This window comes from Rissa tridactyla, chromosome 2 (assembly GCF_028500815.1).
Source record: "Rissa tridactyla isolate bRisTri1 chromosome 2, bRisTri1.patW.cur.20221130, whole genome shotgun sequence".
Taxonomy (NCBI): Eukaryota; Metazoa; Chordata; class Aves; order Charadriiformes; family Laridae; genus Rissa; species Rissa tridactyla.
Genome location: NC_071467.1, coordinates 133,967,722 through 134,039,810, shown reverse-complemented (window position 1 = coordinate 134,039,810; position 72,089 = coordinate 133,967,722). Strand labels below are relative to the sequence as shown.

The following is a 72,089-nucleotide window of genomic DNA, read 5'->3' as shown; positions in this document are numbered from 1 at the left end:
GGCGTTCTCCCAGTCATGCTCAAGGTTATTCATTACATGATCATTACTGCCCACCTTCAACTCACTTTTTGGGAATTTCCATTCTCAGACAGTTACAGTGTTTGGAGAGCCCTTCAACAATTTTAAAGTTTTGCCAAACAACATTATTTCTTCAGTGCTATCTAAAACTACTGGATAATAGCGAGACACCTTGTACCTCCCACCATCACCCCACGTGAGGAGCTGCAGTGATAACCTCCGACTGCACAGCTGGGGCTTTTTTCCATGCTGCTACCCAAGACTGATGGCGAGTGAAGTTTCTAAGTTTACCATGGGCCTTTAAGGGTTCCTCTACACCCCTCTTGTCCTTTTGATGTGTGGCTTTTATTCCAATACACTTAAAGCTATTTCTTGAAATGGATTTGTGCTAAAAATAAGGACTATTGAACCCAAATGTGCCTGAACTCTATAGGTTTGATTTGCGGGGAACATGCTTTTCTGCACTGCAAACTTTGTGACTTTAAGCTGAAGTCTCCTGACATTTGCTGTTTAAGTTAATGACCTGTCTCTTGAAGACTGGTGATTGTAAGACTGTCTGCTTTCATTTCGATGAAATCTCTAGGCCTGTAACTGCATGGGAAAGCTTGAAAACTTACTCTGAGCTCACTTTACTTTTTCAGAAACAAAGACAGAAGCCTTCCAATTAAAAAAGAATTTAGCCCTCTCCCCTCTCCCCTTTCCCCTTTTCTTATTATCATTTTGGATTGTGGCATCTTTTCTAAAATCAAATCTTTTGCACTTGGCAAAACAGCACATTGCCTGTATTGTCATTTTTGTCACTGTTGAGAAGTTTTTAACTCTCAAAAATCTCTCTGAAGACCTTTCAGATTACTACTTCTTATTAAGTCAGGCTGTAAATGATCAGTTAGCATAACATACTGATTAGCCAGCTGACCCAGGGATCCCTATGTGAAAATTAATGACGTTGGATTTTTCGAAAATGGAGTGAAATGAAAATGCATTGGGTTTGTTAGATGAACTGTTTGCTCTTGACCAGACATCTATATAATGTAAGTAGTTCTAAGCATAAAGAAACTAGGGTACAGATGTCTGACAGGGAAAAACGGAGAAAGGTGTTAGAAAGAAAGGAAAACTGAGAAAATCTGAGTAGTTTTCTTCAAGCAATGTAAATTTCAGAGGGCTGATTAGCACCGAGAAGCCAGAACTCTTGGCACTGGCACCCTACCCCAGCGCAAAGAGAGGCTGCCATGTAGTAAGAAAATAATTTTCTGCTCCAAGGAAAACTTATTTTTTAGCTGGAGATGTTTTACTACTTCACAGAAATCAAGCAGCGAGATGTGCAGGATGCTGCACTGTATATACACCCTCCAGCTATACTAACTTTTGACAGATTCCCTGTAATAATTTTCTACACCTTCCCCCTTCATAATCACTAAACTTTGAACGCCAAAAGTAGCTGCCAACTGCTTCCTGGGTGAGAAAAGGGGAAGAAAGGGCCCTGGCCTGCTTTTAAGAGGTCAAAGAGGGAAGAGTCCAAGTTTGGGGGGGAACTCCTCTATCACAGTTATAAACCAGCATGAAGTTAGTTTTGAAGAATGCCCCATGTGTTTGACTGCAGCCTAATGCTTAGCGAACTTAACTGGTAGAGAAAAGACCTTGTTTAAGATGCATTCTCCATGGGGATACATGAATATATGATGCCATCATTGAATTTAAAAACCATAATAATTTATTTTTAAAAATACCAAAACAGACACAAGTAGGTTTTACCCTCTCATATGAGTTCCTTACTCCATAGGCTATAAGCCTGGGATATTTCTTTTCAGGTGTCCCTCTAGCCTTCTAACTATTGCATTTTTAGAATATAGCTCAGATTTTCTTGTGTCAGAACCTTACGTTTGAGTTGATAATATTCCTTCTGTTTAAAACTGAAGCCGAGGCTTTAGCTCCTCCACTGTCTTGTCCCAGCTCCAGTCAGCATGTCATGGCAAAGCTTACCTTGTACTGGCAATAAGTCCGCACTGCTAAAGGGTATCAAGGGGACTATTCTGTTTCAACCACTCTCATTCTAAGTTTCCCCCGAATTTCTGTGCATTCCTGCAGGCACCAGGAGCAGCAGGGTTTCTCAGCCTCACCAGTAGCTGGCTGCCGCTTCACAATACCAAGAGCGTGTTCAAACAGTATATTCAGCAAGTACAGACGGCGTCATTTGAGTATTCAATTACTGCTAGCCGGTAGCTGAACATTAGCCAAGCCATGGCAATGCAGAAAAGACAATGAGACTTAATGCTTCATGGCTTGCTATTTCTTCTTGCCAGACTAGGTTTTTCTTTTAACAATCATTAAGGAAGTATATGATGCAATACAATGTAATCTAAATATTTCTTCCTCATAAAGTTCCAGTCTTCACTGACTGCCTGTTCACTACTCCTTTGAACTTTGTAGCCTGTTTGCCAAAGCAGCAGAAGTACATGCAAAGTGATTTTGTAGCATAACGGCAACAGCATTTGCCATGTACTAGCAAATCGCTTAAAAAGGGTTTTCCACACGCCTCCCGTCTTGGCATGCAAAGGGCCTTGCATTTGAATAGGATGAGTCAGTAGGCTTTGTAGGTCAGACCTACGTTCTTACTCTGTTAATAATCAAAACATATGGGAGGTTTTTCACCTTTCCATTTCATACTTATTCACGTGTTTTTATTTTGTAACTTTTTTTCCTGCGTGATTTCCCCCTTCTCCTATTCACCTTCCTCTTTTTCCACCTCCTTTTCCTGTGCAGTTCAAGCTTTGAAGATCTGATTAGACTTGTCCTCAAAGTGGAGTTAAGATGGGATTGAAGAAAAATGTTTGCTCACTGCTCAGAAACAGAAACTGGCTAGAAAACATGCACACCACCACCTGTGACCAGAAAATAATTAAAATGGTAACAGATGTAACTCTGGAGACAGGAAACTCCAGAGTGTCCTTGCAGGGGTGCGAAAATACTGTGTCTAAGGAAATCTCTCACTACACAGCTAAGAAGAAGATATCGAAACATTAACTTTCAAGAAGCGTTGACAATAGGAAAGGAAATATTTGGTGAATGAAAAAGTAAATGGCAAGATTGTATTGGTGGAAATGTAAGGAGGGGGAGAAGACGGAGGATGACGTCATGCTTCATGAAAAAACCACAGGTGTCCTTCAGGAGAGAAAGTCACATCTGTCACTCTTCCACCAGGTCAGTCAGTGCTCACAGACAGGGCTGGTGGCTGCACTTGGGGCATCTCACCATCACCCCACTTTCACCCTCTTTCCCCTGGTCACCTTTTTCTTGATCAGTCTGGATGACAGACAGTGAAGTGTTATGAGGGAGAAAAAGAAAGAAGGAGCTGGTGACACAAAAGGAACTGAGATGCAAATAAGGAATATCAGCATTCCTTATTGTTAATGAACGGTGAGCAACAGGCTGATTTAAGACAATGATTTTTCTCTTTCAGGTCCCTAAAAGTCACTTCTATGTCTAGAAATTGACTGATATGTATGAATCTACATCTAGCTTTAAAACATGCTGCTAATCCTGCAGCACATATAAAATGAAGTCTTGTTTCACCATTTGAATAAAAAAGAGGGTAGCTTTGGTAAATGGAAAAAGTGTCCCAATTTCTGTGTCTCAACTGATCCTTGTGCTCAACTTTGTCTCAACTGATTCCTGTGCTATAACCAGAAAGGAATATTTTCAGTGTATTATAAATATGTATGGCTTATTTACTCCTGTATTTTCAAAAGAGGTCTTAGTGGGCTCTGTTATGAATGGATGTGAGGGCTATAGGAAAATGAAATGGTTTTCCAAGAGAAATCATAAATACTACATTCTACAGCAAGCAGCCACTAGTCCTAATATTCACAAAAAAACCCCAAAAACATTGGTACCAAAAAGTGCTATTTTCTTTCACAAAGGTAGATGCTTGGTATTTAAATATCTGATGCTGAATCTGTGTAAAACTTCATTGTGAGATAATTTCTAATACTCCTGGAGGAACAGAGGAGCAAAGGTGACTAAAATACAAAGTGTTCACAAGGACTGGAAAAGAGAACAGCCCACAGAAGACCCTGCAGCAATGCCAACGTTGCCTTTGTAACCCAGGAAAGACGTTGCCACCAGGGAGTTCATTATGCAGGGGCTGGTATCCAAAAGCTTTGCATCACCTTATAAAAAGGCAGCAAACAAAGCTATTGCATGGACAAATCTCTAGGACCTCAGCGACACCTGTATCGTTTCAGAAATAAGTAATCCCTTCTTTCCCAACCCCCTAAGAGATCAATTATGAAATTCTTTTGAATAATAAAACATAAGTGAAATTTCAGTCTCAGCTGCTACCTTATCTTGCATTTAAATTGAGTCCTCAGAAAGGCAGAGGCAGTGGCACAGGAAGGATAGGGGAAGTTTATAGCCTATAGTTTATAGTACCCTATCCTGGCATGAATAAAGTACCTATCTTGCACAGAAATGCTTCAAAAGTCTTCTGGTTACAGTGAGTGTGGTATTACTGGTTTGGAGCACGTAATTTCAATCCCTTCGTTTTTAGGTAATCTAACTATGCTGCTGCAGAAACAATAACTCTGGAGGATGGTTTGGCATAGGGGGTCCCAGGCCGGACCACCCCGGGATGGGCTACACCAGCACCACATCTCCCAGCCCAGAGTTCCCCTCAGAAAGGAACATATCCACATGAATTAGCCCTCTAGGACAGGTTTTTAATTAGTGGCATTTCTTTGTAACTGATGCTGTCTGACGCTCTGAATGGTCTGTAAAAGCTCTCCTTAGGGCAGAGGCCATCGTGCAGGAATGAGGGGCCAGTGCCAAGTCCTGTGGTATTTATACAGGAACCCTGTCATGGATTTCTGCTAGCCCAGGATATCATCAAGTGACACATATGCTTAGTTTTTACCTGTCACAAACAATACAAGAAGTCCTTTTTCTGCAGGACTTCCAGGTTCCTTCTTGTACCTCCAGCCTTTTTTTCTCCATGGGTTAGTGCTGGAGCACGCTGGTTGTTCATTTAACAGTGAGACAGTGCCTGACAAATGGGGCAGAAGCTTCTGCATCATGACCTATGGAGCTTTTCCCCATGCTAAGATATTAACATAGCATGCAGTCTATCAGACTATCTTTGAACTAATGTTTGCAGGCAATGTGTGTAGGAGCAGCTCTTGTGCAACGAAGCAGGTTTGGAGCAGGCAAGTTGTGATATGAATCCATGGTCTGTTTTCCAGATATTACCTCCTGTAAGTGAAATCCCTTTGCAGAATGGCCAGGCTTGCACTTAACTGCTAGAAGAAAAATGCATACCATTGCATGCTTGTGTTTTCTTTTTTTTTTTTTTCAAAAAAGGGGTTATGTTTACCTTGACAGAAGAGGGCTAACGGTGTGGGTCATGAGCCCTGTGGCCCCACAGCAGCTGGGCTGGGAGGCTGGTGTGACGGCAAAGCAAAAGCTCCCTGCCCCAGCTCCATGGGTCCCAGCTCATCCCCAGGCACCTGGGAGTCTCACAGTAATCCTTCAGAGCCCGGGCGTGGGATTAAATTTATTTCTGTAACTCTGAAATTCAAAACTGCAGCCACTGAAGTTAATCACCATAAATTTCATAAAGGTTCACAGACATTTTCTAGGTCAAATATTGATGTTTGTGGAGGTGTTGCATTAAAAAGCAAAGAATAGACTACTTAGACCTCCTTGATTGGTAATGCTTAACGAAAACACTGTTTGGAGACTGAGATAATTAAAGCAAGTCAGATCATACAGAACACAGTGTCAGTATGTGAAAGGTTAACTTCAGGTAGTGAGACTGTTTCAGAAACATCTCAGCCAGAGCTGACAGTTTTATAGCCTCCTAGGAAATATACCTTTAGTTTGCTCAGCAGCACTTCAGAGCCTTCATATATCAATTGGCCCAGAAGGAAAATGTGAAGATTATTGTTTTGTCTAAACAAAAATAGTCTGTTCCAACAGATTTTGTGACCAAAATTAATGGGACCAAAATAATATGTCAAAATCATTGTGTGCTTAATATCAGTGTCATGTTCACTTGTTTTCCTTTGAGTCTACATGCTGGAAAATATTTACAGGATGTGAGAGTCCTCGTGAATTTCCATGGGTTTGGAGCCCATACATACTACTCGGTAATATAAAAATACATGTGATTAATGACCAGTACTTGAAATAATACTTCAGAGGTATTGGTAAAGGTCAAGTTCTTATATGTCTCTGTTCCGTCTTGTTTTCTGTTGGAAATGTTGGATATGTTGCTGAAGTCCCAGTGCGGTATATTTGGGGTCCACTTATGTCATTGCACATATCTTTCAAACTTTCACTGACCAAATAATTTTTCTGGAGGTGACTGTGGTTTATGAGGAAGCTATGCCGATTCCAACCAACAGATATTAAGTTCAACAGAGTGCAAGGCGCTTTCTTTTGCATTACAGCTAAAATCTCATAACCACCTCTATCCAAAAGAAATACGAGCTTTTAACAGCTTTGAGGCAAAACTCATAATAATAACTTTTTTTTTTTATGTAGCATTTTTTCATTTTGGGATTGCAGAAAGCCCTTTGATTGATGGAATTGTTTTTAAGCCAAGAGAAGTCATTATGATTTTGGTCTCCTGCAAAGCACAGGCCGGTGGTTCTTCTACAGTGCCTTGTAACTTGTGGCCACTGTAGTAACTTCGGGAGACCCCCATCAGGCAAGTTATTTCAGGTTTATTTTGCAAACAGGGAAATTGTGATATTTAGTTAACTGGCTGACTCTCGGAACACACAGCAAGAAATACAATGCTCGAAATAAATTGAGATTAATCTAGGAATTAATTGTTTTGCCACCTGCAAAATGCCTAGCTGTTTTCAGACATGGGTTTGATGGGGGGGAAAACAAGCTTGTGAGCACAGTCCCTTCTTTAAGTCTCAAGGACTTGTACAAACAGAATTAATTGTCTTTAATTGAAACTTTAGGAGCAGTGATTGATAGACACTTGCTGTTAATCATTTGGGGGTTTCATTATAGTATTTGGAGTCACTATGTAGCATCTAGGAGGAGAAAGTTTACTTTCTCTTCCTCACATACCATAAACAAGCTCCTGGTGATGAAAACAAGTCATAAGGACTGCACTGGGGAGTGTTTACCACATTTCATTGCCAAGATGAAGTAATGAAATAGTAATAAATGAAAGGCAAATCAAAGAACAGCAAAAGAAAATGGAGGTTCAAAGTTCCTTAAGTTCCATGATAATAAAGGGCAACTTGCTTTTGTGTTCATGATGCACTGATTGTGCAGAGTTGTGTCAATAATTATGGAGTAATTCAGACAATGGCAGGTACAAAGGAGTTGTCACTTTAAAACAATTTCTAATGCAAATTATAAGGTATATTTTCATCTACAGTGGTGACTATTTGAGATGCAGTGCAACATATGCTGTTCAGCATAAGGATTAATGAAACACATTTAACAGACCCAGTTTATGGCTAAACTAAATACAGTTACTGTATTGTTCACAAGCTATAGGAAAAGTGATATTAACATCAACTCAAGTTGCATTTAAGCTTTTAGACTTGGTTTTAGAGGCTATCACTAACAGTTGTATAAAATATGGACAATAATCCCAACTCTGCAAATTCTTCTTGTAAGGCTTCATTTACAAGGTTCCCAACAGTATTTCTAAAAGGGTTGCATGGGTAGTTTCTTGGTGAGATTTTTTCGTCTACCTTCCTTTGCTAAAGTTTATTTTTGCTGTTGCCACTTTATCAAATCAGGGAATTCAAAATACCTGAACCTAGAGAAAAGTTTAAGGTTTCTAGGGAACGTCATTCCCTACAGAAAAGTTTCCACTGTTTTGGGAAACTGTTGTTTTGTTACTTTGAGTTGTTTTTTTTTTTTCTTTAAATTGGTACTAAAGTGATCCAGTTAATTATGCAAGATAATAATTTCTCACTGCAGGAGTGCAATGTAGCCTTATATCAATTTAGATTTCTAAGAAGGCTTTTACTGTGTTAGTTATGCTTTGAGTCATGTCCTGGGTATTGACAGAAAGACTCCACCCTGTTAAAGAATGTCTTTCATTGTAGCACTAAGTAGGTGAAATGAGTGTTAATACAGGGTCACCGTGTTGTTTATCTGGTTTCTCATTTAGAAATCATTCTGATTTCTAAAAAAGACAGACTTTTCCAGATTTGCTGGAAAAAAAAACCAAACCAAACAAGAAGTAAAATGAGGAAATAAAATTACCTGTTTTTTCATCTTGCACACTTAAAGCCATTTGAGATCAGTCTGATGTCTTTTCTTGTGGCAATATATATTGCTGCATACTCCACCACAGATATTTGTTAGGATTTTTATCACCTGAGTAGTTGAAATAATTAATAACCGTTTTTTCATTTTACTGACATTTGTTTCAAGCTGATTCTATGCTACTGTTCAAGCTAAAGTACCACATCATTGATTTTTAAGCACAAAGAGGTTCCTGATTTCCCATGGATTCAATGATGTTAGGATGCCTGGGAAAATTGTCTTTTATTCTGATTCGTTTTTCAGCATTTAGGTGTTCAAATTTTGCTTAGTTAGCACTGTATTGATTTTAGCTGCTAAGTGACCTATGATTATGGGCTTATGTTCTAACATTTGAATGTAGATGGAAAGGGGGGGATGACTTTGTATCAATTTTCTTTTCTCCTCTAATGGCTAGGAAGCCATGAAAATTTGAGATAAGCTGTGTCAGTGTGATTTCAGGGGCAAAATGTTGGCTTCAAAGCATTCAGCTTATCTCTGAGCAGGAGATGCAACATAGCAACGTGACTTCAAACTCCTGAAGTCTTTCATCTAGAGTCTGCATTCATCGCAGTTACTCTCAGAAACAAAGCTACATGCTAAAAACAGTGAAGGCTTTAATTTCGGCACTGCAGAACCACCACACTGGAAGAAGTTTACTCCAGAAAACATGGTAAATTGTACATTGAGCACCTGAAAGGAAGAAAATAATTTGAAGTATGCCTTTGTGGTTATAAAATGACAAATGTAACAAAGTGGAGCATCGGCAGAGGACAACCTCTGTATGCAGTTGAAGAAGCTATCATTAATATGTGGCAGAATCCATTGAAATAATACATTGCTTTACACAGTGTCTTTGGTAATCTAAATGGAAAGAAAATCTCCCACAGACAGCAAACCTGAGAAACACAGGAGACTTTGGCATTCTGCACAAAAACGCAGGAGAATTGTTGTTGTTATGTGGTATGCCCCAGGCCACCAATCGGTCTGCAGCATACTGCAAATGCTGCAGTTAGGGTTTTCATTAAAAACTCTTGTCCAGGCTCTTCAGTATCACACAGCAGTGGGCAGGTACACCACCGAGATCTGAATCTTGCACTGCCAAGTTGATCATGTTCTCTTCCTTGCTTTTACTCCTGCTACTGGTAAAATGCTATTTCTGCCTCATAGAATTACATGACAGTTCTAAAAAAATGTACTGATCAGCAACAGGATGAAATCAAAACCTTCCTAAGGTTTTTCTCCCACTTCTGAAATACTGGATGTGAGATCTAACCCAGAGTACCAAAGACTTCAGTTGTAAGGAAACTCAGGTTACAGATGGGTCGTGAAGGCCTGGAAAAGCCAATATAACTCAGATTTCCTGGTGTGAATTATGACACCTCTGGCTTTGAAGGTTTCTTGCTTCTCGCCTGAATGTCCAGACTACAAGACAAATAGTATCTTTCTGTGATAGCTCAGTTGTTTAGGCCAAAAAAGTTTTGGGCAACTTGAGAAATCTTTCCTAAGGAAAGTTGCACTGAGATTGGCACATGAAGTCTTTAATATTAAGCAACATAATAACTGCAGCTTGTTCTTTTCTTTCATTGTCTCCGCATAGGAAAACTTGAATGCTATAGACTTGGGTTTTGACAGATTTACTTTTTTTTCTGTATTTATTTCAGGGGACTGGGGGAGTGGGGTTTTTTTATGTTCAGGTTCTATTTTATTTTATTTTATTTTAGGTCTTATTATGCATAGGCGCTCTGGAAAATGTAGAACTATCGCATAAATCTATGTCTCTTGCACGGATGAACTCTACCATTGTTGTACAGATGTCTATCATGCTGGAGAAACGAGCTGTTTACTGTGGTCCTCAGACCTTTAGCTTTGATCTGTCTTACAGAGCTCACTGGTAGTCTGTTCAGACCAGTGTGGGGTATAATGTGTCTGCAGGAACTTATATTCCTGGGGAATGCAACACAACTTTCTGTACTCTTCATGTTTATGTGCGACTGCGGAGAACTAATTTATGCATGTATAATTGAGACAAGTTCACCATCTTACAGTGACAAGAAGCCAACCAATTGATCAGAAATGGTAGGAAGCTACATATATAAGAAATCTAACATGATAGCAAAATATGCATAAAGAATGCAATAGAGCTTTTGAAGTTCTTTGTGCTGGTCTGTCCATGCCAGTTCTACCAGTTCTAGTAACAACCCACCCCATAACTGTACCATGACATGCTAGCACTGTTAAAGGAGTTTCACTGCATGAAGATTATATAACCTACAGCAGGATGAAGAAAGATGTGTAATAAAATGATCAATGATGAAGATACTAAATATGAAAATTAAGCACACATTAGGAAACTTGCTTAAAATGTGCAAACTTCACTTAATTATCAGTCGCATTACTGAGCAACTAGTCTTCTTTACATCTTATCATTGCTGTTCTTTGTGTTACTGTAGCATCTAGTTACAAATCCATCAAGGCAATCAAATACTGTACAAGATACTTCATATTTCTAGCAGAAAGGTATTCCTGGTGCAGAGGAGCTAGCAATGTAGTAGTTAGACATCTAAGAGACAGCAGATGTATAGGCATAGGGAGAGTAGCCCAAGGGAACAGTTAGATATAACCTCTTACTCTTCAAAAATACCAGCCAATGTGCCAGCAAAAAGAGCATATTAAGACACCTGATTGTTTTTTCTTAATATCTAATCTGGAAAACAAGAAGAACAAGCTGCTGTAAAGTTCTTTTGAAATGATGTTACAGAAACAATCTTTCCCCTCCCCTGTCTAAACTACTGCTTCTCTTTCAAGCTAGCTGTGAAAATGCTTTGAATTTCAACCTTTTCCAAGCCACTCTAATCGTGTGCTCATTTAATGAATACAGATGGGATAGTTTTGGAAAGCAAAAATTATTTCTTGGATTAGAGGCAAGTAGATGTTCACTCCAAGGTGTCTTTGCTCATTTTAAAGTGTAAAAGGCCAGTCAATTCATTTTACGGATTCATATGTCAAGAAATCATAGGATTATGGAAAAACAGGACTGGGAGAGATCTGAAAAGGTCATCTACCCCATTCCTCTGCTCCAGAGTGGAACAAGACAGGTTTGGGGCATTTTAAAACTGGAGATTGCACACAGCCTCCTCAGCAGTGGGCTCACGCTTAATGGTAGATTGCTCCTGATAACGAACCTGCCCATTTTCTCCTACAACTGAAGTTCACACAGGTGTTCTGACTGCTTCTGCCGTGGTAATATGTTCCAACATACTGTATTACAATAAAACTGAGCAATTATCAGGAGGAGATGTATCAACTTTTTAATTATGTTCCCTTTTAATAGAGTTGAGTGTTTTGCTGATGGGAACACTGATGGAAGTGGAAAGTGAGGAGACTGTCAGTATCCTTTAAATTAATGTATTTTTTTAATTGAGGTGCAACTGAAAAATAGATCAGGGAAAAAGAAAATGTAGTGCTTAATGGTTTCTGCTGCTACTGTGATGCTTAGGATAATTGCAGTACTTTAATTGCATTCTTTTTAAGTAACCAAGCAGAAGTAAAGTTTTCCAAAATAATTGTTATTGGCAATAGTCATATCTTCCCTAAAAACAGTAGCTTCAATATCTATTTACCGAATTAGAATAATATCAAATCAAACTAGACAGAATCTTTTTTTCATATTTTTTGACAACAGTCCACAAAATTTTGTGTAGAGTGAAGGCTGAAATGCTTAATTTCGTACCAGTTTGACAACTAGTGATTTTTATCAGGCAAAATGGCTTTTATATAATGCCCAAATATTTTATTTATGATTCCTTTTCTGAACCAAATATAAATGCATCTGCAAGAACTGAATATTTACATGTTCATTTTGGTGTTACAAATTAATTTTATATTAAATAAAATATTTAGAAGCATGAAAATTTAAGGTTGATATACAGTACTGTATAAATACTTCACCATTGTAGTGAATACTACAGATGTAATGGTAAAGAGTCAATTTAGCAAAGCGTTTTACGGATGAGCATAAAATCTTTGATTTCAGTGGAAGTTAAGCTGAATTGCACTCTGAATCTTCTTAACACACTTGTAATTTGGTTAATACCTATTTTGCAGTAAGGAACATAAAAACTGCCATTTAGCCTAACTCAGAGTTTGTCAAGAGCAAAGGTAAATAGTTTGACTCCTGCATCTTCCTACCATCACTATGCTATTTCTCTAGAATAGAAGAAAAAGCTGCCAAAGGGGAAAAAAATCCACTACATCCTAACTGTCAAGCACTAGGTATTCAGTCTGTATGTCTGGTAACTGCTGAAATAATGAAACAGACAGTGCCATTCTCTTTCCAGTACAATAAGAGTAGAATAGGGAAACGAAGGCTGTCCCAGGCTTTAGGCTGAGTCGGAAATGGGAAACACAACTTCAGTGCACTCCTCTGATCCAGGCTTCCTATTTGGACTCAGGTAAATCAGTTTTCCAGCAGTAAAATAAAATAGATAAATCTAATTCCCATTTCCTTGAAGTGTTGTGAAAAGATGTGTTATGTATCAGATGATCAGGAACAAGGACACTAGTGATCTAAAAGGTTTCAAAAAGATGATCAGTATGATGCCTTCTAGGAAGTTAATACTGGGCGATAATGTAACCTATCTGAAAACATTCTTAAAAATCTTTATTGGTTAGATGTTTAAGGGAAGGAATATGTTAAAACTTGAAAGAACAGTAGTTAGATTTTCATTGCAGCTTAAGCCACTGAAGAACAGTAAAGGACTTCATGTCACCAATATAATGCTATCAGAGTAGCCCAAACCACTGATCCTGATCAAGTTTTTTAGCAGACTAAAGATTTAAACTGCCCAATTTTAAAAGAAAATCTTCTGAAACACAATCCCTTCAATTCGTCTCAAATTGGTGATTCAAAAACAGCTAGTTCAAGTCATTAGTACATCTTGAAAATCTCTGTCTTCAGTTTAGAATGGATCACCATATTTTGATGAATCCTTTGCATTCAAAGAGCTCTTTATAAACTCTCCTTCAGAAGTGTGGGACGTGATCGTTAATGTAAGCAATTTCTACAGCATAAGTCATGGGGATAGGTTTCAGCTTAGACACAAATTCTGGTACAGTTAAAGATCGGAAAAATGAGTACAGAACAGAAGGGCTGGCTCAGTGTTAACCTTGTGCAATTAAATCAATACGGTAATACAGACCCTCGAGCTGAGACAGCATCACCCTTCCTCATCACCCCTAATTACTGCATGCTGCACTGCAATGTGTAAACGCTTCCTTTACCATTACAGGAAAGGATTTAAAAATAGAAATGAGGTGCAGTGATTAGCTTGGGGCTGGCTTTTGGAAAGGGAGGATGTTACAGATATTAGAGAAAAAACTTATCCTTTCCTTCTAAATGCATTGGGTGAGAGAGAGGTCTTGCATTAGCTACACAAACTGTATTCTGACACTGCACTGGTAAAAATCTCATTTTTGCAATCTCCTGGCAAGTTTAAAAGCCCAAAAGTAGGACCAGACCCACATACTTGATGCAGAATGCAATAGACTGCTTTCTGGCTCTGGGATCCCAGAATTTTTCCAGCGAAGTTGTACAAAACATTCTGTGGTTGGTTTATTGAGGTTTAGTGACTGATCAAACAGAATCATCAGGTAGACTCAAAATACTTTTTTTTCTAGCTAAAACTAATAACTTTAAAAAAACCCCAAACCAACCAACCAACCAAACAAACAAAAAGCCAAACAAAACCCCTGCATTTTCACTTATTTTCCACTTTTGAAAGTCATGTTTCTCTAATGAATGTCTAAATTAGCCAATTTGTTTCTGTTTAGAAAATGTCAAAAAATATTCTCATACTTCAGGAGTTTTTTTCTTATGAATAATTGGAAGAGAGGAAGACTTCTCTGTAAAAGAGTTTTTATTAAATAAATCATCCACCTTAAAGCTGTGCCTAGCTCTATTCAATTTTAAATAAATGCATGTGCGTGCTCAGTCCAGTCATTAGCATTATAATCAGCTTAACATCACTGTTCAGCAAAAAATCACTGTCAAAACTGATTCCATTATTGGTAGTCTTGCTGAGTAGCTCAAAGACTGAATGGACTGTGAAGCTAATTAGGCATCTGGAGTGGGGTCGTTTCTCACCTGTAAAGCTAGGCGCATGGGAAGGAGGCCAGGGAGTATGAAGGGTGCTAAAGAGCTTTTTCTTTTGTCACATAAGCCTACTGTGTTATTTTCCATTTCGTTTCATTGAAACATAGAACTGTATTGCACGGCAACCTGATGATTTTAATAGTTATAATGCAACTGTAACAAGATGATCATTGATTTTAATGATTTGAATCAAAACTCTGAGAACTATGGAACTCATTATACTGATTTCCAATTTGCCCATTCAGAATTATTTTTCTAAAGGTAACTAAAAGCTTAATATGAGGAAATCAAATATTTTAAAATATTATTGAGGAAATAGTATTTATTTAATGAAAAAGTACCAATAAAAATTAAGAAATCATATTTTAAATTACTTTAACCATAGAAGAAAACAAAAATAATTCATTTCAGTAGACCTTGCTTTTTTTTTTTTTTAAATTTTATTGTCACTTTTGAGAATTCCACTCATGGTCACCTTTAATATGGAATTAGGATTCTAAAATTAAGTTTCTGTTTTTGCCCAGATGTATCACTCTCTCTTCTGTCTTTAATCTTATTAAAGAAAATTTGCCTGTTATTAGAAGGATTATTAAAGTATTTATTAAAGTAATTAAAGGAAGTATTTATTAAAACTCTTCATCTCTCTGCTTACACATTCACGTCTGCTGCTTGAACTGGTACACACCAGTAATTCAATGCTGAGTTCAAGTCTGTCTTTCTAAATAGCTGCCAAAGTGGCTGGTATTGTTAGACACAAATCTCTCATTTTCAATTATATTCTGATTTATCAGACAGCATTCTTGTGTCTTACAACTTCTTTTTTTTTTTTTTTTTTATTTCTTGTTGTGATTAATAGTCTCCACATGAGAAATTATTTTCAATGGCTTCTAGGTGTGGTGGTGCAACCTGCCTCCCACCCCAGCCCCCGCTTCAGACCACTCGGTACTTAGTGCAATTTACTCACACATGCACACCTGGACCACGTAACAATACAATGGACTGGAATGTTAACTGAGACACATAATGGTCCAACATAAAAGAAAGAAAATGGTGGAGAGTAATGGACCAGAACTCTATCGCAAACCCTTAGTGTACCTGGCTCCTGTGACTCCTATCGTTTATGAATAATAACAATAATCGATCACTCCTGACAATGTATAGGTCATGATACCCGAACTTCAAGATCTAGCAAGTTCTGGACTTGCACAACTGATGGAAAGTACCAGAATATCACTTGGTCCGAGTTGGGCCTGAATGGAGAAGTACAGGATGAAAATCAGTTATCTCAGAACCTATAAGCACCAATTCTAGCAAGACCCTTTGAGCTCTCCTGGATCGCAGCGGGCTGTGACCAGCATCTCTCCTAAGCTGGGATGACGCTCAGGCAGACACCTCAAGGATTAAAGGCCAGGGTGAATCAACCCTCTCGAGTCTCAGTTATCGCCTGCTGAGGAATGCTGATGTGAGTATTTACTCCAAACTGAAGAAGAGGGAAATTTTATCTCTAGGCTATCCTCTCTTTCATCCGCCTCTCTATCCGTGTGTCTCTAATATACGCAGTAGCGCTTATGAGTGTAGGTGTTCTTATACTTTACTGTATCCAAATATTTTCTGTCCATTTGTCTGTGTGCATGTAAGCAGTTGAAAGGGGCACCCATTGGCTCACTGGAGACGCCCAATGCAAAGGGACTTTTGGTCCTAGAAAAACTCAGGTGTAGGGGTGTGTGTGTGACCCCCTTGAGCGGTATGTTTCTAAGTTTGTTCTCATATGCATATATATTGATTTGGGAAACCTACAGTAAGTTAGTGTGAATCTTGTAATTTTTGAATCTGTAATTAAGTCGCTGTTCAATTATTTTGTTAAACGATCTTGTAAATCCTTACATCAGTTAATGATTAAGTGGTGCTGCAACTCAACCTCTTGATCTGCCTCAAATCATTGATAGACTTTGAATGGCTGTTGAATCATAACTGTGTCAAGTATTTCCATCCACAATACCAGAAAAATGTCAGCCCGTGTTGCTTCACCAGTTCAAAAAATGTATCTGAAAGTTTACCAAAATAATTTAACAATTACATGGCTTCATTATTTTTTCTCAGCATGCGTCAGAAACACGAAATATCTAAGAGGATTTCAGAAGTGTCAAGTGTTGTCTATACTAACACTTCTCTATCACAAGAGTTTCATAATTGTAAGACAAATCTCAGAAAAAGATGAGATTAACTGGAAAAAACAGGTTGTAAAATACATTTTAAATGCTTTGTATTTACCCTCTATCTTCTGAGCTTTTAGAGATGCACTTCAGATATATTTTGTACCTTTTCCTTTGCAACCACTTGAATAGAAATTCCTAAAAGAGAATGTAAACTGAGATTTTCTTAATCATATACTTCTAGAAACTGGATGTTTAAAGAAGATTCAGATTGTCAGAGTTGATAACTCTGCCTTAGGATCTTCCCAGTTAGTATGGAAAGCAACTGTTACTGCCAAGATCTGACTATAACCCTTTAGACTGGAGACTGAATAGATAAGTGACTTAGCTGGTTATGATGCTTATTAATTAAGTTACACACCACCAAGAAACTACTAATTCCTTAATTATCTAAAAAATGCACCTGTATTTCTAGGACTATTAAGTCACAGTTGCACTGCTATGGAGAATCCTTGCAGGTCACAGGCAACCACTATTCTTTTCCCTTCTCCATTTAGTATTAGGGTGCAAGTTTGTTCCTGCTTACTCCGGCCTGTCATGCCAAGTTTTTTGGGCATAAACTTGATGGAGAGCCCAGTGTTGGGGAGGTTCTCCCCAGCTTCCCATGGGATTTGGGTGTGCAGGTCATCTTGACCACCACCGGAGTCACCTGCTCTCCCACTGTCAGAAGACACCACCCCTCTCTATTCTCTACTCAAGTCTGCAACTTGTTTGTTTTTATTATCTTTTTTCACCACCACCCTACCCATCCTGCTCCTAACTATGTTTTCCTCTGCTGCATGCACATCTAATTATAGTGTGTCCAACACCTTTACTTAAGCAAACAGCCCATTCTGGTACTACTGCTGCAATTACCCAGGTACAAGTGGCCTTGCATCCCAAAACTATCTCCCAATAACTCTGTTCATGCTGGTTAAACTTAATTGACCTGTTCTGCTCTCTAGGCATAATTCTACTTTAGCCTTGACTCCCATATATAACTCTAATGAAGCACATGCAGTTTCTTATTTTATGCACTTACCTTATGTCTACTGGAACTGAATAATATGGTTTTGTGCTGACACACTATCTCTGCCATGGAATAGTTTGCGTGGTCCTCCTGGTCCCCATCAGATGGCTTAGCTGATTGTGGGCAAGGATGCTCCAAAGCCATGGCTTCCTTGTTGAGGATTATTAAAAAATCTTTGGGGTTTATTAAAGAAGGAAAGAAAAGAAAAAAATCCTATGAGATTTACTCCTCACTTACTGAGAGTCAGCATAGACTCTGAAATTGGAAGGGCTGATGCATAGTTTTTGGCAGCTTTATAACTACCTTAAATTCTGACTTTTGCTAAGCACTTAGCCCACCTGTGTCTTACACACTGGGAATGTCTCTTATTTGTTTTCTTTTGTACTTCTCCATGCCTTAAGAAGCAGATTGCTCTTGCAGAAACATATAATATGTTTGTCTGATGATGGTCCCAGTGAGTCGTATCCAAACTATAAACACTTTTTCAATACCTGGTTTTGGGTTATTTATTCAGTAATATTCAACATTTGTATACACACATACAGATATATATACCCATTGAATATGATGCATTGATTAGTCCTCTAAAAATCACATTTGTCATCCAGACATCTCAATCATAACAAATGTTGCAAGTTGTATTGTAACAGATACATAGAAAGCTTTCAAAGTAGTTTCCTTTGAAGTGTCTGATTTGAAATTATAGATTTTTCACATCAAAAGCAAAAGATTCTGAAGTTAATTTAATCATGTAGAATTGTATATAAGAAATAAAATGTTGAATATATCTAATGCATTGAAGAAGCTGTATTTATTACTTTCTAATTTACTTCCTCTGAAATAAGAAGCTGATGAGGAGAGCGGCACAACGTGGACGCTGAGCAGTAGGACTTGGCTTTTTGTCTTTGGTGGTGCCAGAAGTGTCTGCTTTCATTTCAACATGGATAGATAAAAGATATTCTACACTGTCTCCTTTTTGAGGGGTCCGATAAAACATCTGTGGCTCAGGGCACTTATGAGGATACAACTGTAGTCTGAAAGTATTTTATACCACAAAAAGAAGACAAGGCTCCTTGCACCTGGGGAATCGACCACACAGTAGTAGTCTAGGCTTTGCTTTCAGATGCAGCAAAATATCATGACTATTTGTGTTTTTATTGATTGATTGATTGATTATCATGACAAATTTGTGTTATTACTTAACATACTGACTTTTCAGTTCAATGAGTCTGACAAAGTGCCATATAACTACAAATCATGTGTAGCCTGTAACCTGTACTGGTGTCTCAGCAGCCAGATAAAAGCTCCATGACACCACAATGCAAAAATCCTACAATAATAAGCAAGTTACTGAATGAACTATCATTGAAAAACACGATATTTGGGTCAGTTCTGAAATGCATTTCAGTCACCTCTATTGGTCTCGTATCACCTCTTCAGGGACTGCCAGCCTTATTTTAAAACCGTTGTATACGTATTTGGGTGCTTTTAGTCATTCTACTAAGACTAAGTTTGGTTCAATTTTTGTGATGTTTCTCAGCTCTGCTACAGCACACTTCAAATGAGAAAGTCCAAAAAGAAACTTACATTTCTATCTATGTTTAATGACTAACAGATTCAAAAGCTATCTGACTAAAATAGCAAGGATCAATGAAGGAACATTTCATCCTTTATTTTAGTTACACTGTAGCTGCAACGATTCTTAGCTAGTATTATTTTATTGACACCTTTCACATTATTTCATTTGATGTGACATGATTAATTTGCTACAGTACTGAAAAATGGCCAGCTGTATATTACTGTTGATAAGGAGTCATCTTGTAGTCATCTTGTTAAACTGGACTAACAGAGAAGGCATGACAGAAAATTTTCCATCGTAATTCCATCATCCCTTAATTACCTTGAACTTCAGTTTCTTTACTTTCTTCCCCATGAGTAATGTGTAAAAGTTGATCTTAAAGAGTATAGTGGTCAGTACTAAAACTCTCTGTATTTCTGACAAATAACGCACATTCAAGCAGTTCATCAATTTTTTTCAAATCCTGTTTTTACCAAAGTATCATTTACACTTAATCATGTAAACAAAAAGTATTTATCACCTTGGTTTGTGAATAAATGCATCGATATAAATGAAAGATAATATAATGAAAACCCTGGTTAAAATTAAGAAATATTGTAAAAGTGGTACAATGGTACAAAAATGGTAAAATAGAGTAAATGGATCTTTATGTGAAGAAATACATGGTCAAACAGTAACATGACAAGGAGATGAGTATTTTACCTGAGCAGTCTAAAATAAAAAGCTAGAGAGAGTTAACAGCAGTATTCTAAAGTTCTGTGGCTATCTTGAAGTGTTAGATAGTTTTTTACTTCCCCCCCCCAAACAAGTTCATGATAGTTTAGTCAGGATAACCTTCTTTGCATGAAAGAAAGAAATAAAAGAAAAATAAACTTGTCCATAAGAAAATGTATGGCCCCTGGTTCTTTTTGAAATAGTCAATATCATCCTGAACTGAGTAGTTGTTACTGGAATTCTGAATTGTTTTAACTGAATTCAGATTTGAATTATGTGTTTTGGAGGTGGGTGTGAAGATCTTCATACTACAGGAGAGATTTCCTGCTCTATTTTGCTCACAGGGCAAGGCAGAATTCATTTTAGAAGCAGAGGAATGATGGAGACACGTTTAACACGGCAAAGCTAAAGGGCTGAGATTGAGCTGAGCTGCTACTGAAAACTTAGCAGGAGGCAGCTGGAAGGTTTAACCATCACAGGTGAGGCAGGTGTAGTCTTAGGTGTCTTAAAACTTGTAGAGTAGTCTCTGAGCATAAAATAAAAATATTATGACTTTGTAGCATTTTATATCTATGTTGCTCAATTAACACTAGTAAATGCTGAGTCAGCATTCTAAGAGGTGGAATCTGGCTCAGTCATTTGGCTTAGGTTACTTGTGGTTTTCATTAAAAAAAGAAAAAGATACTTGCCCAAGAGAGTCAAATTCATTGCAGATAGGAACGGTGAAAACTCTCGTGAGGTCATTTGGCTTAGTTACAACACAAAATAACAGAGCCTCCAGTGCTCAGAAAATTTATGATCTGTGTCTAAACAACTTTACATCCCTATTTAGAATAAAGAATATACAAACAATATGTTCTCTCTTACTTTCCATTTTAGTTAGGCTGGAAAGTCTTACCAGGGCCATATGGTGTGTGCACTGTTAGGCATCCCTCAGGTGACTTGAGAATGAACAACAGTTAATGTTATGGTGTGTCATGGTATAAAACCAAACTATCATTCAAAGTCCATAAAGGGGTAGGTGATACCCCTTCCTAAACCAGTATGTTAAAATGATGCCAAACTGGACATCTCTGAAAGTTATTCTGTATTTCTTTGGGTTTTTTTCTTTCTGCAAAAGCCCCTCTGAAGTGAGAGAGAAGCATTCAGTCTTTTTATTCAGTGCCTGGCAAATGCTATCACAAAGAGTGAATTAAGCGTCTAAAGACGGTGAGCATCCATGCTGTAATCCAGCTGTGTGCAAAAGGCTCAGTCTGAGGCCCAGGTTTTAAGAGTGCAACAAGTGGTGCCAATATTTTCTGCTCACGCTCCACACTCGACTTTGTTTTATCCTTCATGAGAACCATACTCTGTACACTTGAGGCAGTTAAGTAAACACCAATATTTTTTTCATTGTCGTTTTAAACGTATTTTCAGCTAATTTTACAATATAAAAGTAAGAGAAGTGAAAAAGATCCCAGCACTTTATGATCAGTGAATATTTTGGAAAGAAAAGAGCTCACGGTCGAGCAAGTAGAGTGTTACTGAAAAATAATTAGTGTGCTTTGCCCTCAGGGACATTGCTTTTAAATCTTACCCAATTTACCCTGCTCTTGGCATTCTGCTGCTGACATCAAATGAACACTTTGCAGTTAGTTACCTGGGCTGTGTCATAGATGTATGTGTCCCAGAAGAAGCTAACCATATAAAAGGAGCTTAGCAAAACCAGCAAGCCGTTTATAATGCGTCTCCAAATACCTGCTGGCTTTTGCAATAAAATTCAACAGCAATTGCCACAGCTTCCAGAGTGCTGCAGAGCCTGCTTCTGGTTTGGATGGAGAAGAGAGTGGCTAGCTCTTTTTTGCCACTGATGTAAAATCGAAGCACACTCACAACAAGGCTTTCACAATTCGTTTAAAAGCAGTGGGGTTTTTATGTTTTATATTTGTATATATTTATTACCATTTTTAAAACTTCGGATCCAAGCCTTGTTTAGTGTGTGTTGAAATCACTGACGCTGGGCTGATATACACAGACGCTGGGCTGCTGTGCATCTGACCTATAGTTACTAGTCATGTGAGTTTGGCAAAGAAAACTTTTATATTTTGAAGGTAGCCTCTGCTATTGAATGAATCAGCCTCAGATTTATGGGGCTGTCCTAGGAGGGCTGTAGCGCCTTCCTTAACCTTCCCAATTCAGAGTGCTCACTTTGTGTCCTGCAGTGCTGAGATGCCCGCTGTAGCATTGCTTCTCCTGTTTTGTCTGGGCAGCTGTTGCTTCAATCCCTGCAAAGTGACAGGGTGCTCAGCTATAGGCAGCCAAGCCAAAGTTTTCCAGGTGTGTGCTTACAATTAAATGCCACAATACCTCTACTAGCATGTGTTGTGCCATCCTTAAAAAAAAAAAACAGATTGTTGATCTCCCTAGCCCCTTTTCTTTCTCTCTTTTCCCTTGTCATTTTCTCCAAGAAAATTACACCATACTTATTTTTATTCAGAATGGCCAAACATCTGGACAAGAAATGGATTCAAGGTGGGATTTCACAAGACAGCTGAGCTGTGCTCTGACACTGAAAGCAGCCAGTTCAAATCAGTGAATCAGTAGAAAACTAATTTAGGAAAACAAGGTATTGGTTTTCCTTCAGGTTAGTAAATTTCAGATATTTGTCAGAGAACGGCAAAGGAGAGAGAAGGGCCATAATGTGACCACTGACCCTTTAAGGGGCAGTGACTCATTTAGCTGGTCAGCTGGAAATGTCCTCCTTCAGTTTTTGTCATGGTTTAAACCCAACCAGCAACCAGGACCACACAGCTGCTTGCTCACTCCCCTCAATTGGGTTGGGGGAAAGAATTGGAAGAGTAAAAGCGAGAAAAAACTTGTGGGTTCTGCTAAAGACTGTTTAATAGGTAAAGCAAAATCTGCAGACACGAGCAAAGTAAAACAAGGAATTCATTCACTGCTTCCCATCGGCAGGCAGGTGTTCAGCCACCTCCAGGAGAGCAGGGCTCCATCATGCATAACAGCTACTTGGGAAGACAAACACCATAACTCCAAATGTCTCCCCCTTCTTTCTTCCTCCCCCAGCTTTTATGGCTGAACACAATGACATATGATATGGGTTAGCCCTTCGGTCAGTTGGGGTCAGCTGTCCCCGCTGTGTCCCCTCACAGCTTCTTGTGTCCCCCCAGCCTACTCGCTGGAGGGTGGGTGTGAAGAGCAGAAAAGTCCTTGACCGCTTAGCAACAACAAAAACCACCAGCGTGCTATCAACACCGCTCTCATCCCAAATCACCAGACTTTTAAAGAGTAAAGTTAAATCTGTCCAAATGCCTTGAAAGGCATTGAAGAGGAGACTGGCTATAAAAGTCAACATGCCCCACTGACAGAGGTGTGCTTTCTGATGAGATCTGTCTAATCATCAACTCTCTAACAGTAGGAAGTTGGGGCAGACATCACCTTGGTACAATATGACAGCAGACTAGTTTTGTAAGGGGTATAGAGACATTTCTGATTTATGAAGTCTGTTAAGCACACAGGGGTTCTTTTCTAATTTGCAGCTGTCTTGTAGAAATAAGTGCAACTGTGTTGCCTACTTTGGAGTTACGTGAGTGGGTGTTCATTTGAATTTTACCTTGACGTGCCTTCAATGAAGTGCAACTTCATGATAAGTAAATAGCAGGAGGCCATTCCCTGTATAACAGTGTGACAAATCTCAGCACTGGCCCACCCTGGGACCTTCCAGAGGATCTGTAAAGTGAGAGCACTATTCCAGCTGCATGGGCCAATTAAAAGATCTGGCACCACAGTTGCCTGAAAGAAGAAGTTTCTTCCAGTAGAAGGTGGTGACCACGAAAACAATTTGACTTGTAGCAAGATGGTGAGATGCATGCTTGGACTCCGGGTCTCCTCCAGAAGTAGCTCACAGCGCTTAGTGAAGCAGACAGTTCTGGAAAGAGCTTACATTTGTTATTCCTCACAATTTATACTGACATTTATGTGGGCTCTGACAAGTGAGTAATGGGAGCAGACAAACTGATAGCGCTCAAAACAAGGTAAATGGGTCAGTCTGAACCCTCAGCTTAGGAAAATATTGACGACCATGTGTTCAACATCACAGGTGGAGCCAATGTAAGAAATGGCTGGGACAATAACTGGGGCTAAAACGCATGAGTTTGTGTTCCTTATTTCATACCAATTACCTTGACTTGTCCCGTGCAGTGGATCATGAATATTCATATGTGTACAATCCTTGTTTGAGGGAGAACTAGGCCCACGGTACTCCAACTGCTGCTGCAGAATCAGATAGCTAATGGTACTAAAATTACAGTCATGATCAAAGGGACTATGGCAGTCAAAAATTAGTGGGCATCTGTGACATTTCTGAGTAGGAGAAAAGCATCTCAGTGCCCTTTACAGTTGAATTCTGTAGCTGCTTCAGGAAGATCTTGACAACTACTTTTTGCTCTGACTTTATGCAATGCCTAGCACAACAGTACAGGTGCTGCCTGTTTCTGGAACAGTTACTACAAATAGCACATAATAAATCCCTTTAAATACATTTGTCTAAATTATCTCCTGACCTTCAGCTGCGTCCTATCAGCATCAGGCTACAAATCTCCCCAGTATGGCTTTTTCACTGTTTACATCAATATCCAAGGAGTGCAAAGAGATGGAAGGAGGTGCAGGTGTAATAGAAGGGTAATGAAAGACAAAGGCAGGGTTATAGTGTTATGTGTTGCCTTTAAAGTAATCGTAATGAGTCTTGATGTTAATGTGACAGTGAAGGGGGAAATAGTCAACCAGACTTAAAAAAAAACCAACAAACAAACAAACAAAAAAACCCAAACACCTACAAAAATGGAATAGAAAAAACGAAGAGAGTTTTGAAGAGTGAGATTTTGGATGCAATCACTTTAATGTCTGTAGGTACTTTGTACCTACAGGTATTTAAAGGTACGTTAAACCTTAGACCTTTTAAACTTTCCTATGATCCTCTCCTTCATTAATTAAGCTAATTACAAATAGGAGGCACAGACAAGATTATGCAAGCTAGACTTTAATTACTGTATTGTGCTCAGAAATCATTGATTTTCTTGAGGGGAGTACTAGCCCCAGAGGAATATTTTCCAGAACTGTATATGAACCAAAGAAGGCTAGAAAAAGGAATCCGTATTTTTTTGTTATTGCATTCATGCATGGAAACTGTGAGGCATCTTCCACTAAATGAAACACAGAAAGAAGAAATAACTCCAGAATGATGAAGAGTCACTCTGGTTTTTATTAGTCTGTGACTGGAGACAATGGCTGACATTAGTGTTTATTTCCTTTTAAGTCAAGTTGTTTTGCAAAATTTTGGTGGGCCACAACTAATAACATCGCACAGGAACTCTACAGCTAACCTCAGCAATTCTTTCTCTGCCTGTTGCTCTGTACTATGCTGGCTTCCTCTTAGCATTTGTGTAAGCACTTTTGTGCTCATTATGATCTCAGTCACGTGCTGCCAGTATTTCAATAAGTACCTCCCGCAAAAATGGTACTATGTACTGTATAACAAATGCTGCATCCTTCTGGTGCACGGAAAAGGATGAGGAATGGGAGGAGAGGAAATTTGGATTTTCAAGTTCCTTTTCTTAAAAAGAGAAAAAAAAAAACGGTGAGTTGTAGTATAAGCCATTTAGTATAGGTAAGTATAGGGAAATAGTGCAGGTTTTGGGGGGGTATTAGTCAGAATTTGCAAGACTACAGTCCTAAAAGTGTAACACTTAGTAACATAAACCCAGCAGAATACAAACTAATGTGGCTATATAACTAAGATATTTTAATAGGTACAGTGAAAACTATTATTATTGCACATAATGAAGGGCCAGAGCATCCTTAGCTTATATACGTCTTTTAGTGAGTCCATTCTGCCTTAATGAGAAAAAAGAGAGAGCTGGCAGCACTATTCTAAGTTAATAGGTATCCCTAAGGAAGAAAATAATTGGACGCGAGGGAAAAAATATATGCAAAGCCAGTACCTTATTTGGAGGCTTGTAGGTGGACCCAGGTTCAAGATTTCTCATTTAGATTAACTAGCCTGGGATGCTCTTTTCCTGTACTCAGTGATATCCATTTTGAAAGAATCATGATGAGCTAGAGAGAGCTCATCTGAAGCTATACAGTTACAAGAAAGGTGTTCACTTCGGGAATGATCCAATTATATAGTGAAATATGAAATAAGATTTCAGTTAATAAGAAGTGGTCAAAATTCTTGTTGCTGCCCATTCTGGAGATGCACCTGACATTGCCTAGAAAAGGCTCTTGGATTATTTAAGTGTTGTCTTTTCTCAAGAAAAACTTGCTGATTGGGTGTTACGCAGTCTCGGGTCTTACTTGTAGTTGGGTATTACACAGAGAGACAGAAGGACTCCTCTATCAATGTCTCTGTCTGCTAAAGTTATTTCCCAGCTTTTGTTTTTATTGGCCATATGGGCATTGCCAAAGCTGAAATAAAAGAATAACAGCAGTCAGGATTTCTACAAAAACATCCTGTTTCAGAGGTCCACTGGTAAGTGAATAAAAACATCTCTTACATAGTTAATTTTATAGCTTATCAGACTTTATAGCTTATGGTTTCAATCCAGGCTAGGTCTTTTTTCCTAAAGGTCCATCCCACGTCCGCACATAGTGTGAGGGTATCACTGACCCCCCACGTGACTGCACCTCCCATCAGGCGGAGTGTACTTTCTCCATGTGCAGTGACACGCGTGGATAACACATGGCAGAGGACGCCCACAGTTTGGTCAGCTGATGGATATGTGTCTGGTTAAAGTGACAGAAAAAATGTTCACTGTATACAGCCTGCAAATGCTGCCTGTGAAGAACCTGTGAACCTTGCTGCAGTCAAAAGACCAGTATTTCTTAACATACTGCTTCATGATAAGCCACATAACTATAAAGGCAGCAATATCCAATGGATAAGGCCTGAACTAGCATTTGGAAAAATCCTGGAGTGACATCCTTTGGGTAACCTTGAAAAAAAGGTTTTGTCGCTTCACTTTTCTTCTTGTGCTTTTTCTCACTTTCCGTTATTGGAGATCACTGCGCAATAAATCTTCAGCCTCAAACAAGCCATTGATGTAGTACAAATAGATAACAATAATAATCATCCAAGTAATAATAAACTCTCTTTCCTACCCCGCCCCCTCCTTTTTTAGCTTCCCCTCCTCTCCAGACATACTTTAGAGCAGACAAAAATAAACTGTGAAGAGGGCTTGACATGTGTTGATTGGCTGTTAATATCTTGTAGTGGTTTTAATTACTGTATCATCCACGTCCTGTGTTTTGGTATATTTTCCTCTCTGGTGAAATAACGTGACACAAATTTAAGTAGGAGTGCAATCGTCCCACATAAGCTCCATCAATATTGTTCCTAGACTCTAACATGCCGTGTTTCTGTGCCAGCAGTGCTTACCTTTATGCAATCCAATCTCCAAAGTATAATCCTACTTGCAAAAAGTCTTTCAAAAGGACAAAAGCCATGTGAGGTTAAAGCGACTGTTAAGAAACAGGAGACTGGCCTCAACTTCTGTGCTGCTGTGAAATTTCTTGGCTTAATTCATTAAAAAAATGTATAAAATAGCAAGAAAGCAGGAACCTGTGAGAAGGTGTCTTTTGTCTAGGGTCAAAAAATCATCCTTTGTCTTTGTCTTCTCTCTATTAACAGACAGGGCTATCACGTTTCTGTGTTCTCTTTTGCTCTTTGTCTGCATATGTTCTTCTCTCCTGCCTTCAAAGTTATGCGTGGGCAGATTTTTTTGGCTGAAGCAGCCTGTGTCCAGGTTGTTTTCAACCTCATTAGGGGCTGGATCCTGGAATCTATTCCTGAGCAAAGAGCCAAAGGAAGGGCTGAGCTCAGCCACTGTGGCACTAACAGGAGAGCGTCGCACACGACTGTCCAGGGGACTAGCAAAGGGCATCAGCAGCATTTGTAAAAACCCCGCAAGGACCCACAGGGCTGTGAGGTGGTGGGCACAGGGTAGAGCTGGAGAGATGCGCACAGAGGTGCCCTGTAGGTGGTAGAAAGCCTGGGGAGCTGAGGCTGTTGGAGGTGGGGATCCACCTTAGGAGGAGCTTTGGGGGAAGGAGAAGGTGCAGAGGGATGGGTTCAGAGGAAGTGGGGGGGGTCTCAGGGAAAACCAGGACCCAGGGAGGTGGGTGAGTGAGGGTGGCTGAGATGTAAGGTGGGGTGGGAGTCCGCTCAATGGCTGCCAGATACGTCAAGGAAAGGACACCTCTGGGGAGAGAGGCAGGAGGTTTTTAAGGGATGAGCAAGCCTGGGAAGGCAGGCTGGCAGCATGGGTGGCAAAGGGGTCTGCGTAACCAAGGCGCCAATGTGAGCTCTTCTAACCAGCACCTGTGGCGTGAAATGCGACCAAGACAGCTTCAACACGAGCCTGGACAGGTTGTACTCATTCTCCCCATCTCAGCAGCACCACCACATCTGCTTTATGGAGCAATATACGCCTTTTATAGGCAAATAAATACTGGGAAAGGGCAAGGTCCATTTAGTTTTTCTACAGCAGTTCGCTATGTTTGATACCCTCACATGCAGTGTATATGGACAGCTGCTGACGTCATTTTGCTGGCTGGAGGTCTCCAGGTAAAGAGACTTGTTTGTAGGTATGAAAATGCGGCTTCTGACCTAAAACCTTTAACGACGCTTGCAGGCATATGGATCCAGTTCAGATTTCTGTTTCTATGAGATAATCCCCTGGCACTAATGACTAAAGGTCTGTAATTTATTCAGCAAAATGTCCCACCTCCCTCTTGCTTTGTGACTTCTTCTTCAGGCTTCAGGATTATTTTTTTATATTTTTTTTAGATTTGATAATCCTATTTAACCCTACTGCAAATGGGACCCCAGGGAGAGCTTTTCAGTTACGCACAATTAGTTTTATAAGCAGCATTATTAAACCATCCATTAGCTGTTGTTTTTTTTTTAAACTCCTTTATTAATAGCAATAGAGGCTTTTGTATGAAGAATAAAGGGTGGCATTATATGAAATGGTTTCAGACTCTAATAGTAACATTTCCTACTTGTAAGTAGAATTTAGAAATGAGCTTTCTCATGTGAGATTTCCTTTAAAATCTGCCACTCCTTTCCCCCACACAGCCTTTGTCACCTCCTTGTTTTTCCCTCTGATGTGTGAAGTACGGCTATGCTGGATCCTGAGAGAGAAGAAAGGTCACGGAGCAGGGCCAGCCCTGGGGAAGTCTGGCTGGGTTACCAGCAGTTTGGGATTGTGCTCCCGCATCAGCAACCCCATTGCCAGAGACAGCTGGCTGGAGGATCATGGCTCAATCCAACCGGCAGCTCTTGGCACTTGAGGCCATGGACCATAAGAGGGGCCACGGTTGTTGCTGAATGAATTGCAGCTGGGGGCAGAAGGGAGACGGGGTGCTAGAAAGGAGCATACCAGGCTGTGTGAGGACTGTGCCAGCCTTATATTTATAAGACCACTGGGAGAGTTGGGTGAGAGCAGGCGCCTGCCTGCTCCAGCCCCACAGTCTCCAGGGAAGAGTGTGAGAAACAGAGCAATCACGGGATAATATTTCTCCCTGCTGCATTTTCAGTATCTGACTCTGTGTTACACAAAGCTGCTGGCTGTACACAAACCACCACATCCACAAGGCACTTTTTTCCATAAATTTGACTAATTGCCTTCTGCACCCATTTACGCTTTTGTCTTCTACAATATCCCATAACAACACATTCCCCAGTTCCTCACTGAGTGAAAAGGTATTTTCGCTTATTTTTAAATCCATCGCCTGATAACTTCATTGTTATGAGACATACTGAGCAGCCATTGCTTAGTCACTTCCTCCCTGTCACTCCTGATTCCCTTTGTTCTCAGGGTATTGTATTTGACAAGGCTGTATTTAGGTCTTGTTCTGAGTTTACCACAAACATAAGGTTTAAAGCTCTGAAGTTGTGGAGTGGAACTGAATGCACTTCGTCTTTGTCTGCTCTCTTGGGACTGTTGTGCTGCCATCCCTATTCCTGGCAGGCCAGTTCATTTACATTTTAAAACCTGGGATTTAGAATGGATATGTAAATGGACCTTCTAGTCAGTATAGTAATTCCTTCTACTTAGTTTTAAATTAAAATACTGATCATAAATTTAGGATTGAAGATATAGGCTGTATTCTTAGCTAATTCGTACTGAAAAGATCTTTAAGTAAAAATTTGATTTGAGAAAATTGAAATAAATATTCAGTTAAAGCCAATCAGCAGTATTATTTCTTTCTACTGAAGGTTCAGAAGCTTGTGTCAGTTTTGACTGACCTTTTCAAACAAAGATTCGCCTTTTCAAACTTACTTTCATGATTCTGCAACAAAAAAAAAGAGAAAATTTGAGGGCATATTCTTGTGAAGAGGCCTGGCTTCCCCGGCAAGCTCCACATACAGCCCTTTTTTCAATAGCAAATTCATTCTGTTTCAGGAAAAAATCTAAACAAATTACTTTTGCTTATGAACACATGTTGTGGTTTAACCCCAGCCAGCAGCTAAGCATCACACAGCCACTCACTTATACCCCCCAAACGGTGGGATGGGGGAGAGAATCAGATGGGTAAAAGTGAGAAAACTCATGGCTTGATATCAAGACAGTTTAATAGGTAAAGCAAAAGCTGCGCACACAAGCAAAGCAAAACAAGGAATTTGTTCACCGCTTCCCATTGGCAAGCAGGGAGCCATCTCCAGGAAAGCTGGGCTACATCAAGCGGAATGGTTACTTGGGAAGAAAGACGCCATAACTCTGAACAACCTCCCTTCCTCCTTCTTCCCCCAACTTTTATGACTGAACATAGTGACAGACAGTATGGGTTATCCCTTTGGTCAGCTGGGGTCAGCTGTCCCAGCTGTGTCCCCTCCCAGTTTCTTGTGTCCCCCCAAGCTACTCGCTGGCAGGGTGGTGTGAGGAGCAGAAAAGGCCTTGACTCTGTGTAAGCCCTGCTCAGCGGTAATGAAAACATCCCTGTATTATCAACACTGTTTCCAGCAGAAATCCAAAACATAGCTCCATAGTAGCTACGATGAAGAAAATCAACTCTATCCCAGACAAAATCAGCATAACACAGTAAAAGGAGCAGACGTTAATCCTTTTAACACAGAGAATTTTTAAATGAAGAAAAATTAGGATTAACAGAACCATGCTCTTTCACCCCGTGGCCATTTTCCTCTTCTCTTCTTTGTCTTACAAAAGCAAAACCAAATCCATGCAAGATTCCAGTGGACAATATCATTTTCCTTTATTTTGTTTAAAAATATATATTGTCAGTTAAAAAAAATAGATAATATATATATACACATTGGCAACAAATATAAAATGGCACTTTCTGTTCTAAGACTAATCACAGGTTATTTGAAGAACGATGTCCCATACTGTCTGGAGACATTTATTGACAGCAGAACTCTCAAGAAAAATGGTTATCACCCACACTGGACTAACATTTTCTTTACATATCTACAATTGCTTTAGGACTTCTCCAAAGAATTTAATAGACTGGCTGATGTCTCACACTAATGTGCAGAATACCATTTGCTACATGCTTTTCCTAGGGTGGGAAAAAAAATCCAACCCCCTTACTCTCCATTGTATTGTCTTTTCATGGGTAATTTTCATAGCTACAACACAAACAGAACTAAACAGCAAAGCTTTATATTCCTATTTGGTTCAGCTGACCATAGCTGAAAAAGCTATTAGATGATAAAAAAGCTAGATCACTGGGTTTAGCTGGGAACATGGTATTACCATCTTCAGTTCTAAACAATAGCCTTTATTATTTAGTAGACCATTGTTGGCTTGATCACTTACTGAATCCAGAAGTACTTTAGGAATAAGTCTTCAGAGTCAACTCCACAAAACAAAATAGAGTTGTTTCTTTGGAGCTGCTTAGTGTTTGCTTTTCAAAGAGCTTATGTTTACGAGAAGAATTTGTGAAAATCAGTCATTTTCACAGCAACAACAACAAAAAAAAGGGACTTAAAAGAGACACTTGCCCACCTCTCCCCATTTTTCCGGCCTCAGTAGGAAGAAGGATGTCTGATGGTTCCTCCCCTTCTCTTCCCTGGACAATTCCCCAAAGAACGCCCTTCAACCTGCAGCTTGCTCTTGGTGTCTGACCTGCTGCCTGCAGACTTTCTTGGGGAGTAGCCCTTTACTTATATTTTAAAAGAAACTTCCTTTCCTTTCCCTAAACCTCTGCTTTCCAAAAAAAAGTGAGTGAAATCTAAGGAACAGAATCCTTCCCAAAACCCAACTGGACGACTGGAACTTACGTGGGGGAATAATTTACCTTTTCTCTCCTGTCTTGACTCTTCTTAATTCAGAAATATGTCACCTTACTGTGGTAGTGGACCATGGAGCTGAGATACCTCTGCACTGTAACAACAGCAGTGGCTTCCAACTTCATTGGAAAAACATCATTTCTGACAGCTAGATTTTCCTTGCCGCTGCCCACTGTGGAAGGTGTCTGCCCCATTCAGGTGCAGCCAGGCCTGAGGGAACCATTTTTCCAGCTCTCATGGGTAGGTGGAATTGTAAAGCAATCGGTGCACTCACAAGTTTTTCATTTGCTCATTTGCTTAAGAAACATACCTATTCAGAGCTTAGAAGGATGGTGAAAGGGGTGTTTTTTCTGCCTACACATACAAAGGGAAATGGAACTGGCTGACACAGCTCTTTTCCCCAGGCTACTCAAAGAAATTGGTAAACTGGAAGCAGAGGGTCATTTAAGGCAAAGACCAGGGGCTGGTATTTTTCCTTGTCTCCTCCCAAGGAGTTGTTAGTCTCATCCCACTTCGCAGAAATCCAAGAAGGTATGTGTGCAGGCTCCTGGGAAAGCTGTTCTCTCTTGACAGGGTGGGAGGAAAGGAGAAAAGGTCAAGAACAGACTGTGTTTACCAAAGCCATGTGCTCCTAGCTGTGTGCTGCCGCTGAGTGCAGCTGCTTCCACTCTCAGTTGGCATTTTGTGGTTTTGAATACTAGAGAATAAAATATGGGGTTTTAATACCTTTTTTTTTTTTTAATATATCCAGTGTGGGCTGCTAAAGTAAACAGAATATTGCACGAGTGCACATTTCATTCATATGAGCAGAAGCTTAAAGTAAAAATGGGGAGCGCAATTAGCAACCAAAGCCCACAGTCGAAGACCCTGGAGTACAGCACAACTACAGACAGATATAAATTCCCTTTTAAAGAAATATTCTTGGAGGATCAGTTGCATAATTCTGCAAGCTAAGGAGAACACTGACTCACTAAGTCAATATTTGCTAAATCTACTGGGCCAAATTCAACTCTCATTCAAGACAGAAACAACTTTCCCGTTGTTTCACAGCAATGAAAGGGCCTGGCCATGAGAAGAACCGGCAGCAGCCTCTGCTCCCCAGGCACGTCTCTTCCCAATTCTGATCACTGACCACTTTCTCAGGATGGATTGTCCTTCAGCCTTGAAGACTTTGGGCAGCTTGTCCTTCATATTTGGTAAAATCACACAACTAGGAATGGGTGCTTTTGGTAGCTTTTCCCCCTCTTTCGACTAGTAGCAATAACAGAATAATACAGGACTGAACCAAGAAATTACTTTCTTTTTCAATAGGTCGTGTAGTAAACACACATTTAGTAAAGGTAAGAAATTAAGATGTGCAAAAAAAAAGGATGGAAGCAGAGACCTGTCTTCAGAAGCAGGAGTAAGCTGAGTTGCTTAGCTGCTGCAGCCAGGTTAACAAAAGAGGGTAAAAAAGAAAAAAAGAAAAAAAAAAAGAAAAAATAAAGGTGCTTAACAGGCTTTAAGTAAGTGAGCATGGCCTGCTGGGACACGGGAAGAACAGCTGGTGAGAGAACATCGTGAATCTGAAAGAGTTGCTCTGTGATCTCCTCTGGTATTTCAGCTATTAGGGAGCAAAAAAAGTATTTCCCTGCAGTTTTAAGCAGGCAGATGGTGTGTGACCTGTTGCACCACTGCAAAATCCTGTTCAGGTTTCACAGCAGCAGTCTGAGAAACCTCCAAAAAGTTTTCCTGGGAATGTGCAGTGGTACTTTGTAAGTATTATTTTAAAGAATTTATTTTAATTTAAGGTCTATTCTGCTTTCTATTTCCTATTACTGAAGCAAGTGCTCTTTCCTCAGCCTCCTTCCTGAGCTATGCGTGCTTTGCGAAAGCGTAATGAAAGTAGAAAAGAAAGCAGGTTAGAGGAAAGGGGAGGGGAAGAAAAATATTTAAATGTACAGTTTTGTTTTAGAATCACAAAACCTCCCTTCTTAGTAGAGATCAACTAAGTGGAAGCACAGGTTATGGACTGAAATGTTACTCCTTTGCTGTACTCCTGAAAGAATTTAGCTTTGTCTTGTCAACTGCAAGTGATGGCAGAACACCAATTTTCTTTTCAACTGGTTGTCATGAGTATTTGCTGAAGTTTCTGAATGAATGTTGATCAAAGCTGCTCAAAATGGCTTTAACCTTTTACATCTACCACTTAACTAAAAATATATTTAACATCATGTTAAAAAATTAAATAACATCGGTTAGCCTGTAGCTATTATTCATCCTGTAATTTCTGTATTTATAATAAGCTACTCTGGAATCGAAATATTTTTGTTGATAGCAGCTAAGCAGGGTTCTTTTTAGAGCATATGACTAATGATAATTAATTGCTCCATAAATAAATGCATCTAAAAAGCATGCCACTGTTAACTTTTTTTGAGAAAATAATAGCCATCACCCCATATTCTTCATACAGTAAGGTGGAAGAAAATTATTAACAGAAGCAGGTGTGAGCTGTCTACAGCCCTTGTACCTACAAAGCCACTCTTCCCTATTTACCTATTTATTAACAACAGAGTAGGAATAAGCAAATGTTCAGAGGGACGGACAGTGTATGCCGAGAAGGCTTCCTGAATTTCCGCTCAGCAGAATCTAGACAAATTTGCTGGAATGTCAAAAAAACCCCAAAACAACAACAACAAAAAAAAAAAAAACACAAAAAAACCCCCACATATACAAACAGTGTTGAATTACATCAACAAACCAATCACCTTTGACCATGACATTGCTTTTTTCTCTTCCAGTCTCCAGAAAAGACAGCAGAAGTTGTTTTGGAAGGACTGAGCAGCACACATCAATTTTTCCAGGTGCAAATAACTGTTGAATTTCTGTTTTGTGAGATGAGATTAATTTCGTCTCAGTTGAGAACTGAAAAATCCTAAAGTTTTTTTCTAGGCTACCCTGCACCCATTGACTTAGAGTTGAGGGTTTTGGGCACGAATTAAAATAATGTATTAAATATTTAATTTTAATACCCTACTGCAAAAAATGTAAACCTAGGCCCCGCAGGCTGAACTCAACCATGCATAGTTCTGTTTTTAAAACTGATCTCCACCTGAAAGTCAGTTGAATCAGAAATAGCTCCTTTTTGGAACCTACAGTGCAGAATTCAAGTCATTTTTGTTGACCTCACTAGTTGAATCCCCCACTCTTTTCTTATTTATTTGGTAGTCCTTAGCAAGTTCTGACGATCTGTAGCTGAGAACCATGGGGCATTCTGTCCTGTTCTGCAAGCATCACTGAAACACAAATATCAGCAGTACAGTTTCTCAAGAGATTTCCCCAAAAACATATTTTGGTGAACTATTCCTCTTCCTCTGTTTTGGAGAAAGCACTTGCCCTTAGCACCTCCATGCAGTTCACAAGAATTAACGTTCCAGTTAACTCTCGCCACTGTTTTGTTACTGGGTTTTTCATTTTATCCAAGGCTGATTGCAGATCTTGCAGTACATCCCTGTAGCTGTCTCCATAATGGGCACCCCACGTGTAGAGAAAGTCATATGCAGGCTTCCACATCATCTGCAAATAAAGCAGAAAAAGAAAAAGAGTTTAGCTGCAGAAATTGAATTACTGAGCAAAAAATCTAAATCTTTCCAATAGTGGAATAGTCATCAAAAAGTAAATAAGTGTTTGATACCTAGCCTCACTGAAATGCTGTATGATAAAAGACATACTGATATAAAAAGTGCACTAACCTTACGTACTTCATTTCTATGAAACTCTCAAATTCTTAGAGGGGTAAATAATGGAAAGATAAATTCTTCATTTATCACCAAGTCGAAATATATCCCCGTCTGAAAATATAATTCAAAAAACAGGGGTGGAAGGAAAACACTTTCCTCTTGGTCATTTTTGCAATGCATATACCCAACAGCAGTTTCCCTATTTGGAGTTTGACTGGTTTTGATGGTAAATGCCTCCCTTTGTCTCATTAATCAACATCCCACTGTCCCCCTGCTTAGCCTGGAAATTTTAAACATGTTTCTTATCTTTACAAAAATGTCTTCTGGTAACAGCAGCAGGAAGATGATCTATCTGTAAAAACTCTGTTTAAAAAAAAAAAAAAAACGAAAAAAAAAACCCAAACACTCCAAAAGCAAGACAGTCAAAAGCTTTAATAATTAATTTTTTAAAATCAGGACATGCAATTTAAAAAGCGTCCTGCAAGAAACAGAGGAAATGAAAAGACAGGTTACCAGTGCTCCTTCTTTCAAACTACAATATGTTTATTTTATGCCAAACAAATATGGAGGAGATCCTTAGCAGGTGTGATCTGTCATTGATTTAGTGACATTAATTAAGCTATGACAGCATGATTCAGATACCAAGCTGGACACACATCTTTCGAAGTGCTGATGTCCAGAGTAAGTTTGCTCAGTTTACAAACACAAAGATTGTTTTCCCAGCTGCTGCTTTTCCAATTTTAACTTTGGTTATCCACTTTCTAGTTTCCCACTCATCATTGGCAATAAAGGTTTTGCCAACAGCAATTGGGTTAGTAATTGCAGCAATGATACACAAAGCAAGAAACCCATCGCTTTCCTAAAAGGTTCTGGCGTTTGCTGTTTTAACAGAAACACACTTATGCATAGTAATAAAAGCATACAGACTGATGTGTGCACATTTTTATATACCTACACACAGAAGTGATCAGGAAGTCCAGATTTTTTAACATCTTTTTCTCTTTTAATGGAAAAGCAGTTTTCATGGTTCTGAAGGATAATTCAGCAGGAAACTGGTTATTTCCTCAATATAATCCTATTAATTTACAAATAATACACAACATAAAGCTCCGCTTCCTTGATTTAAGCTTTATTTACTTGATCCATTGAAGAACTGAGTAGCAGGAGAATTTTTTTGCCCATAGTTCTGCGCTTTTCTCCACATTTGGACTAAGAACTCTCAACTTATCCCGAGATTGATTCTATCATAGTTTCTGTAAACATCTCCCTCAACTTCTGTTTGCTTTGTCCCCCATTCCCAAATGGAAAAATCCATCAAACTCATAACCCCAGTAGCGTGTCTTGTAGTCTGATTAGTCTGGCTTCTGCCTTCAGTTTAAGATGTAAAAAAGTGCCTATGTTTTCAGTGCAGTTTCTCATTTTAGGTGTACAGAAGGGAAGGGTACCATCATTTACCTAAAATCAATGCTGCCTACTTCTCGCTTTAAGCAAGTCTATCTTAAATCATAACCATCAGGTTACAAAAGGAGGAAAGAAAAGTAGTTTGGTGGTAGGTGGGAAGAAGGAGAATGATGACTTCTTCCCTTTTATTAGACAGACTATGTTGAAAAAGAAGGTTTTAATGTACTACTGTAAATACTATATATTACAATATACTTTAATGAACTAAAGCAGCTCACCACTGTTGTATTTATGGTGACACCAGAAAGTGTCTGTTTTTAGCTTGATAATCAAAGCAGGCAACAGGAGAAGCTGGGATTTCCTGATATTCTACTGCTGGCTATGCCTTTTCTCTGTCTTATGCTTCCTTTCCTTATACTCCTGACAGACCAGGATATTTGAAGAATTGGGGTACCACCTTCGGTCTTCACTAAAATATGAAGAGACAGTATGAAAAGATATGATGCTTTGAGTTATGCTGAAGGTCAGTCTGACACTGCAATCAGAGAATTGGCTGAAATGTGTTTAAAATACAAATCCTGCTTTCCTCTACTTTGTCACAATTGATTTTTTTTTCCCTGGGACAAAAGAAAAGAAAAAAAAAAAGGGGCGGGGAGAGGGGGCAAGGGGGGTTAAAAGTTTATAAACTGGTCATCAGTGATACATGGTTAACTCAGCAATAATCTATGCCCTCACCACAATGAACTAACACTGCAAACCAGGCTTCTAAGGCAGGTCCTTCTCCACATCCCCATACTTTAATGTAGTGGCTGAACTGAATTGCATTTGACTTTCCTGAATTATATTAAAGCAGATTTTCAGGCAAAACATTAAATCACTGCAGCATGCTGGGCCAGTCTCATCTCAGCTGCATGCATGAGTTTTCCCTCTGCTCCCAATGCCTCTGCTGAGTAGGTAATAATGATACCTACATCCTCTGTAAAGTGATTTGGAATTTACTGATGAAAAGCACTTCAAAATCTAGGCACCAATTGTATGTACCTCAAGTTACCTCTGTGATCAACTGGGAAAAGACTTCTCCTACTATAAAAATATTAAGTTTAAAAGTAGAAACATTTTTCAGCCAATCAATTCTCTTGATGGGAGAACAGTCCTTGATGGGTAATGAATTGCTTAATGTTTTCAGATAATCCTCAATAATTAGCCAAGACGTATTACTCCCTCATCTGTGTTTGGCTTCCTATTTTCACACCAACAACTACTATCAATAAGAAAGCTTTTCCATTAGAAAACTCCAGGCTAGGACAAGGTGGTTTTAATCAGGGTTCTGTTATGCTTGCTAAGTAAATGTGAGGATCAGCAATCATTCTGAAATTGGTGAGACTAATGCTAACTTTGTAACAACGCTAGGGGCATCTCCACACAGGTATGAATTTACACTGCGTTAGTTGCATAAATTTTGCATCCCTACTGAACAACATACTCAAAACTTTATAAACAGAGTATTGCTTTCTCTATGTAAAGGTTCAAATTCACCAGAACACTGAGAAGTTCAGAGGTCAGAAGAAAGCACTGAAATTCAGTAGAAAGTACTGAAACTCAAGGTTAGATTCACAGGACCATGAGGATGCTGAGTGTTCACGTGAGATACCAGGGCTAGAAACACAGTGTGCTTTGAACTCATACCTGTGTGGACAAGCACTGGTACAAAGCTCACACGAAACCAATAAATTCCTCATGGGCCCATCCTAAGTCTTGAGAAATGACATAAAAATAAAGCAAAATTCTGATCTTTGATTGCTTGTTGAATGTTCTCTTGAAAAATAGAACATACTCTATTATTGGCTTTTTTATGATGAATTTGACTGTACTATCTTCTGGCAGCAGACACTGTCACTGAAAGGCAGAGGATCTTGTAGGTGGTTTATCATAAAAATAATGTAAAAAACTTTTGAAAATCAAAGAACAGAGTGTATGAAGCAGAAGATGGGCCTTATAAAAATAGACACACATTTAAAACAAAGTAAGCATACGTATTTTTTATATATTTATATATAAAACTAAATAGTTATGGTGCTGGAAAAAGAGTTTTAAGATTGTTTTTGTTCTGCTGTCTGTTAGCAAAGGAGAAAACATTTCCAAATACCATGAAGACCAGTAGAGTCACACATTGTTCAGATCTATAATTCCTTCTGTAGAAAGCTGGGGTTTTGTCAGAGAAACACAGAAAGCTTAGTAAGTAAAACAAAAGTCTAGGAAGTCAGGCAAGGCACTGCATAAAAGTTAAAAAACAAACAAACAAACAAACAAACTGTAATGGAAATAACAAACATTCACATTCTGTTTTATTTTAGTATTTTAGAATAAGGTAGTGCAAAAACAGAGCCAATAACAGGGTGATTTTTTCAGTAAAGGAGAGTAGTAGACTAGGGATTGATAGACCTGAGAGTTTTATGAGAAAAAAATTTAATGAGAAAGGTGCATCCAGGCACAAGTAGTGTACCCAGAACAACTTAAAAAAAAATAAATACACAAAATAGCTCAAAGAGAAAAGCAAGATCAGAGGAGGCGGCAGTGTTTGCAAACAGCAATGATAGAAACAATTTTGCAGAAAAGTGCAGAACCTTGTAAGTAAATGTGTGGAATTTTGGTCAAATATTGATTAAGGAGGGAGAGTGGAGCATACAAAGGGAATAAGAGGTGGTGGTTCACGATTAGAGCAGAAATCTCTTGGTAGCTATCACCAGGCAGATAGAACTGAGATGAAAGACACTGGATTCAGACTATCGAAAGGAGGGTATGTTTAGCAGGGAATAGGAAGAATCAGCTACAGGGAAAGAAAAAGGAAGAAAAAGTTATCTCAAGTAGTTGAGAACCTGTGAATGGGAAATAGCGATTCCTTTGGTACTAAGAGGTAAGAGAGAAGGAATTCAGGCTGGATCGTGAGCATTACCTGCAATAATTAGGGGATGACGGTACAGGCAGAGGGAGCAGAGCCTGAGTGTAAGCACTCAAGGCAGAAAGGTCATCTTGAGCATCATTCAGCAATGTTTATCATAGAATCATAGAATGTGTTGGGTTGGAAGGGATCTTTAAAGATCATCTAGTCCTGCAGTAAGCAGGGACATCTTCAACTAGTTCAGATTGCTCAGAGCCTCATCCAGCCTGGCCTTGGATGTCTCCAGGGATGGGGCCTCCACCACCTCTCTGGGAAACCTGTACCAGTGTTTCACCACCCCATTGTAAAGTTCTTCCTAATGCCTAATCTAAACCTACCCTGCTCTAGTTTAAAGCCATTGCCCCTCGTCCTATCACTACATGCCACTGCAAACTGCCCCTCCCCAGCTTTCTTGTAGGCCCCATTCAGGTACTGAAAGGCCGCTATAAGGTACCCCCTCTTATTAAAGAGGATAATCATGGTAAAACCCAGTCTGGGACCTAGAAGTCATTGGCATATAACTCTGTGGTAAACAGGGGATCTACTGCATGCTTCAATGTTAAAGTGAGAGTAGAGAAATGGAGGAAGCAACTTGGCTGCGTGGGCAAAGGTGTGCCAGGAGCACGGGCTGGCTCTTGGCTCAGAGGCGCAGATGAGGGCCCACCCTAAGTCTTGTGGCATATCTGACATTGCGTAGATGCCATGGGTACCTCTGGGCACCTCAAATGGTACTAGAGATATAATTAGGCAGATAAAATTGCACTAAAATACATCTGAGAGGACAACTTGACTTTTATTTAGGACTCATACTTCTGTATAAGCAGAGTGCTTTACAAAGGAGGACAAATAGCGTGACCTACCTGACAAACTATGAAAGTAGAGCATGTATTTGCCATGTTCATATAGCAGGACAGAAGTGGAATTGGTGTCAGGGCTTCCAACCTCTTGTCATGCTACCTAAGCTAAATGACCACAAATATTACACGGGCACAGAAAAGCGTTACTGGTGGCAGTAAGCTTCCTTTCAGTGGAAAGAACAAAAGCTGTACTGAGGGTGATTTGAAGTAGCTCTTGCAAGGACTGGATGGTCTTCCTCACTGTGTCTGAAATGACAGCGGAGGAGTGAGTAAGATTGCCAAGAGGACAGGACAATAAGAAGGGACTGAAAATGGCCCTTGGGGTGGGAGTAAAGAGCTGAAGCTCAAGACAGAGATCAGGACGTCCACAGCAAATTAATTAGGCACAGTAACACCAAACAATTGGCCTCAAAGGAATATCTATATAATTGCAAACGAAAGTTGGTGACAATTCCTCGCATTGAAGGGCTTACAAATTAAATAAGGAGGCTGGACTGCAAAAGGGAAGAAGTGCACAACGCAAGGACAAAGAAAGGTCTCTGGCTGTGTTTGTGTGGAGGAGCAAGTGTGCACGCCCCATTACATGGGAGCCTTACCTCCAGAGCTACCACGCCATTTTTCCCTTGGTGGGGTACTTCATAAGCCTCGATTTGCTGCTTTGTGAGTCGGGCTAGCTTCTCCGCAAGCTCCCGCCAGTATTTGCCAAGCTTGACAGCTGAAGTCAAAATGATGGTGTCCTGGGTAAGACGTGCCACTAATCCCTGGCAATCTATTTTCAAAAGTGCCTGCAACAACCATTGTCATCAGTGTTCCTTCAACAGTAATTACAAACAGAACATTATCATTTGTTTTTATAGCACTATTCTGCATTTCTAAGCAGACAGAAAGGCTCTTTGTCTATTTTGTGTTCTTACAAATATGTAACTTTTTTTTCCCTACAAAAAGTGTTGCCAACAGTTTCACAGGAAAACTGCCGACAAGCTTCAGAAAAAATTAAGCTGGCATTGAGCTGCTTCAGCATTCCAGTGTCACATGGATCCTGCCAAGCTTACAGATCCTAAACGAAAAATATGCTTCTCCAACAAAAATATTTGCGACATCAAATTTAGCTTCTTAAAAGTATGACAGGAAACTTAATGAAGTTAGAGCATTATTATACTAAGGTGCGGTCCTTCATCTACTGCTTATCTGGAAAATCATTGATTACGTTGGCCGGCACCTTTTGATTTACTCCTCCAACAGAACTGATAATTTGATCAATATTAAGCAGAAATGCAAGCATAAAACTCTCCCCTCCCCCATACCAAATGAGCTTTTAACAACAAACAAATTAAAATGGTTCCAGGAGTGAAACCCTGAAATGCAGATATGTTGCATTCTCCTTTCTTTATTTGTTTGGATAAGAGCTAATGAGAAAAATAGGTTTGTTTTTTCTTCTCCTTAAATTAACAGCAGAGAGTTCCACTGAAAATGTTGACTTTTTCAGTGAAAGATCAAGAAAAAAATCCAGAAGTTTTCCTTGGTTTTAGATACTGATTTTTGATAAAATATCAAACATTGCTGCAGAAATCAGACATTTGTGTTATTTAATCATAAAACATTTTTCTGTAAAAAAAACTCATTGTGAACCAGAACTTTTGGTAGGCACAGTACTGAGAAGGAGACTATAGTGTACAGTACCAAATCCCCCTATACTTTGGTAAAGTGGAGACAAAGTTGTTCAGTTTGCCTTTGCTCTGGTAGTCAAGAACCCTATTAAACATAAAAATAGGAGATTTATTAAAAGAAATAACCAGTAAATTCTACCCAAAAGTGACATGGGTGGTATCCAGCTTTAAGTCTAGCTTTACAAAGACAAGAACCTGCATCGGCATTTCATAGCTCAAGATCATATGCATCTCAATAAGATTAAGATTGTTAATCTTATTAATTTAATAAGATTGTTAATAAAATTGTTAATCTTATTATGCCCCATCTTTCGCCTGTTCTGTAATGAACTCTTTTTCGCTGTATTCAATTAAAAGTTTGGATCATTTTCACCTTTAACTCACCCCTCCCCTTTTTGTGCATAGATGTGGCAGACTAAACTGTACTTCACACTTGCTCAGTTTTATTCCACACAGTTTAATGCAGTCTTAAGAGTTGTAAGTAGCCACTATTACCAAAATTTTCTGAATCCTTCTGAAATTGCTGTCAGCACTTCAAAGGGCATGTACTAGTCATGAGAAGTAAACCCTGTTAAGGTCTGCAATTCAGGATAGTCAAAAGGCTTTAGATGAAAGGCTACAACGTGAATTTTTAAACAGCCACTTTCATAATACTTCATTTTTATAGGAGAAATTTAATTCTTTTCTGTCCCTAAATAGGCTGGTAGACTTTTCAGTCAGAGCCAAGAACAGTACTGAGTAAACATTAACTCCAAATTAATTTGCACACAAATTCATAAGTAAATTAAGATGGTACACAATGAAACCTATTACCTGGAAGCATTTAGACTAAAACTACTTTTGATTCACATGTAACAGCATTGAATCATATAGAAGTTGTCCAGTGACTTACAAATGAGGTCCATGAAAATATATATTGAAATATTTGCAATAGGACTTAAGTTGCTACAACATTGACTATGAAGTTGTCATGTAGATAAAATATCTTTTCTTCAACATGTGGGTCAGGATTTCCTTGCTTTAAAAATACAAAGTGAACTTAGACATGCACCTTTATACACAAGATATATAAATAATGGAGTTTCCACACTACAAGGTTAGTAAATACTTCACAATGGGAATGTGAATTGCTCAGGGGTGCAATTTACCATGATGAATTCCATGACAAAAGACAAAACTATTTCAATCATGGCCGTTTAAAAACAAACAAACAAAAAAGTCAACTCAGTCACTCTACCAAATGAGCAAGGCTCCTGGAACGTTTACAGAACACTGTTCAGAATTAATTTATGAAAGTATTATTCTTCATTAGAATATGGATGTATTTTCCATCCACAGGTGTCTATAACTCTTAGTAAGATGTTCAGGTTTGTAAAGATTCCCACAAGGGTGCAGGAACATTTTTTGTTGTTCACACATTACTACTGAGTAGTTTCTTGGCAATGCATTCCCAATAACCAAGCTAGTTCATGCAATACTTACAACAATGAGCTCATAAAGAAATAGTCTTTTTTTTCTGTTCGCGTGGCAATCTTCCTTCATCCTCTTCACAATGTGCGCTACTCTCTCTGATTCTTTATCAGCAAGTGTCTCATTAAAGTCATCCAAAGACAAGTGTGAATATCCTAGCACCTCAGCCAAAGCTCTCCAGTCATAAACACTCTCTGATACCGTAGACAGAACTACAGAGTAGATGTAAGTCAGTTTTTTGAATGGCAATGCAATTTGTTCAACAAGATTCCTGGTTGTTAGCTCACTATCAGCAGTGTCCATAGCTTGTTCTTTGGAAATCACTTTAATGTTTTTGCAATGTACAAGACCAATCTTTTTTCTGAGAACTCCTACATACCACTCTTTTATTTTAGTTTGTCCAATGGCTTTTACTTTATCTTCACCTAGAAGTGCTATTGTGTCCCCTTTAAAATATTCTAGCAAATAGTCAATCTTATTTTGACGTAACACAGTTTTCAAAGCCACTCCATATGTATTAACACTCAAAGTTTTATCTTGAAACTTTGGATATTTAACTGTTGGTATTAAAAGCAAAGGCGCAGACTTGATTTCTTTGCGGTTGTGTAAGCGCTTTGGCTTATTGATAATTCCACTTAATTTTGGAGCTGGATCAGGAGTCGTAACATGGAACTGCATTACTTGGCTACTTTTTAAGACTTTAATCTGAACGAGGAAAACAAAGAAGTGCATCTCCCTACATCCAAGCATGGAAAACAGGAATTGTTGGCGGACCATTTCACCAGTTTTCAGCTCTTCCTCTTTAATATTTTTGCTTTGGTCTTCCAGCTTCACTTCAAAATCTGGATCACAGGATACCAAAGAAATGTTTAGATCTTGTGGCTTTTCAAGCAGAAATGTATGTTTTCCCCACAGTTGAAACACAACAGGAGGCATACTTTTCCCCCCCTTTTTTATATCATAAATTGTAAGTTTTCCTGGAATGTAGTTGTGACCAAAGACTGTAAAAACTGCTGTAAAAGATGGATGAATATATTTGGGACCATAAATTCCAACTGAGACTGTTCTATGAACATAGTCCCAGACATTAGTTGCTGGAGGCTGAATTTTGTTTGCTTGTACAGCGATCACCGCATACATCACGTGACTTAGGTCCGTTAGCTTCACTTGTATGGTATCTTGATAAGTGTAGCAATTCTCCAGTTTCTTAAAAGGCCCTTCTTTATTGAGACTAAAAAAACACACAATATCACTCATAACTTGGCTGAGTGGATCATTCTTCACTTTAGCTGCAACTTTCACCTCTAGGAAAATAGCTTCCTTCGTGTTGAGGTTGCTCAGTGTAAGTTCTATCAGAGGACTTACGGTGCTAGACATTTCATTATTAAATGATGATGGAGGGTTAAGGATAGCCTTTAAACCAACTTCTTGGAATTCCCCAGGTAATACATGGCCCACAGGCACGTGAATGTTGATATCTGAGTCAGGTAGCTGTACTGAACCCCCTTCATGATTCAGTTTACAAACCACATGAATGTCTGTAGCTTGCGTTTGTGCCCATCCAGGACTATGGCTCATGGCTTCTAAATCTAGGCAAGACCGGGTGAGTTGTCGGTGACTCAACCAAGCCATCTTGTAGGCTTCACGGTCATTTTGAAGCCACGTCATGTCTGAAGCTATAGTTTTTTGAGGTGGTGTCTTGCGAGGATTAAATTTTCGGTTATCAACAATATCCAGGAAGTCAGAGACACTCTTGGATCGTCCAGATCTTCTCGATGAAGTCTTTCTTAGAAGACAATCAATATCTAGCTCATCACCTGAGGAAGCCAAAGAATCCCTGTTGCTAGAAACTTTGGAGAACAAATAGGGTTTTTCTTTTAAGATCGAAAGGTATTTGTTATTTTCATTTCTATTTGAAACAGCTATGTCATGTACGAAAGGATTGGAGGCTGATAGTTCATTCCAGAAAGGATTAGTCTTGGAAACAGCACGGGCATGTTTGAATACATCAGACCAGTGAATATCCAAATCCAATTTACTTTCATTGACATCTGTTTAAAAGAAAAAAACAGAAGCATTTCCTAAAGCACAGCGTCTTGAGACATTCCATTAATTTCCAACTGATAGTCTGTTAAGCTAACGGGTAACTAAATTTATCCTCCTAAAATACATATAGATCATTTGTATATTTCTTCTTCAGTTTTTTAAAGAGTATCAATATTGATTGCTAAGTAGCATTAAGAATCTTTGTTAATAGAAAGAGTGCTAACAAATTAGTGCTGAAGGATGTAAAGCCTCTTCTGTGAAGTGCTGATCATTATCAATTACTACAACTATTAACTGGCACCAAGTATGCTATGGACCCTTAAGGTTTAAATCCTTCCATTTCAGTAATTTTTGGCTTCTAACAAAATGCAATGGATTTCTTGCCTTTCTGTCTAATTCTCTGCAAAGCTTAAACAACCACTGTTTCATTTGTCAAACACTGTAGACAGTACAGATAAATGCATTATTCAGGATTCCTTTTCATGCTAGTGCACATGCATTTAATTGATAACAGCACTCTTACAATTTGTGTCAGTGTGTGTGGAATTTGCTATACTAGCTTTCCATTAAAAAAATTCATTGGTAAAATTTATGAGGTCTTGTACAATTTGAAACTTGGAGAGAAATGTTTTTGTGGCTACTAATTTTTCTGAGATCACCCTTAAATAGACAAATAAGGGTGTAAAACTGATATTTTAATATGCTTTCTAATAGAAATACTCATTATTAACAGTAATGTCTATTTGTTCTGAAGACAAGATGTTCTTATTTTTTGTATTAATATGTGTTCACAGAGCTGGTTTATAAGTTGATCGAGACTCACATTTCCAGCAATGAATAGACTATCTGCAAGTTTTTGTGCTAAGGGCTTCTATTACTTCAGTTTGCTGTTATTTTTCTATATACAGAGGTTATACCATCCCTTCTTTCTATATCCTTGTAAAGAATTTTAATTTAAGTGGGAAAATTCAGCATTTCTATTCTTTCGGCAAATCTATATCCTTCATTATTGCACTTCCCATAATACCTTCCATATCCATGGTTACTAATTATTGATCAACTGCAAGAATGACAGTGCTTTCAGACGCACACAAAATATTTAAATTTTATTACTTTTCTTTTTGTTTCATTTGTCAAGAATTGTGACAAAAAGCCAAAACCATGAAGTTTTCCCACAGTTCCAAAAAAGTCACAATTTGGAAGAACCAAAGTGGAATTTACCTACTTCCCAGGTGCCCATCTGGAAGGCTCTATCATTGTCTTGACAAGAGCCTTCCAGGTGAGCTGTCAGGGGGAGCAAGCCCAGGGGCAGCATCTGCCCCTCTGGCACCCAGCCTCAGCCAGGGCCACCAGATGAGATTGGGCTGCTCAAGCACCAGCTGAAAAGTCCTTTTGTTTCTGCCCACAGGCCAAAAGCTTTCCTTGTGCTGTGATGCTATTACAGTCACATCGTTTTTGTCTATTAAAAAATAAATTAATTAATCCCAAAGGAAACATTAGGGTTTTTTTCCCTACCCTAAAGGGCATGTTTCTATATGAAAAGTATGAGCAGAAAACTCTGGTAGAAACTGAGTCATTAGGTTGGACACTTTCTCATGTCAAGGTAATACACCACATTATTGGGGTGCAGTAGGTTAGCGAGGAAATAATTCCGGCTCCTGAACTCACATAGCAAGTGCCAGGCCCGCCACTACTCACATCTGCTACTGGACAAAAAGCTAAGAGAGTGCCTACCTTGTGGAGGGGAATGTTTTCTTAACTTTTGGGCTAAAACAGCAATGAGGTTAAATCAACTTTCTTAAGACTCCAGTTTTTAAACTGGGCTAACTCCGAAATTACCTTGCCTTGCTGGTTCTTAAAAACCTAAATAATGTAATTTGGCTAAGAACTCCCTCTTTTCCTCATCTCAACCCCCAGTGAACATACTCTAAATAGCATTTATTTATGAAATGTTAATGATTTCAGCTCTCCCTCTCAACCTGCCCAACCCATGTTTGTTATGGCAGTGGACAGAGGACTTCTCAGCAAGTTTCTCCTAGGGGACCTTCTGACAACACCTTGTGTTTTCGCTCCAAGGACATATGTGACGGCCTGAACAGTGCAAACCACACCCCAACTAAAAAAATGAAAGGAAAAAAAAAAAACCAACCAAAAAAATGGTCTACAGGGGTTTTCAGAGTAGCTATGGCTCTTGGCACTACTGAGAGTTTTGCAAAAATACAGGCTTTAAGTGGAGAGCCTTAGTATGGAAAATAGCAAAGAAACATACTGTAGCTGGCTGAAGGTGTTCGGTCATCCACGTCAATCAAAGTCCCCTCTGACCTGCTCCGTGGAATCTCTCCACTGGTTAGGGAAGCTGTTCCACTACTGGAAGTGTTTTCCTCCTAGGAAACAGTTAAACATATAAAATGGCAGCAAGTATGCAATTTGAAAAAGGGGAAACTCTTGAAGAATAATTATGCTTTGTTCCTGTGATGTGACACAAACAACAAAAAAAGTGAAGTTATGTTTTATGAGTAAATTTACAGAGTCTGCCCAAGAGCATCACAATCCTGAGTGAGTCTTACCATATCATTTGCAGCAAAAACACCAGATGCTACAGCTGTAGTACAATACAGTACCTCAGTCCATAGTGAAGCCCAATAACTCACATATTTAAGTATCTTGCAATTGGAACTGATCCAATTGTGCGATAACTTCTGTTCAGAAGGTCTTGAATAATTTTTTTTTTTAAATAAACATCCTAATTCCTGTTTTCAGATAAGTTTGACCACAAACATTAAAGGGGAAGAGCTAGATCTGTACCTTCCTTTGCCAATTAATTTAAAATATTTCCACCCTTTCTGCTTTATTATTCTTCCTATTCTCTTCCCCGAGAGAATACCGGGTCAGACGTTCTTTCTGTTCTGTACAAGAATAACTTGAAGTGCCCTTCTGCAGTGCCCGTGCCAGCACAGCAACAGCCCAAGAGAGGACATTCAGGTGTCTCCTCTTCCTTGTTCTGGCTACAAGAAGTTCTGTTTGGTTTTGATGCAGTTTGCACATGGAGTGCATGTGCACGAGCCTGACACGAGAGCTGTAAACCAGATGCTGTGGTTGAAAGAGAGAGGGTCAACAGCAAAGCTATCGCCAGGGCAGGGCAGGAGGGGCATCCCTCTGAGGCAGGCAACAGGAGAACGAACCTCTCAAGGTACCACTGCCCAATGCTGGTTTTGGCTGCCCAGAAAGGGGAGTTGCAGGTCTTCAAAGGAGCATTGGGTATCCTACACCCTGAAGTTACTGTGTCCCAGAAACAGAAGCTGAAGGAAATAAAACATTTTAGACGTTTTTGTGCAGGAGAGCTCATTAAATCAGTGCCATAAACCAAGGGATCATTTAGTGATTTTACCAGAATCCTCTCACTGACCCTATACATAGTGAAACATAAATGCTGATGGGCAGTAGAGACTTTAAGACATATGGTTAAAAAGAAAAGAAAAACCAAAACATCAAAAAAAAAAAAAAAGGAGAAGGGGTAAAAAACCCAGAAGTTTTTCTGGGTCCATCCACAGGATACAATAGTCAGCTTTGTTCAGGAGTCTGAAATACTGTAGCCTGCTGCTTCTGCAGCAGCAAATGCAGCCTAAGCAGATCTCATTTTACCATCTTTAAAATAAATTTAAAAAAAAAATTAAAAAAAGATGCATTGGGCATAGTTTTACTGTGGCTGTAAGAAAAAGGAATCTTCAGTTACAGTTCTATTAGGTGAGTTATGGGAAAAGGGAAGCATACCTTATATCAAAGAGTTACTGAACAGAAACTGGAAGTCGGCTCTCTGTTTCCATTGCACAATGCAATGGTTTAAGACATCTTTTCTTTCCCCACTACAAATGTGGGAAGAACAAAAAGTACCGATTTACAAGAGCTACCTTCAGCTAATGGCAATCTGCTCAGCTGCTGATTTGCTCTCAGGCAGGACACCATGCTGAGGTCAGGCTGAGCCTGACAGTCACACAGCCGCGCCGCTGTCACAGGACTGTACCAACTTTCAGGTTCCTCTGTTACCAGAAATCTCAGGTGTTGGCCCCAAAAGCTCTGATTTCAGGTGGAAGTGAAAACTAGCCTCCAAGACGAATACTTTGTGGCTTCTGCTATTAATGCCCTACCGGAATCAAACTGGAAACTAAAATGCATCCTTAATCCCAACACTGTAGTTCCAAGATCAGACATGCCACAACTGTATAAAAATATCACCGTTCCCTCCATCTCTAACCAGGGACAGTATCTTTGACAATGTGTACTGATTCCTTCAAAGGAAACCATTTTTGCTTTCCTGCTGCATCTCAAAATGGTGAAAAACTGAACACACTGTAAGAACATGCAAAATTTTTATCTTGGGCTTCTGCTTCAGGGATTGGGGAGGCTTAATCACCAGTGTAAGGTATCCATAGTCTAGAACTCCAATAAGTGTACAAAAGGAAAGTCTACTTTTTACAACATCCGTGTATTTGTTGCCAGTACTAATCTCTGATGACTTATTGATCAATTGACATACCAATCTAAGAACAGTTCTTTAAATAGTTAAAAAAAATGCAATTATTTCAGCAGCTGTCTGAAATGTGAGGCAGTAAGTAAGGATGAGGAAAGGGCACAAGAGCGCAAGGAGATGCACAGGGGCTAAAATAGGAAACCCTGGGGGACGGGAGAGGGAGAGAGAGAAAGAAAAACAAATTTCTTTACACAGTGGGAGTATATTGACAGAGACATGACAACAAGATTGCATATAGAAGTTTTATAAATGCTAAGAATTTCTGCAAACAGAACAAGCCATTTCCTAAAAGTTCCCTCTGGGAACTCCTTAAAACCTTCACCTCTAGCCTGGCACAAAGACAGAAAAGGCGGATACTGAAAAGGAAAACCACTTTCAAAAATAAGTCATGCCTCCCCCTGTCCCCACTCTGAAAGAATTCTTTGGTATGAGAGCATGGTGAGGGAGCCCTCGTGATTTAGGCATGTCTTCAGGCAAGCCAAGAAGAGGATGAGAGAAGGGGGAGATATAAACATTCCTGGGCAAAAGATGACCACATTTGGTCAGTATGTCAAGGGATGTGGGAAATGCTGGGGACAAGCTGTACACACGCTATTGGGTACCAGGCAACGTGCCTCCTGAACATGATCTGACACCAAGGCTGTGTCCCATCTCTCTCATGTTCCAGCCTTAGTGCTGGGAATGCATAAATCCCCAGTGCCTTTCTATGAGCCTAGGAAAATAAGAAAACCCAATGCTCATCCTTTTCCATGGGTACATTCTGTGATAAAATAGCATCCCAAATGAAACTTTTGATAGAACAACCCTATTAATTAGGAACTTACCTGGACAAATCCAGAAGAACGATCATCCACAAGAGAAGAGAGATGAGTGCATGTGGGATATAAAGCCATGCTGATCAGTGGCAAAAGGGAAAGGTATGAAACCCTTTTGCTGCAAAAAGAAGGAATTATGTATAGGAAGAATCAGAAGCTAAGCTTTTCATTCGCTGTAGCTACTGAGTAAGAAAGATGAAAACTGACAAACGCTTAATGGTGCAAAGAATTATCTGACTTGATGGCGTGTCAGCTCACAGTGTGAAGTGAGCAGGGAATGAAGTGAAGAGATCGGAAAGAGACCAGCTACGGAGGTGACCAGTGACTGAACCTGAGTGACTGCTGAGAGATGTGGCGTTTTTCTGTAGGAGAGCAAGAAACACTTTGCCAGGTGCACTCTGTTGTTCAAGCCTGGCGGGCATTGCTGGACCCATAAAAGCAAGGGACTCAGGACCCAGAGTGCTGCTGGCAGGCACGTTGCGGCACTGTTACAGAGGAAGAAAAACACATTAGAGGAAGAAGAAAGTCTCAGGTAGAAAGTTCAGCTTCACAGAAGTCAGGAGACAGGCTTGCTGCAAATTACATTCTTGCTGCATGGTGAAGCCTCCAGAAATCTCTTCCAGGTCTTTTAAAATTCAAGTGCACTTTTTTCTTTTTTTTTGTTTTTTTTTTTTTTTTCTCTTTCCAGTCTCTCTACCAAAGAAAACATGTCCTGCTGTGCTTAAAATAGTGGTAAGGAAGAAAATTAAAAAAGCCCACATGCAAACACATGCCCACTGTCTTTGCCCTCAAAAATGAGAGGGAACACATTCCCTTGTGTTTTTAAAGCACCAACATCCCAGAGCAAAACACTAACAATTTGCCTTTCATTCAACCTTAACCCTTCTTCAAAAGCAGGGTGTATTAAAAGCAGAGCTCTCCTGTGGCAGCGTCTCCCTACAAACCTCTACGTGCACCTTAGACAGACAATACTACTCAGCCATACCATTATTCACAATGATTCATGGCCTTTGTATCCAGGGGATGAAGTTTATGCATTTGCAGAGAGAGGACAAGCAACACAAGCAGGAGATGCACCTCATTCCTCTGGCTCACTTTTAGCTGTCATGGGGAAAAATGACTTGCTAGTTATATAGGCTGGGTTGTTAGACTTACTTTACAGATTTATTTCTGAAAAAGGAGCAAGGCATATTCACCGGAATGTTAAACACAGTGTTCCTGATCTGACCAAATACTGAGTATACTGAATTATTTAAATTCTATTAAATAGAGAGAAGAAAAAGAATTCTAAAAAGAAAGCAATACACAGAAGAGAGATGGTTTCAGAAGGCCCTAAACATCACCATCAAATCTAAAACAGTGCCTGTTCTCAGGAGATTAACATGTTTCTAGCCAAACATTAGTTACAGTGATAGTTAATATTTTAACAGTTCCTCAGTACTTGTGGCCTGGAACAGCTTTACGCAGCTCAGAGTTTGGTGAGAGGCAGTTGGACACGAGTTTACTGATCTTTGATTATGGGGCTGAACTGTAGCTAATGGCAGTACAGGAGGGCAAACGAAACCGTCATTTGAAGTGATAAACTCTCTGACTTGTTCTCTCAGCCTGGTGCATGTGAGGCGGTCAAGAAAGTGCAGCTGTATCTCATTTTGAACAGAGACAGAAATAGCTCTTAATGTTCAACCTTGAGAGATCTCAACCCTTACCTTCCTAACGCTTGGCAGCAACCCTAATGCTTTAGTATGACCCTATTACTTGTCACTTTGCCTATAATGGTAGAAAGGCATGCTCAATTGATATATCTACTAGTTTACTCTCTTGTTTAATAGTTGCCAAGTTTGGTACCTACTTTTTCAATGTTCTGAAAATTTATCACCCTGTGGGAACTGTAGAGCCATTCACCCTCCTTCCTGAGCCCCGGGTTTAAGCTTTCTGCAGGTCCCAGATATGCCTGCGCTACTGCTTGTAATGGACGTAATCGTTCCTCGTAATACTTCACCTGAGCTGGCATTAAAGGGTAGAGCTAGTAGTCTCAGCACAACAAAAACAGGACTTGAAGTGGGTCATCCTCTCAGTAGATTTCCACAAGTTCACAAGGTGGGTTTTTACAGCCTCTGCTCAGCTCTGCATGACCCAGAACTGACTGCTTCCCAGCCCCGTCGGGGAACACTGTGCAAGCAAAAACGACTATACTATAGACGCTCCCTCTACAAGGCAAGAATCCTTCCTTCCATTCCACACACCTACGCTTCTAAAATTGCTTGTTGTGAGTACAAGGGCTAGAGCATTTATTTTCAATTATAAACTTTACATTTGGGAATATTGCTTTCCGGAAGCCTCAAGAATCTGTAGTCAAGTTTTGATGTTGTCTTTTGGGTTTCAGCTACCACTTTGAAATAATCCATGGTTTCTCTTTGGCCTCAGGAAAAAATAAATATGTTGCCTTCTACTTACATTACTAAGTATCTTTTTTTAAGAACAGGAAATGGAAAGTAAAGATGTCACTAACAAATTAATGAAAAGATCCAACTTTGTACTATTAAATTGTAGTATTTCTTCTTTTTTGCTGAACAGAGAAAACTTAGAAAACTAAAACGCAAGTTTATTAGCTTAATTATTCTATGAACTCATTTCCTTACCACCTCTCAAAAGCCTCTAAAAAAATAATAGTTAAAAATCACACTGAATTCTCACTTAACCATACCTACCTTGGAAGCACAGCTAGTTTCTTGACTTTTGGAGGTCCAATGAAAACACTTCTGGCTCCTTCACAGAGATTACAATACTACAGGCTATTACTGACTGTGATGCCAACAGACTTATTCCTTCAAAATGGGTGTTGAAAATACTCTGTAAGGAACACCGTTTATTTAGCAGTTTCATTAAGTGGTAAAAGTTTCCATTTCTAGGTGCCGCAAGTGTCTCAGTGCCGCCATAATACATGCAACATTGCAGAGCAAAGGCAAAGCCTCTATGTACCATGTTCTGCATGTAAACCAGAGCCCTGCTGCCCCTCCTCGGGTGCTTTTAATGCTTGCTAGGATGAAACAAAAGCCTCAACTGTCAACATTTTTGAACAACCTAGAGGAGTGGGAGAGACAGGGAATCTCAAAATCTCTGCTAGCTGTTTATATCCTTGTGAGCTACAGCTGTGATACTGGGTTTGTAAGTACAGGATGCCTCCAAAATACTCAATATATTATTTTGTTACTCTGATTTCTTCTTCTCTTTCTATTAAGTTAGACTTTTACTCAAATCCAAGCTGCATGCAGAAGTTACACTGGGGCTTTAACTGAGCAGCTTACCTGTCAGGGTGAGTGGAGATAAAGCCTTAGACACCTGCACACTAGCTTGGCTTAGAGATCACTCCCAGCTCTGCGCAGCATTTATTATGTTCTTCCCCAGGAAAGGCCCATGTCTCTGCCTGTTAATGCCAAAAGTCAGCTTTGCAGAGAGACAGATATGAGCTGTGGTCTGTGAGGGCAGGAAGCAGTGGTGGGGGACAGAAGTAGCAGTAGCGCTAACTGTAGTGAATGATTTACAATCTCAGAGCTGACTTCAAGGATAATAAAGGAAATTTCTTTTGTTTAAAAAGCAGAAAAGCCTTTGTATGCCTCAGTCACAGGGCCATGACAGGGGAAAGAAAAAAAAAAAAAAAAAAAAAAAGGCTTCCACTGTCCAAAAACTTGATTTTGGCAACATCTTACCGTTTAACACTCTTCCAGTTAGATATAGAAAATAGCACATCTACTGTCCACCCAGAAAGCGAGTAAAGGGTAACAGTTTCCAGACAGTCAAACCCAGGTCAAGTAGCAAAGTAGTTCCTCATTAGGAACTGACAATCAGGCACTTAGGAGTTACATGTTTCACTGAAATAATTACTTTTAAATTTAAGGGCTGAGAACAAGCAGGGGAAAAGTTCCTCTTGGCTTTCAACATTTAAATGTCTCACCCGATCCAGTGAAGTGACAACAGAAATCCTGCAAGAGCTGTGCTCTCTTCACAGCGCCAGGGCAAAGCAGAACACACCAAGGAACACACCTGCAGGGAAGGGCCAGTGTTTTACTTGCTCACGGCTCTTAAAGTTCTTAAAATTATAATTGTAACTAACATTAATAACAGATTTTAAGGACCTGTATCATCTGGGTATGTTGCAAAGACATAGGATGGGGGGTTTTGCTATTCCATGCTAAAAACAATATAACAAAGCGATGTGGCTGACACTCCAAGACATCAGGACCTAGTCTTGAGCATCCAACTGTAGAACTGAATTGCCTGTCAGTATGCTGCCTGGATACTGATGCTTTATTTTGGACAGATGTAGACTGAAGATGTATGAGCAAAACATGCAATGTAAACCTTGAAGTGAATTGAACCTGATATCCAGACACATACAAGGTGCCTTTACTCTTCTGATGTTCTGTTTTCAGCAAACTGAGGTGAGCGCCTGAAGAAAATTCCCAGGGACACTGCAGTGTGTTGTGCTTTTGATGAGACAGAGGACTAGAAAGGTCTCTTTCCATAAGCATGACAGACTTTTGCTCTAGGGAAAAGGAAAAACACATCAGAAAGCCTGCCCTGTCAGGTGGGCCTCTTTATATGGAACCACTTTGGTTTGGTGTTGGTTAACTTGGAGGGGGGACAAAAACAAAAAAACCCCAAACCACAAGACACCCCCACCCTCACCAAAAATTAGTTAACATGAAGACATACTTGAAGAGTTTGTTTACAATGTTTAAACTATGTCAGGCAAGCTTTCAAAATGTATAAACTAGCCAAGAAGCAATCTCAGTTGTGTAGGGCATGAATGGGGGGCAGGAGAGGGGCACAGGACAGGACTCAACTCAGTCACTTGTTCCATCTCTCCTGGGGAATATAAAGGGAGATCAATGCTGAGAGGGCAGAAATGACGGAAGGTGTGTGACACGTGACCAGCTCAGCGTGGGGAAAAAAAATGAATAAAACAGGCAGCCACCTGTGTTGGGAAAGTAATTCCATTAAATATGGTAGAAGAAAGTAAATCCATTTGGCAAGGACTCCTCTGGTTGTCATTAGAGGTTAGTTTACAAAGTTAATAACTGTAAGCGAAATCATTTTTCACTGCATCCACAAATTACATTTTGCTCTACTTGACTGACCACACAACAGACACAGAGAGTATGTAACAGCACAAATAGTGTGTTTGATAGATTGTGATAATATTTACAAGGAAAGACTGATACCCATTTTTTGTGTATTGATCTGTTTTGACTGAAGAACTTGTTTAATAGTCCTTGGCACTTTAGGAACATAGTGAAGAGAGCATCAGAGAGAGAGAGTCTTAATCATGGGGACACTTTCCAAGGTATACCGCAGAAAGTGCACTTTTTCTTTGTTGCTTTTTATGGCAATTATAGTCCCCACAGTTTGGTCAGAACTCTTCTCCAAGAGTGTGACATCGTCACATTTAAAACATTTTTTCTGTGTTGCTAATAATAGGCTGAGCTGTCCATTAAGTTACACCTGCCAATATTTTAAAGTTATTTTTGACACTGTAATTTTGAAGGGAAGAAGGGAGGGGAATTCATAAAAATGTATTTTGTCCTCTAAAAGCCAAACCCAGTACCTCTCATTATATTGCAGACTCTCCCTTTACATAGCAATTATAACATGCTTTTCACAAGCAAAAAACTCTCTTATTTCTACCAAATGGGATTCATGTTTAAATTGATAGTTTCTCTACTAATGAAGGACATTTGAATCTCTGAATTGTGCTTTTAACTACTTATTAACAGCATTGTTAACAGAATACTTTTACTGAAATAATATGACTGCCAGATCGATTCTAAAATGGTAATGATCCAGCCACAAAAATGAAGTCAAAGGAAGATAAACTGCCATGCAACATCAGATCCCATTTAATAATCCACCTCTGATGACAGAAGACTACATATTTCAGAGAAAGAAGTAAGAAGACCTACGTATGAAAATGAGGAAGAGCTGCTTCCAGTATTGCTGGTAGTTTTAAAACTGAAATAGGAGTGATTCCATTTTTTAAAAAAAAATATAAAATACATTAGTCTACAGTATCACTGTGATCTTCTTGTAAAGGAACAATCAAGTTCAAGAATATTTGAGTGAACAAGTTCCCAACAAATTACATGCCCTTATGTGCCTAAATTTAGGTCTTAAATCTAGCTGCCTTACAGGCTCATTGTTTGAACCGTCTATTCCTACCTGCTGAGAAGACGGCATCTGTACTTTTGTTTGTTACTTTTTGGTATGGTAAGAAGAATAATATGTCCATTCTCATCTATTTTTATGCAGCAGTTAAAAGTCACTCTTCAAAGATTTTCTCTTCTCATCTTTTTCAGAAGTGAAATTTAAGAATTGTATGAGAGAGTTGTTCCAGGTCTCCTCTTCCTCCAGTCCTGATGATCTTTATCCACCTTCATTCTCTCCGTTGCATCACAATGTCCAACTGTCTTTCCAGCAGCAGTTCTCCCTCTGGTGATGCATACCGTTAGCCTGGATGCAATACCTCCATGGAAAGCTCATTTTCCCATCCAGGAAAACCACTCTATTATATTGCAATGCATAGTATTACCCACTGGAAGCATTTTAAGGATGTGTATTCCCTCACCCTGCCTCCCTGGAGGGCTCAGGGGCAGAAAACATTTCTGAGGTTCTCACCAGCCAGTTGGCTGATGTCCAAAATTGATCAATGAACTGCTCATACAACAAATCAGAGAATTGCCCCATGTCAGCCAAGGCTATGCTGACTTTAATCTCCCATTGTCTCTATTCACCCCCAAAAGCAACAGCGCAGCTCCAGCTTGCTCTTTCTAACAGCTCTACCCCTCGGGCTGCTACAGGCACCCTACTTCCCCACTGGTTCCAGCTCCTCCTTCTTAGCCAACATCATTGACTTTTGAGGGAAAAAATTGATAAAGCAGCTGAGAATGCTGCAATTGCTCAGGATTACCATGAGCAGGCACTATACACAGATGGGTGCCTACCCATTCAAGAAGTTTCCCTGCTCAGCTCTATAACATCTTTCCATGCCATTTGCCATGAAAAAAGCACTTAATGTTATTTCTTCTTTGCATTTAATATGACAATGGTGAGAAGAGAAAGGAGGCATAAAGCTGTTGCTTCCTTCTTTCTTATTTCCTTCCCTAACACCACACAGGTGCCCTGGCTAGGACACTGTGTTAGAGATGTGGACGGAATTAGCAAAGGACAGAGAATGAGGGGGTCAGTGGCTCAAGCTCTATAATAAGGAAGACTCTCCACTCAATTCACACATCAAAGGGGGGGGGAAATGAAAACTAATCCCTAAATTATCATAAATTTCGTCCCTTTATACACAAAAAATGGACAGTTTAGTTGAAGAAAAATTTTCATCTGCCCCAACAAATCTGGCTGATACTCTTAAATAAAAATAATGGCTGGAGCGATGCAGTTACAAATTGCTCAGAAAGTTGGACAAAAATTGAACTTATCAAATTCCCAGACAGTGCCTCTCAGATAACCCTGCAGAAAATCTTCAGGAAAGTGATTCAGAAATGCTGTGGATTATACTTATTTATTCTGCCTCAGCAAGCTTTACTATTTTTCACCACAGCTGAAGTTATTGCCTTTCTAGCAGAAGCGGAGGGCTGCAGATCAGTAACTCCTAGATACGATCACAGCATTTCAATATGTTATCTCCAGCTTCCCCTCTAGTCTATCCCCCACAACTCCAATCGGTCCTGCACTCCTTTAAGAATTTTTACATGCAGTAAATTAATTTCACTCATATGGCAGTCTCTGTAAGAGCTGGACACTGTCCAGCCTTGTGAAGATCCTGGTGTCAATCCTTTGGCTTGCCTCACCCATCACGGATACTGCACATGCTCATCTTCCAATGTCACATAGACTAAGCATGCTTGGTGTTTTATACTATTAAGTCTCCACAAAGGTCGCAGTTCTTTGACTTCACTGGCTTCCTACACAGAAAAACCCTGGGCATCATTTTACTGCAGCATATGATGCTCCATTCACTAGAAAGAATAATCACCTGGTACATGAAGTGAAACTGCTATTGTCAGGCTACAGAAGTAAGTTACAGAAAATTGATTTGAGACTGCTACGATATTTAAACATCATGCGAAACCACATTAATTTCACAACTATTACTTTGAAAGAAAGTTTTCATGCACTGCAGAGTAACCTTTGCTTCAGACAGAAAGAAATGAGGTACAAGGTTACAAGAGAAATAAGCTGAAATCCAGACCACATTTATAACAGCTTTTTAGTACTTTGACTTTCCTAGTTAGGAACCTGAAGGAACCTGCCATGTGTTGGCTCCCAGAGTTCAGCTTATTCAGCAACAACTTCAAAATGTCAACCCTAAAGAAACACTTTTTCTGGTTTCATTTTCATAAGTTTACTGTCCTTGCTCCATTTGTACCAAAACGTGGGAGGAAGCATTCACAGCTTTTCCAAAAGGTCACTGACTTTGACGATCAAAGCATTTCCCTACCCATCTCACCTCCTTGGCAGCAAGTCTCGAGTTTTCCACCTTTAACAGCTCCAACCTCTCAAGATAATAAGGCTTCAAAACGTGTGTCATGTTATGTGAAATACTGCAAAATCATATATGCAAAATTCTACTGTTTGTATTTTTTCTAACCAAATTTGTTATTTTATGAATTTTCTATAGAGACCAACATACACACTACATTTACAGTGCAGTTGAAAGACTGTTTAGATCAAGCAGCTCACTCCTACCATTACACGTGTAACCTCACCATCACTGCCAAGGGTTCCTTGATTAACACATATAACTGTCATAACGTGTAGATATCATTTTAACATTTAACTTATAAACGTCAATTCAAACACACACCTTGATGTGAGAGGCAAGTTACTTTGCTTAAGATGTTTTTCTTTGGCTGTAGTGAGTCAGGAGACTACTGTTATACACTTTGCTACAGACACCTGTAATCTTGGCTGTGTGATTTATTGGATGAAATTTTCAGTCTCCCTTTAATGGCAATTATTCTTCTATGTTTCAGGTCATTAATGATGACAAGCAGATATTTGCAGAACATAAGATTCTCCAACAAAGAGCTGTCTAGTACAAAAAGGAAAAGAAAAGCATGATGTACGAAAATCAACACTCAAATTAAATATATTCTGCTTCCAAAACTTTACCTAAACTTTAGTTTGGCAAGTATCCTTGGAGGTGCATGGTGCAAATGTTGTGCAGCATGAAGACAGTTTAGGTCAGCTTCTGACAGATTATAACCCAGGGTTATGTTTGTATAGGTTGCTTTGTCTGTAATGAACAGAAATGTGTACAACTTTGTTCAAAACTTGAATCATCATGTAGTGTTTTTCTGTTGGCTATTGTATAGCTATGTCACACCCACCAGAAGTGAGAAGTATCAGTCAGCAGATCATCAGGAAGAAAACGTAAAGATATTTGTCTAATTTGGTGCAATTTCTAACCTTCAGAACTTCAGGAGATTCTTCTCAACTTCACACCAATCAGAAATGACTGTATGCCCAGATGTCTCAATAAACTTAGCTAAACAGTTTGTTCTGTTGTGAAAGTTAGTTTAGTTCATTTTTTTTTTTTTACAGTGCAAATGCATCTCACATTGATGATTTTAGCAAGATTTTACAATTGTAAGTCAATGTCTGTCGTCATCGTCCAGTATGCTGAATCACTAGTGTCCATACAAGTAATTTCGTTTTAAAGTTCTTTAGAGATTAACATTAAAATAACCTAAGGCTTAACCCATAACCCATACACGAACGTTTTGCCTGGAGGGAAGGAGTGAGCTTTCGCTTTGCTATCTCCATATCAGGAGAGAGGTTATTTGCCACCTGAGAAACATGAAGGTTTTTCCAGTCTCCCAGATCTACGTGTCCCAAGAGGAAAGGGGATCAAGACACACCAATTTCGGCACCACAGGCATAGAAGATCAAAACCTGGCAGCACCAATAGTTGCCAGACTGTTTCAGAATCACTTAATTTGATTTATTCATAGATTTCAAAGCCAAAAGAAATAAAGCAATTATCTTTACTCTTCCTATGCCTATACTCTTCCTATCAAGGCACCAGACTTTTATCTAGCTGTTACTGTTTAAAAAAAAAATATCCAATTTTGAGCCCCAGAGCTGATGTTTACGTTCTGTTGGGATCCAAACCAGTGTTTTCTTTTTCATTTATATCACGGTAGAACTAGCTGGAATAGCATTCCTTTGCTAAGCTTTGTACAAACACATAGCAAGCATAGCCTGGTGACAAGGAACCGATTGTTTAAGACAAGGAAGGGCAGGGATGGGGGAAAAACGAAGATAGGCAAATTTACAGATGCAAAGACTAAAATACAAAAAGACTGATAGCCACATTCCAGTGTCTTCCACCCCTACCGTAAGAATTGCCTAAACATGTGCTAACCACATAAAAATCCTGCTCCAAACTTGTCCCAGACCACTCAGGAAAACAGTGACAGAGCACAGGACGTGTGAGCGCCACAGGAAGAAAACTGCCACCAAGACCAGGGCTTTGAAAAAAACTGCATAGATATCACAAGAGCCCTTCTCTGTCCCAAAGTGTTCACACCCTGAAAAGGTAATTAACTTGAGAGCAAGGCAGGTATTCGTAACACCTCCTGACAGCCTTTGGCATTGCTAAGTTTGGCCTCCCTTTCCAGCTATGAGCAGAAATCGCATATCAAAATCAGATACAAGTAATCTGTCACTGCGTATAACAGAAAATTACTGACATATACACACACCCTCCACACTGTTTTCTCTCTCCCATTTTTTCATTTATCCAGTAAAACAACTGAGCAGTAACCAAACTTAGAAGTCTATCTTCTGTTATTTAAAAAAAAAAAATTAAAAAAAAAAAAAATCACAGTGATAATGAATGCAACTTCCATTAAGTTGAGAATTCAAGCAAATTGTCCTTCTGTTTCTGCTACCATACACTACATGACATGAGGAAAAGTCTAGGGAAAGTCTTACTTGTCTGGGGAGCATATCAGTAGTGCATACAGTGCCTTCTGCTAGTGTGTTTTGTGACTGGAGTACAACCATTACTGGTAAAAATGCACCACAGAATTCCAAGTTGCAAAGGGCTCTCTTACATATTTTCCAGATTAGTAGCATTTTTCTGCCTGGCCATATAAGCATCCACCTGACGGCGCAAGCCAAGCAAGTAACTGTGGGTGGGATCCAGCTGACAGAGCATAAGTACCTGTGTTGTGGCAGACAGAAAAGTAACTCTGAGAGCCATTAAATGAACCTCTTGCTCTCCACTGATGAAGTAAAGACATTAAGTTATTTATGTTAGGATGATGCATGCATTAAGAACTTACAACTACATTCATACACATACCTCAGAGTCACAATGCTTCCGAATGCTCCAAAAAAAAAGTAGTTATGTCACTGGGGAAGCCACGCTAGCTTCCCACACTCTCCTCAAAACTATATGGAGTTTAGCTTGGAGGCTTTCAAGCTTGGTTCAATTAGGGTAACCCATGTCCTATGTCCTACCCGTCTAGCTGTAGAACTAAACAACTTTGGTCCTTCTCAGTTTGTCCTATATATGGAAAGTGAGGGGACAGTTTTGAGTTTAGCTTTCCTCTTCTCACCCCTTAAGACAGATATTATGAGCACTTCAATCAGAAGCTGCTTCTGCTGAGGACTGTTAGATGTTTCCTTGGAAAACTAATGAGATTTTACAAATGCATTTGTGATGTTATTCATTTCATTTGATAGTTGTATACAACTTCTTGGAAGCAAGTTAACAGTCTCAGTCCAGAGCTGAAGAACTGGTGTCCACACTAAAGAACAGACTAAATTTCAAATAGGAAGAAGAAAGAAAGAAAAAAAAAATCTAAAAAAATCACTGAGAAGAAGAACAGAGTGACATTACTCATGTTCATAGTACTATAATTTCACACAGAGCAACAGGTGACAATTTGTGCTGCAGAAATTAGGGCAGTACTATGAATAAATAGAGAATTCTTGTCTCCCTGGTGTGTCACACCCTCCCACCTTTACAGAGATCCTGTTAAATTAAGGCTAGTGGATCAGAGGGAGTGAACTCATGAAAAGGTTATCATCACATCATAGGCTTTTCTTCAGGGCTCAGAGTTGGTATTGCATGAGATCATGTATGAATAAAAACAACCTACCTAAAAGTCTTGCCAGCTGCCTCTCCCCTCCCCCCAGTTATTTCAGACAAAGTCATTTCCTTTTAATTACGCAGCTAAGTACATGTAGAAATACAGCTTATTCTCCATGTAAATACATATCCAAAATTCAGTCCCAACTAGACCATAGGTCAAAAATTAGGCTGTAGGATTTGCCACTGATGGGTCACAAACTTCGAGCCTGTTGGTGAAACTTCTGGTTTTTTTACAGACATAGGCTCAGGTGGGAACTCAAACTCCTTGTCAAGTTGTTGCATGAATGTTTTGTGATACCGCCTATTGCAGCCAGTGGGAAAGGAGCTGTTTGCTTTGGCATGACTGCAAGATGACTGGCACAACGGACAAGGAAGGCTGTTGGCAGTTGATATTAGTAAGTAAAGACGCAACCTGAATTAATAACATTATATCTAACTAGAGGTCAGTGCAGATTAAAGTGTGAGCCAATACATTTTAGAATCAATTTAAATACATGTTAACTCCCATGTAATACAGGGAAGTACTATATGCCTCCATGGAGAGAGACACGGAGATTAAAGAATTAATTCAGAGCAAGCTTGGGATAGAACTAGGGTCAAATCTCCCAAGTTTTTAAGGTATTAAACAAGAGACAAGATCATCTGGCATTCTGCTTGAGGCTAAGTCTGCTCTTGGGGATGCCATCTGACTAGGTGGCTGGCTGTCTGGCTGCTCCAGAAAGCAGCAGTCCTACATCTCCTTTGCATCAATACTGGTGCTTATCTGGTCTCACTGGGAGCTGGCCCAGGCACAATGAGTCAGTGTTCACCTGCGCTGGGCTGTGGGAAGTAATGGCAAGGTACGAGAAATGGGACTGCCCCGTTCAGCAGCAGGTAGCCATTACAGCAGCTTAAATGCAGTGCAAGAACTTATCCAATGTAAAATGGCAGCTCCCTGTCTCACAGGTGTGTTGTAAAGAGGAACATAAAGATGAAGTACTGCAAGTCTGCAGTGAAGGCAGACTTCCCCTAATAATTCAAAAAGACTCTTTCCCCATTGAGAAAGCTGAAGAAAATGGCAAAGAGATTCAACTACTTACATTTTGGATTCAAATAATTGTCATCCAGAGTCTTTTGTAAATACATACACCAAGCAGAAGACCTAGAAGAATCTCTTCTGGGCTGCCAGAATACTCATTGGTTTTCCAGAGCATTTCAGCCTGCAGAGTCACCCAGACAGCAACGGAGAGGCAGCATTTTGGGGAGTGTAACACAGCTGTCAACAAAATAATCAGCCAGCTTCTTCCTGAGCAGGCTGGCTTACGACGTGAAGCTCAGCAACACATGGAAAGGACTCCTACTGTTACAGAAATTTATCAGTATATGCCTCCTATAAAATTCCTTGGAAAGGACGTCTGGATACATCCAAACTGAAAAGCTTTTCCTCTCCACCAGGAAGACACCAAAATAGAGCCCAAAACATCACTTGCTGCAAGCTATAAAACTTTGTTTCAGTTTTCTGAAGTTTTCAGCAGTTCAAAGCCCTGATTCAACTTCATCACTGGTCCTTGGTAGGGAAGTGCTGCAGTGCCTCTGCTTATTGCCCTATACAATAGGCACTTTGAGTAAATTCTGGAAGGTGGGACAGGAGGGTCAGCAGAAAGTGTTATGACACTGTTTGCTCATAAACTGAAATTACTGAGATTACTAACACTAAAGCAGACTACAAAGAACTGCTCGAAAGCTTAATGAATTGAACAGTGTAAGATTAAGTGTGCTGTAGATAAGAACATGAAGAGTCGCTTTCAGAGGAGCAATTTAAAATTACTCATACACATTGATTTCTAAACTAGTTGTAATTTCTTAGAAAAAGTTTAAGCATGATCCTCAGCACTTTAACAACGTTTGCTCAATGTGCAGAAATGCAAATAAGATACAGGTCTGTACCGAGAAGCAGATGAAAATAAGGTAAAATATTACAAAACCAATACATAGATACATTTTCCATGAGTATATTACCTCATCTTTACTCCAGAATTCACTTTCCGAAAAAAACCCTGTCTCCTCCTGAAAATACAGAGTTGAAGGAAATGAACTGAAAAGAACTCAAGAAAGAGGGTAAGAGTTGAGAGGAGAAGGCTTCCACAGAAGTAGTTGTTAAACAGATAGAAGATCAAATTAGACTAAACTCTTTGTGGTAGCAGCAAAGTATGGGAACGTCAGGAAAGGGATGCTGGTGAAATAGCTCCTTTTCTCCTCTCCAGTCATGTTTCATTTCCCATTGTGGGATCTGTGAGGTAACTTAGCATCCTATGCAGTATTTCATAAGAGAAGGGATGGAAGAAACTATAGTTCCAGACAGAGCTATGCCTATTCTTTCACAATTTTTTTTTGCAAGTACACTCCATAGTCTGGGGTGCATAAATTTACCTCCAGCTGCCACTGCTGTAGAGCTCAGCTCTTCAGACAGGACATCTTTTAGAGACCATCAGATTAGGTTGACTGACTGGCTGTTGTGTCCAAAAAGCCAGTCTTTTGTCTTTTATAGCAACATGATTTATTTTTCTGCATTGTATGCGGTTTTGGTTTTTCTTCTACCTATTTCGTATTCATATTTCAAGGGTGGACTTCCCTGCAGGGAGTTACTAAGTTTACAGTAGCATAAACTTGTAGTTTCTCAAGGAGCTCGAGTTCATCTGTTGTGGAAAATAGAGAGGAAAGGCATCCAACTCCAGTGGTAGAGAATTTGAAAGCTTTTTCTTCCCTGGGATACCCTTCATAGAAATCTCTCAGAGACAGTCCACAAAACACAAATATTCCTGGGCCACGGGCCGAAGATCACTGTGATAAAGAGTTAAAAGGAAGTTGAATAACAAAGAAAATTGCAATTGAACCCAATTAGCCATTCTCGTAGTAAGGGGAGAAAGGGGGAGAAGAGAGACAGCACAACATTTTAAACCCAACATTTAAATGCTCAATAAGCCTTCTATTGCAACATATAATTAGCCTGTTGAGCACGTTCCCACAGGATATTGTTGTACTATATAGTTTAGTGAATACGACTGTAGGTATTCCTCATTTTTAATGTACCCAAGGTAAACACTATTTTATGGCTTCTAGCATGACAATAACCAGCTTGTGCTTGTGTTGTAAATGCCATTGTATATCTCCCACCCAACACAGACACTGTGCAACTGGTTTCAGTGTGCGAGTTCTGCATTGGAGCATTTCACGTTAACCGCTGTCAAATACATGGTTTTGGGCTAGGGAAAGTGTTGCCAGTGTGGCAACTTGCACCTCCCCAAGATCTATTGGGTACGAATGATCCCCTCCCTCCTTCCCTCCCTCTTTCACTTACTCAGGAGGCTGGCTACTGCCATTTCATAGTAAAGCCAGTCAAAAATTATTCCCAAGCTCTTCAGATTTTAAACCTGTCTCCTTAAAAACAGAAATCTATATCAACGAAGAGGTGTTATTAGCTGAGTGGTAATAACAGGTGGGAAGAGAACAAGAACTGTTTCTTTCTTGTCTTTCATTTAAATGTTTCTATTTTTAAAGAGACTGACCAGCTCTGCTTGTCATTTTTTAGCCATAAAGGGAGTTGGTTCAAGGTCTGTCAACATGATAGGTCTTGCCTCCGTTTAGCCTGGAGGTATTACCTTTCAAGTATTCTTTTAATAGAGAATGAATATTTTAAAGTTCAGAAGTATATGTGCTCTTTAAACTCCTTTTTTTCTTATTTCTAATAGCTGCCTTGTTAGCAGGGAGGATCATTACGCAGTGTTCAGCACCCTGTTGCATGCTCCTGATCCCCACCGCACAAAGCCAGGGGACAGTCCGACTGCTGCATGCAGGAAGAGGAGTATTTCAATTCATATAGTGCTTCAATAAACCCAAACCTACCAACCAACCAACCAACCAAACAAACAACAACAACAAAAAAAAACCCCAGACCCCACACATACACACACACCCCCCCCTACAGTACCTTATTTCACAACAGGAAAAAGACAGAGAAGGCCAGCTTAATATTGGTTGATTTAAAATTGTAAGACGTTCACCATTATCCGCACTCTCAGGAAAGGCAATCACCAGCACTTAGCAAGTGCCGTGCCTTTCTCCACACATCCCAAACCACCCTAGGGTACAACATCGTGCAATTCAAAATGTACATGGGTCCTGCACCTTCTCCAGAGGTGCCTGGCACTAGCTATGGCCTAAAAGAGGGTATTAGACTGCAGCATTGATACCAGGTAAAAAACTACAACATTTCAGCCCTTCCAAAGTATTTTAAACAAAAACAGGAAAAGATACTTTAAAGAAAAAAAGCAAACTCACCATTCTGGGAACTAAGAGTTTTCTCCTAGATCTGAATTATATTGTTGCTCAAGACATCAGCAGTGTTGAAGGAGCACTTATTCTTTCTCCAGCTGTGAAAAGCTCCGGCGTGTTCGGGGTTCGGGTAGGTGCTGGGAGCACACCTGGCGAGCCTCCCTCTTAGGGGCGCTGAGCAATGCCTGCTGGAATGTGCAGTCTAGCAGGTACCTCACACCACTTGTTCAAACAGACAGGAGGGAGCAGTGGAACTACGTTACCCATAATTGCCTTCAGCTGGTGTATGATTACACCTGAAACCAGGAGAGGTGGTGTGGGAGTTTCACCTCAGGGAGGAGAGATAGGCGCGTGTGAAAGGAGAAGGAAGCGTGTGCTCCTTGTCTGCTGCTGGAAGAGAGATTGGGTTTTCTACTTTCACACGCCATGTTGTAAATACATTGAACTCGCTGGGAGGGGGACAAGGGATGACCTTCTGATAAAGGTCAAGGTTAGAAATCATTAGATTTACAGGCAATGAACACAGAGACCAAAATCGTGTGAACCTGTATGACCGGTTTGGGCATCTCTGTGCATGTGAGAGAATCAGACAACTGGGTATGAGGAAGCAAGTGAAAGAGGGGTGGCAATGGCCTGAGAAGACATCTACAGAGGAGGGAAAGCAGAGACATTCTGGAGGGATGGGGGGAAAGAGTTCCTTTCTGGCTTCATGAGCTTGAGGTAATAGTAAGGTTTCCCAGACATCATATTGCAGGTGCTTTCCTCAGTGATTTCAACATTTTGTAGGATAAAGTTGATAAAGTGGGACAAAGATTATAGCCACAGAGAGATAAGATAAGTGGTCTTTACACCAGGAATGTCACAGGGAGTTGGAGAAGAGGTGTTTTGCCTGTCCTGTTGTTATTCGCTACCTGTGTTTTTGTGGCACTTACTTAGGACTTACAGCTGAAAGTCCCCTTTGATGAAAAGAGGCTTCACAGTCTTTTTAAACCTCTCTCTAAAAAGCTGAAGTATAAATCAAACAGGATAAAAAAACGGAGAAAGGCAGAATCCGGCCTGTTTTGGGGGAAGATACTGTCAATATTGTTGGGCAATTTCCACCAAATAAGCTACTCACCAAAATGAGTGGTTTTGTTTGACCAGGGCTGGCAGCAAAGTGGGGTAAAACTCAGCAAACGGTTTCATCTGGAAAAAAATGAAGTTGAAATGGTGCCAACACCATTTCAACATTTCAATGGTCAATCAATTGCAGCACAATTCAGTTCCTTCAGAGAACTCAACACTTTCCCTCTCTGCCCCCATAATCCAGAAAACAGCCTTTCCCACCTGACCATATGGGATTTTGGGCTGGGAATCTCTTCTACTTTGTATAATAAAGTAAGGCATTGACGATGACAAAGATGAAAAAAGAGATGCCCCACCTCCAAATGCTTTAACCAAGTATGTATATTGTTGAGAGAGCTCTGTCCTGCTGTTGGAAGCAGAAGTTTAGAGTAACACAGCAGGGTTATTCACTTTATACTAAAACTACCTATTACAGAAAAATTAAGTAATTTTTACTCCCAATGCCTCTCTAAGGGTGTAGTTTAGAAATTCAAGATCTGGAAATAGAATATGTAGGGCAGATAAAGCCCTATCAGACACCAGGAGGAGAAGGGAAATGTTTCCAGAGACAGTGGTTTACTCAGAGCTATTAAGAAAACAAGTATTTAATTTTCGTTATATATTTCATTTTCTGGGTTTTTTTGAGGTAAGTACTGTCTGTCATGTGTTTCTAATACTAATGACAATGACACCCTAAACCAGTTGCAACTCACTGTTACACTAATGTAATTTAATAATAAATAAAGATCTTGGTATCTTAAACTCTAAATTTCAAGCCCTTTCCTGTCATCTCAACCTACTCCTTAAAATTTCCATTTAGATAAGACACTTATCCCCAGACTTCATTTCTCTGAATGGACCACTAGCTCATAACACAGATGTTGGTTCCCAGTAGAAGCATTTTCAGAGCCAGATGTTTTTGACAATCCATTATTTTGATTCAAAGAATAATTTTAAAAATATTAGTAGCATTTTACCTTAAACAGAAAGACTCTGGAGCACCTCTCCCATGAGGACAGGCTGAGCGAGTCGGGGTTGTTCAGCCTGCAGAAGAGAAGGCTCCGAGGAGACCTTATAGTAGCAGCCTTTCAGTACTTAAAGGGGGCCTACAGGAAAGATGGGGACAAACATTTTAGCAGGGCCTGTAATGATAGGACAAGGGGTAATGGCTTTAAACTAAAAGAGGGAAGACTTAGACTAGATAGAAGGAAGACATTTTTTACAATGAGGGTGGCGAAACACTGGCACAGGTTGCCCAGAGAGGTGGGAGATGTACCATCCCTGGAAACATTCAAGGTCAGGTTGGATGGGGCTCTGAGCAACCTGATCTAGTTGAAGATGTCTCTGCTCGTTGCAGGGGAGGTTGGACTAGATGACCATTAAAGGTCCCTTCCAGTACAAAATATTTAATGATTATATATCAGGCTGATGATTTTTAACATCCCTTTTTATAGGGATGAATCAAAACTCAATCAATCTAATATGCTTCTTAACTGTTTCTCTACAGAGAAAATCACTACAAGAGGGTATTTGTACCCTTAGCTTTGTGGAACCCTGCAGGTGACCCACATAAAGCATAAAGATTTCAGTTCACCTCTGGGCTTCAGAAAAGGGCTTGAGTATTAACAAAGTATATCTGGATTTTCTGTTCAAGGGTGACCAATTATTCATTCCCACATTTTTATTTAACTCTGCAACTTCTGTCTTGTTGCATAATGGAATTTACCTTGAAGGCGTCTCAAGTAGGTGCTTCAAAGACAGCACTGCATACCCTGCTACCTCTCCAAAAAGAGATCTGACCAGTCAGCTTCTCTTTCCAGACTCCGCTGAAACCCAGACTCTGCAGCAACATTTCTTTGAATATCATTTGATGAGACACTGTGGTTTTCTGCAGTTGGACTCATTTTCAAGGCAAAGTCTTCCGGAAAGCAGATTTAGACTGTTAGGTCTCAGGAATGCTAAGTATTATGTGGACAGATAATAAGCAATTTCATGTGTTTAATTAACTGCACTGTTTGTGTACAGGGGAAATCCACATGCTGTACACGCAGACAAAAGCAATAGCAGATGCTCACAGGCCTATTTGGCAATATATTTTTCACATTTTTTGTTTGCTAAGCTCAATCTATTTCTCGTATATGTTTCCGTCACTGAAATCAATGGAATTTGGGAAGAAATATTTTGGGACAGAAGCGGGACCGATGAGGTTAATTTTGAGTTGGGAAGTTTGGAAGCTGAGAACACACCTCTGTAGGAAGCCCTGGATGAAAGCTGGACATGATGGGTCAGTCCGTGTGAGCGCAGCGACTGGTGTAGCGAGAGCAGGCGAGGTGGGCTGCAGCAAACGGGGCACAAGAAACGCCACGGGATACTTACCTCACTTTGGGAGTGGGTGAATGCCGCCAAGCCACATCCTTTGGCTTTTGCAACCTTACTGGTAGTGGTGGCAGGATCCTGGAAAGCTTGGGAGCGTAAACAGTCACGGTCTGGCTTGACATAACATAACATATATGGGAAGTGGCGGCCAAGTCCTCACTTTTCATTTGATTACAGTATGTGCTTTCCACTTCACTGATTTTTTCCTTCTTGTTTGTTTATTTAAATAACTACATATTTTGATGGCTAAACCTAGCAATGACTGCAGAGTCAAAGGGCTCAATTCAGTTCTATCTGTAAACATATTTTATTTGCCTGCAACAGATCGAGTAGCTGGGGCAGAAAGTAGCATATCTTTTTGGACTGATCTCAGTTTTGCTGCAGTTCTCGTGAGACGAACATGAAACA

General features: G+C 39.6%; 1 protein-coding gene across 1 annotated transcript; it reads right to left on the bottom strand.

Moving 5' to 3' along the window:
* Window positions 1–31,264: 31,264 nt before the first annotated feature.
* MACC1 (MET transcriptional regulator MACC1) lies at window positions 31,265–68,330 on the bottom strand. Its single transcript, XM_054193463.1, has 5 exons — window positions 68,208–68,330; window positions 48,642–48,756; window positions 44,339–46,377; window positions 41,786–41,974; window positions 31,265–35,829 (listed from the first exon to the last, which is right to left on the bottom strand). Exons 1-5 carry the CDS (start codon window positions 68,208–68,210, stop codon window positions 35,614–35,616), a joined length of 2,562 nt encoding a protein of 853 aa, XP_054049438.1. The 5' UTR covers window positions 68,211–68,330; the 3' UTR covers window positions 31,265–35,613.
* Between the last annotated feature and the right edge of the window lie 3,759 nt (window positions 68,331–72,089).

Excerpts from the sequence above, each read along its gene's own strand:
- MACC1 (XM_054193463.1), bottom strand. Across the intron at positions 41,975-44,338 it reads TTCTTTATGAGCTCATTGTT|GCACTTTTGAAAATAGATTG; the intron begins GTAAGTATTGCA and ends TGGTTGTTGCAG. Across the intron at positions 35,830-41,785 it reads ATGGCGTGGTAGCTCTGGAG|ATGATGTGGAAGCCTGCATA; the intron begins GTAAGGCTCCCA and ends CTTTATTTGCAG.